Below are 72,089 nucleotides of genomic sequence, written 5' to 3' on the forward strand. Positions count from 1 at the left end.
GTGGGTAGTTCTAAACCCGCAGAGCAGGGCGGCAGGGAGGGGGGATGGTGCACATGGTGTTCGGGATGTGGGTGGGGAGGGCTGGGAGGGGATTGGGGACAGTGTGATACCTTTGGGTTCCGCAACTGCTGAAATGATCAATGTCTGTATTAAAAGCAAATGTTGGGGGGGTAGATGGGAGGGTAGGGGAGTTGGGAAGGTTTTACGGTCAAGTGTAGTTCGCAATGTCAGAATCGACCCGGGCACCAGAATGCAGGAACAAGTCATATCACACAGCAACGGTTATGGCTAGGAGATGGGAAAAGAGCCTCAAAGTTCTGAGCTGGAACGTTAACGGGCTAGGAGACAGACTCAAACGCACCATAGTCCTGCGATTCATTAAAAGGTACCAACCGGACGCAGTCCTGTTGCAAGAAACACACCTCATGGGGAACACATGTCAGGCCCTCAATAGGTGGGGATACACCCTTGCAGTTCACTCCGGCTTCACCTCAGGCTCCAGGGGTGTAGGGATCCTGTTGCGTCGCTCACTGCCCCTTCACATAGACCACACTGAGTCAGACCCTCAGGGGTCTGACTCAGTGTGCAGTAGTGTCCGGCAGATGGGAAGGTCACCACCTGAACCTGCTCTCTGTATACATCCCACATGGCCTCCAAACTCAAGCGTACACAGATCTGGGCAAACTGCTACTCTCCCTCCCTGACGGTCAATTGGTAATGGGAGGAGATTATAATGCAGTAGTATCAGGGACCATGGACAGACATCCTCCCAGAGACATACCACAAGGGCAGAAGTGGCTGACGGACTTCTTGGAAGCCTCCGGGCTCACGGACGTCTGGCGGCTGCTGCACCCAGCAGATACTCAATTCACCTTCTTTTACGGGCCACATCGCTCATTCTACCACCTTGACTACATCCTCACTCTACTACGACACGACACAACAGTACGAGAAGCTACACACCTCACCCGTGGCATATCTGACCACTCACCGGTTATCACCCATATAACGTACGGGACTCGGCGTGAGGGCTGCGTCACACCAATAAGCGCTTGGCACTTGAAGGATGAGGAAACTAGGAGGAAGCTATCTAAGTCGATTACCCAATACTTTGATAATAACGTAGGGTCGGTGGACTCCCCAATTACCCTGTGGGAGGGATTTAAAACCGTGATCAGGGGGGAAGCGTTATCGGCCATCGCAGGTAAACGAAAAGATAAAGAAAAGCAGGTAGCCACATTGGAAGCAGACCTGGCGGTGCTAGAGAGGGAAGCGCGTGAGACTGGGGCGACTGACGTACAACATCGACTGCAGCTAAAAACAACAGAATACAGGGAACTAGTTACGCAGGAAGCTCAAACAGTAGCCTTACATAAGATGGGAAGGCTATATGACCAGGGCGACAAAGCTGGGAAACTTATAGCATGGCTCGACAAAAAACAACAGGCCAATAGAGTGTTGCCAGAAATACAAACGGCCTCAGGGACTGTGGTAACTAAACCCCGGGAGATAGTGGCCGAATTTGCACAACATTATAAACAGGTATACAGCCGGGAGTCTGACCACCCAGAGGAGGACTCGGTAGCCCTCCTTACAGATATCCGAATGCCCTGCCTGTCGGAGGCAGACCGAGAAGCCCTTGAGAGGCCACTCAAAGTCACTGAGCTTCACCGCGCTATTATCGACCTCCGCCCGGGCAAAGCCCTGGGACCTAACGGCCTCCCAATAGAGCTCTACAAGCTAAAACCAGATGCCCTCAGTAACCACCTAAAACTCATGTTCGAAATAAGTAAAGAGGCGGGACTGTTACCACGAGACCAACGCCTAGCAACTATAGTGGCAATACCTAAAGAGGGGAAACCTAGAGAGTCCTCTGCCTCATATAGACCATTCTCGCTGCTCAACGCGGAGCCCAAAATTTTGGCCAAAACACTGGCAAATCGACTTCAATCGGTCCTGCCTACCCTGGTCCATCCAGATCAATCAGGGTTCATGCCCCACCGCTACACCGCACTAAACATTCGACGCCTTAACGGGGTACTCGGGCAACGACATAGGTTGCAAGAAGATGCGGTGGTGGTCTCTCTTGACGCCACCATGGCATTTGACACCCTAGAGTGGCCCTACATGATGGCGGTACTTCGTAAACTGGGCTTTGGGCCGAATTTTATATCCTGGATCCGTCTCCTTTACACTGAACCGCTGGCCCAAGTGGTGGTAAATGGTAAGGCATCCGAGGTCTTCACTCTTGAGAGAGGGACTAGACAGGGCTGTCCCCTCCTATTCGCGCTTTCCCTTGAACCGCTCACGGCCTGGATAAGGCAGGATGTCTACCTTAAAGGGATAGCATGGACGGAAGGATGGGAGGACAAGATCTCCCTATACGCCGACGATATCCTTCTGTACCTCTCCAAACCGCGTAGATCTATCGTGGCGGCGCTTGACATCTTCACGAGCTTCGGAAGAAACTCCGGATTTCGGATAAACTGGAGCAAATCCCACCTTTATGTACTCCACGGGGACCCCCGAGGCTCCCTGCCACTTGTCCCATAACTATGGCGGAGGACGGCTTCAAATATCTAGGAGTCTTTGTCTCCACAGACAAGACTCTACTGTACAAAAGAAATCTATTGCCACCTCTACGACGGCTCCAACGCGACGCTAAATCCTGGCAGCAACTTCCGCTGTCATTGCTGGCCCTCTTTAAGATGATGGCGCTGCCAAGATTTCTCTACGCTTGACAGAACTACCCAGACCTAGTACCCAACTCGTATTTTGCAGCAGTTGAAACGGGGCAGCGTGATCTCCTTTGGGCAGGGGCGCCTAGAATCGCATTGCGCAAACTCACACTGGGGTGGTACGACGGTGGAATCGCCCTCCCTGACATCCGCAAATATTACTGGGCCGCCCACCTCTCAGCAATCAACCAAGGGACATACTGTGACGGGAAAGACCCCGGGTACGGGATGGACAGATGGCTACTTCCTGGGGGGAATTATGAGGTCGCACTCTACTCCAAGCCGGGTAAACACCAACTCACGGGACCAACTAGGCACTCAGTACAGATATGGCACATTGCTCAGCGGAAACTGGGTGGTTAGAAGTCCTTACTATGTCAACTCCACTCTGGGCCTCCGAAAAACTTGGGAACTTGGGGCACACAAAGGCGTTCCGTAACTGGGACCTGATAGAAATCTCCCAAATCAGAGACATCTGGGGCCCTCAAGGAATCCACACGTTTGCCCACTTGCAAGAAACATACGACCTAGCTCATACCGAACACTTCAGGTACATGCAAGTGCGATATTCCCTGCAGGCGAACATTCCACCGGAGACTACACTGCCTCAGACCTCCCCACTCGAAGACAGATTATTGGACGGGCACATTACAGACCACGCCATCTCTCTCACGTACAAAAAGTTAATCAACAACCCCCTGACACGCTCCTTCCCCTAAAAGAGAAATGGGTCGCTGACGGGCTAGAGATAGATGAGGAAGAATGGATGTATGCTCTTGCCTCCCCCAGGGATTTCGGCCCGATTGCGATTAATCCAACAGAGTTTATATCTCATGTACTAGGTTACAAGCGATGGGGAGGGGAGGTGAAGGGCTCTGCAGAAGGGGATGTGGAGGGACGGGCACCTTCTTCCATATACTGTGGGACTGTCCGAAGGTGCAAAGATACTGGAGACGAGTGATGCAATGTATGCGGGAGGTGTGGGAAGTAGAGCTCTGCCTGGAGGCTAAGAGATGTCTCCTGAATATTTGGGAGCCCACGGACCTGTCTTCGAAGGGGAAAATCTGGGTGACACTTGGGCAGATGGTGGCAAGGAGAAACATTGCTAGACTGTGGGGAGCCCCCAATCCACCGAAACTGATAGACTGGCAAAGCGACATGGATTGGTGCATGCTGTAAGAAAAGACTGTATATACAGCAAGAGGGTGCCCCCGCAAATGGGGAGAAGTATGGTCAAGCTGGAATGACTTTAGGGGAAACATATGTGAGCCTCCCCGTGTCCCACAGACTGGCTCAGAAGACATAGACTAAACTGTTTTTCCTGTCGCTATAATTGTGAGTAATGTAAATATCAGATGTGTTCCTGGTGCTGCAACGGACTCAAGATGAATGTAACTTACTGACCGTGTTTGTTTCCTTACTTAATAAAAAGAAATTTAAAAAAAAACACATTTACTACTGTAAAAAGGTTAAATAACTAAGCACATTCCATGTATATAACTTCTACATTTCAGTGAACAACCCTAACTCATTTTGCAAATACATATGCAATTTACAACATTAATTTTGCCAACATTACCTCAAGAAAGGTGACAACATAGAATAAAAAAGACGCACAAGGGGCTTGTAAATCTGCCCCAGAATGTATGAAGGGAGAGAGGGAAGAGTAAGAGGAGAGAACAGGGAGTATGAAGAGAAAGATGAAGTATGAAGAGAGAGGGGGAGAAAATGAAGAGATAGAAGGAATATGAGGAGAGACAGAGGAATACAACAACAAAAGGTCAAAAAGGGCTTATAAATCTGCCAAAAGTGTATGCAGCAGTGTATGTATACTGACTTCAAAATTGTAGATTTTGAACACAAACCTAATTGTAAACAACCAACAGTATTGTACATTTTTTAGTACTGCACTTTATTGCACAAAGGTGACTCACTAAACAAATTAACTTAACAAAAGATTTTATCATATTAGTTATCCAAGTTTAGAGAATACATTACTCTTACTAAAAACAAAATGTACCACATATATTCCCTTACAACTTATCAACTCACCTTTGAAATGGATTTCTAGATTAAGACGAATGCCACTCGCACAATAGATATTCTTATACAGAATCTCTCTAGTTCGTTGTTTGCAGCAGAACCAAGAAATGGTACATTTTCCCTCTCCATTTACAGTTCTGTACCTGTAAATAACAAATCAAAATCCTTCAAACATTAATTAAAAATCAAATACAAATTTCTATTGGTTCAACATTTCAAACATTAAAAACTGTCATAACTTTCCACCCTACCCCCAACAGATCATGCAAAAGTTAACTGTCAACAAAGGTCAAAAGTTCAGCACTCTATAAAACACTGCTCCTCAACAAATGTACACTATGCATAAGCATTTACTTATAAGTACCAATAGAGAAAAGGTCTCATTAGAACCAACCAACATATAAACACATAAACTTGATACATATCTGTAAAATATATATTTTTAAATTGATTTTTTCTTGCTTACGTATGGTTATGGAACGACTTAGAGAATTTGCACTGTACGTCGTCTGTACGTGCATGGTACGCGTACGGTAAATCTACAGTAAAAAAAATAGCCTCTATCACTAATTTATTAGAATCCCGGGGTACCCCATCCCCCGGGGCTCAAATATAACATTGGGCACCGTGGGGGGAGCCCCAAAGCCCCAAAGCCCCCACGATCCCAGACAGCTCCGTGTGTCCTTCGGGAGCCGGCATTGCTTTTCGTCAGAGAGAGCAGCTTACATGCTGCTCTCTCTCATGAAAAGCAATCTGCTTTCATACTTGAAAGACAGAGCAGCCCTAGGGGGTCAGGAAGTCCTATAGCAAATAGCAAATTATTCCTGTCAATCTACACACTCAATCTACACACAAATACAAATAAATAACAAATCACATTTAATCCCACATTAGATCAAAATGAAACACAATTTTATATTGCTTGAACTTTTTAACCTTTTTCAAACAAAACTTTATACCCTACCCGCATTCTGCCTTCTGCCTGTTACTATAGAAACACTTCAGGGAACACCTAACCGAGAACAGAGGTGAAAAGTTTGTCAAACAATGTTGCAAATCAAAACAGCAAGTGAGCTTGAGTTGTCAATATAGCAGCTTATCTAAAGTAACGTTCTTTTCTATATATTTTTCTAAACCAATACATTTCAGGCTTTTAAAAAACAGATAATTGCACCCTAGCTTTCTTTGTACATTTTGTCAAACATCCAATAATTTCTTTGCTTATTTCCAAAACTACATCTTATCCACCATTTTAGAAAAATCTTATTTTTCAAACTGCCATTTCATTTACAGAGACCATCTGAGGGCATCACAACCTCTCTTCAAGATGCTTAAGGTGTGGATTGTGGGACACAGCTATATTTTCTGGAGCCAAAGGTACACATAACAGAAAGGACATCACAAAGACCTAGGTTTACCAAACGTAGACATTAAATGGATTGGACAGAGAGGGTTAAAGTGGCACCAATTGATGGCATTGGTGAAATCCTTTTTGCATCTCCAACACCCTGACCTCATAATTGTGCACTGTGGTGGAAATGACCTAGGCACTTTGACAGGGGGAGGTATGGAAATGCTTATGAAGGACACCTTTCGACAATTGATGACACTTTTCCCCAAAACTGCCTTTGTCTATTCTAATATATGCCAAAGGCAGAAATGGAACTGGTCCAACCACCATTGTCCACAGATTGAGAAAGCTAGGGAACATGTGAATAAATGTGTTTCTGCCTATCTCCGAGACTATAGAATGGGGTCCATCTACCACAAAAATCTGCGTTTCAATATGCATGACATCTATAGGAGAGACGGTGTACATTGTACAGATGAGGGGAACGGAGTCTTCCTCTTGAACTTTAGACTCAGCATTGGTACTTACTTGTAGGTACTAAAATCTCCCAATAAACACAAGGGTTCTTTTTAGATCCACCCAACATCTAAACACATACACTTCATAAATATCTGACATTTTTTTTTCTTTTTCTTGCTTAGATACGCTTATGGGACGACTTCCAGACTTTGCACTGTACATCATCCATACGTGCATGGTACGCGTACGGTAAGTCTACCGTAAAAAGAAAAATAGCCTCTATCACTAATTTTTTATAATCCCCGGGGACCCCATCCCCCGGGGCTCAAATTTAACGTAGGGGACCGTGGGAGGAGCCCCAAGACCCCCACGGTCCCAGTCGGCTCCCCACATCCTTCGAGAACCGGCATTGCTTTTCGTCACAGAGAGCAACTTACATGCTGCACTCTCTGATTAAACGCAATCTGCTTCCCTATTTCAAAGAGGCGCTATGGAGGCTAATTAACAAATAAGCGGGCTTTGTTTTTGTTTCTTCTTCGCTCGAAACGCGTACCCGGGTTTAGTAAAAAAAAAAGAAAACAAATTGCACCCAACGATCCATGTGGAACCCCCTCAGCAGACGTAGGTGATCAATATGTTTCTAATCTGCCCCCTTCGCGTGTTATTTGCGGTTCTTTCACTGCATTCTTGTGACTCGGTTTTAGCGACGCACAAGATGGCTGCCAACACTGATATAATGTAAACATAAGAAGTGAGTGCTTATGATAAAATAAAATTAATGTGATGGAACGCGTGATACCAATGAATGTAAAAGCATTTCTGCATTTCACCCATATGATGAATATAAAGGACTCAATAAAACTAATTTTAAAATATGAGTATTTTTGTTTCAAAGATGGTTTGAAGAGTTATACATTTTATAAAACAATATAGTAATGCACGTTAAAGGAGAAAAGTCAGTACAATTATGATAGAATACTTTTACAGTCAACAAACTCGTAAGCAGAGTACGCACTTTAACTTAAAAGCACCCTACCACAACTAGTTTTTCAAACGCATTGTAAAATAAAGTGCGTCACAAAATAGGCTACATACATGGTGACTGTATCGTAGCGTCGCATAGAAAAAAAGAAAGCCAGAAAGGGATTGGTCACTACGTTTTCTTATAATGCTTCCCAACCAATCAAAAACAGGTGTCAAAAGTTTTTGTTTTTAACATACGAGTAAATCAGATTTTGGCATGCACACGAAGCGAGAGGGAATTACTAAAGATGACTTGCTTTCGCAAGACCCCGAAGGGCTTGTTCTGGAATAAGTACACACTTTACTCCCAGAACCCATTTAATGATTATCCAGGTTCTCAACCTAAACACGTCACAAATCATCTCTCATCACTTTTTTTGTGTATTGTATGAAGTAGAGTGCGTGACCCTATGGCCAGAGCTGTCAAAGGCTCTGGAGACTGCCACGCCTTAGGGTCAGCTCCTACAGTGTCCCGGAGCCACGCGGCCCCTCTCCCAACATTTGAAAGCCCCGGGGGGAGATGGTAAATTAATCGAGACTGAATACGTTAGTACAGGCCACTCTTATGCTACCAGGAAAACACAACAACAGTATAAGACACAGATTTCCATTGTACTAATTTATTAGTTGCAGTTCTAGTTGTCGAATCGGCACACACACTCTCTCATGGCTGATACACACCCACACCACACCCATCCAGCAAATTTGTCACTACACACGTGACCCTATGTATAAAACAGACTGAGCACACGTGTTATACGCCATTTTAGAGTTGTTCCGAAAGTATCGAACAAGGGGCCAACTACTACATGCGTGGCCTCCTTGGTCACTGAGTTAGTGGTGCCCGAAGCACTGAGCCGGTGAAGAACCTGCGATGATGATGATGGGAACACGAGTATGTCATTAGTCATACAGATATCAAGACTCTGCACCATATATGAGACTTCTTTGTTGGAGATCGGGACTACATCATGCATAAGGTGTCTTTTCCACGAAAAGGTGAGCAGTGAGGCTTGAGTACGCATCGGAGGGAGTCAGGGTTGTAGCACACTAGATACAAAAACGCGACTTAGCATTTTAGACGAACGCACTCCTATATAGTGTATTAATTTAAATGTATACATTTTTTTCCCAATAGCAGGAACGTTTTTATAATCGCTGAAATGTCTGGAATATTACCAATACAAATAGTTTGTAGAAATGTGAGAAGGAACGTGTATAAAAGTGCGATGTTATCTAACTCCAAATAAATATGGTAACAATTACCAATCATAACATCTTTCTTTTATTATCTCTTAGATCTAGAGTTTCAGGACGCATTATGTCCAGCACGTGGTGAAAAACACCGGTCACAAAAAGGTGAGTTGCGAGTATTGTTTTCAGTCACCAACGGCGGCTCTGGGCTCATGGCGGCCCTGGGCAGGGAGCGTAGGTAGGGGGCCCCAGAAGAGGAGGTCCGGGAGGGGCAGAGCGCGGAACCAGTGAAGGAGGGGGTGGGGGGTCAGGGTATTTGGAAGTAGAACAGAGCCAGAGTAACTCTCTTATTTCTTCTCTCGTTTCATAAAAAAATTATACACAATGGTAACTAACTTTTTATCTTACAGGTTCTGTTTTACAAATTGACGAAACCCCTGCAGAAAGAAACCTACAAAGCTCTACGTTCGTGTATTCTGTGATGATGCGTGGCCACTGCAACAACGACTGAGAAGTCTGCTTCGACACGTGCTACACCCTCTTTGAATGAAGGCTACGGCACAAGGTGTGCTAAGAAGCTTGTTTCCGAAACAACTACAAGTTATCTGTGAAAAGAGAGAATATGTAGTATGCAACAGCCATGCAATACCCATTAGGCTAACATGGCTTCAGCCATCGTCTGTGTCTCTTCCACGTTTTAATGTCCTTTTATCTCTCTCTTTCTTACTGTCTCTCACATCATTTTTTTTACAGTTATGGACGCTGCTGTCTCCACTGTGCCGTATAGAACCTCACCTGAGTTTAAGAGTTTAAGTGGTCTTCAGTGAAGCACCCTCTTTTAATCATGTCTATGGAACTAGGTGAGCTAAGAAACTTGTTTCCGAACAACAACAAATTATCTGAGAAAGGAGAGAGTCGATAGTGTGCAGCAGCTTGACTGTGTAGAAATGTATAATTACCACAGAGCAGTGACAACAGATAGGTTACAACAGTCTGAGCAATCATGGCATATTGAGCAACAGCAATGGAATTGTCCGCAACGTATTGAATATACTATGACGTAAACAACCAGAGTTCAATTGCAGTTGTGAACTCTGATGGGCGCAGTGTTTATACAAGGTAAGCACAGCGGCCTAGAAATACAAAGCCTCCAATTAAATGCATGAGAAATAAATCGGCGTATTTACAATCCCGTTGTACCACTTTTGTGTCAGTAACGCAGTAGGCACTTCAATATAGACCCCACTTGAACGCGGGACTATAACAGAAGTGAAATGTACCAGGCACACTGCACACTGCACACGTAGAATCGTAGTGTATCCTTGACTTGTAATGCTTCAGCTCATTTACTCACATCTACATAATTTTAAACTCTAATTTTCTTTTTTGTTTTGCAGATTACCAATTGTACGTCTTTTGGATTCCACATCACATTTTGTTTATAATATTGTTTTTTTAAAGTTATTTTTCTAGTTGTTTATAATATTGTTATCATGAAGTTACGTTTACAGTTATTGTTGTTTTAATAAAAGTTCATAAAAAAAACTACATACTTCTTTTTTTTGGGGGGGGAGATTGGCGGTCCACAATGAAAATAATATTTATAATGTTGAAGTAATATAGTAAGATGTTCAAGAGTAGGATTGAAAAGTACTGACTGTACAATAAGTTATACTTTCTCTAGATAGACTACAATATATAAAGGAAATCAAAGTAAAAGGAAACAATGTGTACCACATTTACAAACCTCTTGCGACATTTTCCCGTGCAAACCTTCCCCCCTACAAAATTAAGTGTGTGGGCCTCAAAAACGCCCTTCAAACCACGGAAACAATCACACCCTAAAGATTTCTTTATAATATGAGAGGGGCTGCATGGCCCTCCGCCTAGTGCCCTGGAGTCCACGACGCCCAGACCCGGTTGCTGCACTGTCCATTGGGGGGAAACAGCCATTACAACGTGATCATCACTACGCGTGATCATCACCACGAAGCCATTAGCATGCATATGGCTTTACCACACATGCTTTTACAACTAGTAAACATTTACCACGCATGATGAAGCATAATCATAATAATGGCTTTGTGGTGACGGACACGTGTTTTAATAGCTGTAGCTCACGTGCTTCAAATTAGTTTTTAGGTATGCGTGTAACCAAGTCTGATAACATCGGAGGCCAAGGACAAACACCGTGGTGTCTGTGGCAGGAAATCTCATCAATCACAGAGAAGATAGGCGGAGGTTAAAATGAAAGTAACAGGTTTCATAAAAATAACAGAGGAAAACTACTGAAATGGCGGTGGATGGAATATGTAATCACCGTTTGGCGCCTCTGCAATACGTTTCAAATGAATATAGATAGAATATGATTATTAATATATTACAAAAGTATAGCAGCGGATGACACACACGGCCCGGGAAAAAAAAAGCGGCAAATTTAATACCTGAAACGAGGAGAGCTTTACTTGACAAACTTGAAGAAAAAGAAAGAAACGTGGGCTTGGAAACGAGGCTGCGCATGCGTAGAGATTACAACTGGTGCACAAAAAACCCGGAAAGTTTTACATACTATCATAGAAATATAGGCACCCCGAGACACTGCAGGAGCTGGCCCTGGGAGGTGGGTGTTCCCAAGGGCCATCAAGGGCTCCAGGAGGGGCTACGTGTGACCCCTTCCCAGCATTAGAAAGCCCAGGAGGGTGCAGGTCCCTGGGGCTGGAAGGTCATTTTACATATTACTGCCCTAGGAAGGTGGCGGTACCCGGGACGTGTACGGGGGGAGAGGGAGGGGGAGCTGAAAACATTCTTTTTAAAAAAATATATTTTTAAAAAAGCCCTGAGGGGGTGCCGGTCCCCGGGGGACTTCTAGTTTTTTTTTCCTTTTCCACTGCGTACGCGTACGATACACGTACCCCGCGATTTCTTATTTAAAAAATAATAATTTGGGGGCCTAAACATCCATGTGGGACCCCCTGAGCAGGCCTAGAGGGTCAGGATGTTTCTACCCTGCCCCCTTTCCTTATTTTTCAACTTTGTTTTACTGTTTTCTTTAAGTATGGGTGAATTTTGCGGATCTGCGGTCCGCGACTTTGCACAATATCGCAAAAAAATCCACGAGTTCGTGGATTTTCCCACAAACTCGCGTTTTTTTTTTTGCAATTTGCATAACGTGTTACTGGAGTACTTTCTACTGGCTAATCCAGTAAGTGCTACCTCGTTGGGTAACTGTATAGTGCTTTCCCTACTCTACAGCTGCGTAAAGTGCCAGAAGAGTTGTCTCCAGTGACCATGTGTGGGTTACTATGCCATTGCGCCGAAGGGCGCAGGGGTCCCTTGAATGAGCTGTCCATCATAGTGGGTAAATGGGGGGAAGACGGTGCACACTGCTAGTGTGTGGGGCGGGGCCAAACGGGCGGGCTTCTATGCAAGTTCACATGCCGCTTGTGTGTATAAAAGGTCAGAGACGGATCAGAGCAGCAGACAAGGAGAAATAAGCTCCTGGCCACAGGAACTACACAGGGATTGTGCTCGTGAAACTGAAGGATGCACTTTGCTTCCTTAACTTTCACGAGCGCAATCCCTGTGCAGTTCCTGTGACCCGGAGCTTATTTCTCCTCGTCTGCTGCTCTGATTGGTCTCTGACCTTTTATACACACAAGAGGCATGTGAACTCCCGTAGAAGCCTCCCCCGTTTGGCCCCGCACAGAAACGGTAGCCATGGGGAGAAAGCACACCTGCCCAGCCTCGACAAAGCTCACGATTGTTTTTGGGCTGATGAATGCGTTACTGAATTTGAGCATCAACTCGGGCACCTGCTTTATTTATATCTGTAGGTGCTTCCTGTTGAGGTTTAATTTTTGTGACAGGAGCATCATGCCAGAATGAACCCTGCCCTTCATATTTATCCAAGAAGACGCCATCGTTTTGTGCGATACCTCTACTCAACTGGGGTACTTTCTACTGGCTAATCAGTAAGTGCTACTTCGTTGGGTAAATATATAGTGCCTTTCCTACACTACAGCTGCATAAAGTGCCAGAAGAGTTGTCTCCAGTGACCTTGTGTGTTTTACTATGCCATCGCGCCGAAGGGCGCAGGGGTCCCTTGAGTGAACTGTCCATCATAGTGGGTAAATGGCCGGAAGACGGTGCACACCGCTAGTGTGTGGGCGGGGCCAAACGGGTGGGCTTCAATGCAAGTTCACATGCCTCTTGTGTGTAAAAGGTCAGTGAACGATCAGAGCAGCAGATGAGGAGAAAGAAGCCCCTGGTCACAGGAACTGCACGGGGATTGCGCTCATGAAAGTGAAGGTGGCAAAGGCCTCCATCCAGCATCACAGCTAATTTTCGTTGGTAGATATGGGGAGAAATCACACCTGCCCAGCCTCAACAAAGACCATGATTGTTTTTGGGTTGATGAATGCGTTACTGAATTTGAGATTCAACTCGGGCACCTGCTTTATTTATATCTGTAAGTGCTTCATGTTAAGGTTTAATTTTTGTGACAGGAGCATCGTGCCAGAATGAACCCTGCCCTTCATATTTATCCAAGAATGTGCCATTGTTTTGTGCGATACCTCTACTCAACTGGAGTACTTTCTACTGGCTAATCAGTAAGTGCTACCTCGTTGGGTAAATGTATAGTGCTTTTCCTACACTACAGCTGCATAAAGTGTCAGAAGATGTGTCTCCAGTGACCATGTGTGTGTTACTATGCCATTGCACCGAAGCGTACAGGGTTCCCTTGAGTGAGCTGTCCATCATAGTGGGTAAATGGCGGGAAGACGGTGCACACCGCTAGTCTGTGGGTGGGGCCAAACAGGCAGACTTCTATGCGAGTTCACATGCCTCTTGTTTGTAAAAGTTCAGAGAATGATCAGAGCAGCAGATGAGGAGAAAGAAGCCCCTGGTCACAGGAACTGCATGGGGATTGTGCTCGTGAAAGTGAAGGATGCAAAGGCCTCCATCCAGCATCACAGCTAATTTTCGACAGTAGATATGTGGAGAAAGCACACCTGCCCAGCCTCGGCAAAGTTCACGATTGTTTTTGGGTTGATGAATGCGTTACTGAATTTGAGCTTCAACTCGGGCACCTGCTTTATTTATATCTGTAAGTGCTTCCTGTTGAGGTTTAATTTTTGTGACAGGAACATCGTGCCAGAATGAACCCTACCCTTCATATTTATCCAAGAATACGCCATTGTTTTGTGCGATACCTCTATTCAACTGGAGTGCTTTCACTGGCTAATCAGTAAGTGCTACCTCGTTGGGTAAATGTATAGTGCTTTCCCTACACTACAACTGCGTAAAGTGCCAGAAGAGTTGTCTCCAGTGACCATATGTGTGTTATTATGCCATTACGCCGAAGGGTGCAGTGGTCCCTTGAGTGAGCTGGCCATAAAAAAAAAAAAAGAAACCTACCTGCTCTCAAATTTGTGAATTTTCGGCAATTTTGCGAGATTCGCGGACCACGAAATTGCCGAAAATCCGCAACTTTTGCGAGCTTAACGGATTTTTGGCCCATGCTTAGTTTTCTTGTGACTCAGTTCTACCGAGGCACAAGATGGCTGCCAACACTTCCTGGTTTGGAGTGTTGACAGACAGTTGACATCCAATCAACATGCAGCTCCTGCTCGTAATTGTACGAATTTCCGTACGCGTACAGTCATTCGTCTATAGATATCACTATGATTTTATTTTTGATTTTCTCAGGAACTACTGAACGGATTTACACCATTTAACAAAAAGCACAATCTGCAAACCTCTCTGCCAAATTTGATGTAATTCTGTTCAGCCGTTCGGGCTGTAGCCCTGGCTAAAGGTCCCTATGGAAAATTGCATGGGTAAAGCACGCTTTGGGACCCCTTTTTTCTCTGCCCCATTTTACAAATCACCCCCAAAATTTCAGGGAAGGAGCGGTGCCAAGCAGACCATTTTCTTGGAGAATTTCATGAAGATTCATCCCCCAGCGCCAAAGTTATTACAAATAGAATGTAGGTAATATATATATATATATATAAATATGTATATAAATATATATATATTACCTACTGGCGGTCGCCAGTAGATAGTTATAGTTAGGACCTAGTTTCCATAGGAAATCCACAACATTCTATTTGGAATAACTTTGCACCGGTAGACGAATCTTCGTGAATTTCTCCAAGAAAATGGCCTGCTCGCTTCCGCTCCTTCCCTGAAAGTTGGGGGGTGATTCGTGAAGTGGGGGCCGAGAAAAAAGGGGGTCCCAAAACGTGTTTTCCCCATGCAATTTTCCGTAGGGACCTTTAGCCAGGGCTACAGCCCGAACGGCTGAACGGAATTACACGAAATTTGGCAGAGAGGTAGAGTTATGTTCGCAGATTGTGCTTTTTGTTAAATTGTGTAAATCCGTTCAGTAGTTTCTGAGAAAATTGCAAGTAAAATCATAGCGATATCTAGAGACTGAGTTCAGCACGCGTACTGAAATCTGTTCAATTACGAGCGCGAGCTGCATGCTGATTGGCTGTGAACTGTCTGTCAACACTAGAAACCAGGAAGTGCTGGTGGCCATCTTGTGCCTCGCTAGAACCGAGTCACAAGAAAACAGTAAAACAAAGTTCAAAAATAGGGGAAGGGGGTAGGGTAGAGACATTCTGACCCTCTAGGCTTGCTCAGGGGGTCGTACATGGATGTTTAGGCTCTATTTTTATTTTATTTTTTTAAAGAAAAATCGCGACATATGCATATGTAAATATGTACAATTACGAGCAGGAGTTGCATGCTGATTGGCTGTCAATACTCCAAACCAGGAAGTGTTGGCAGCCATGTTGTTTGTCGGGAGAGCATAGTCACAAGAAAACAGTAAAACAAAGTTGAGAAATAAGGAAACGGGGCAGGGTAGAAACATTCTGACCCTATAGTCTTGGTCAGGGGGTGGTATATGGATCTTTAGGGTCAATTTAATTTTTTTTTTAAATAAAAAATGGCGGGGTACTCGTGCAGTATTTGTACACGGTGGAAAAGTCCATTTTATTCATTAGGTCCCGGTGGGGCAAATTACGGGGTCAATTTTTCTGCATAATGGGGGCTTGTAAGGTGCCCCGAGCATTGGGGAACGGCACTCCTTTGGTTTTATTTTGAAGTATGCGGGGGGGTTACGGCCCTACTCCCCGCAGTCTCGGTGAGCGGCACCCCTCGGGTCTTTTTAAAAAAAATATGTTTTGAGCTCTCTCTCTCTCTCCCCGTACACGTCGCGGGGAACGCCACATTTCTGGGGCAGTGATATGTAAAATGACCTTCCAGCTCCAGGTACCTGCATTGTCTGGAGTTTTTTTATTAATGTTAGGAGGGTGGGCTTGATAATACGTCCTTGTTAATTGCCATAGAAGCCTATGCTCTGGTGTTAACATGGGCTTCTATTGGAAATAACAAGGCCGTATTATCATGGTCATTATCGCCGTTTTATCGGCAGTTTGTTACCAATTAAACAGCGATAATTGTAACACCGGCCCTTGATAATATGCACCTAAGTTTACTGGTCAAAAAAAGAGCAATGACCCATATTATCAACAAAAGGCGAAATATTATTGTCGCTTTTATCGGCAGGAAACTGCCGATAAAGCAGCGATAATGGGCTTGATAATATGCCCTTGTGAATAACCATAGGAGCCCAGATTAACACCAGAACATGGGCTGCTATGGGAAGTTACAAGGGCCTATTATCAAGCACATTATCGCCGCTTCATCAACAGTTTCCTGTCATTAAAAGCGGCGATAATGTATCGCCTTTTGTTGATAATATGCTCCTTGATTTCTATGATAGTATGTAAAACTTTCCTTTTTTTTTGGTGTAGCAGTTGTACTCTCTTCGCATGCTCAGCGTTGTTTCGAAGCCCACGTTTTCTTTTTCTTTAAGTTCAACAAGCAAACCTTTCTTTATATCAGTTAGTAAATCTGCCGCTTTCTTTTCCCAGTTCGTGTGTGTCATCCGCTGCTGTACTTTTGTACAGTATTAATAGTCATCATTTTTATATAGTTATTTGAAAGGTAGTGCCGAGGCGCCAAACGTTGATTACGTACTCCGTCCACCGCCATTTTAGTAGTTTCTCACAGGTATTTTTATTATATCTGTTAGTTAGAACTCAGTAGTTTTCAATCCTAGTCTTCAATATCTTACTATAGTATTTCAACATTATTTTTATTGTGGGCCCCTCCCCCACAAAATATTAACTTTCATTAAACAATAAATATAAACAAAACTCAATTATAACTATATTAGAACTGGAAAAATAACTTAAACAATATTATAAACAAATTGTGAAATGGATTCCAAAAGGTGTCCGATTGGTAATCTGCAAAAGAAAAAAGAAAATTAGAGTTTAGAATTATGTAGATGTGAGTAAATGAGCTGCATCATTACGGGGCATATTATCAAGAACGGTGATAAAATTATCGCCGTTTCAGCGGCAGGAAACCGCAGCTTAAGCGGCGATAATGGGCTTGATAATATGCTGTTGTGATTCCCATAGCAGTCCAGGTTCTGGTGTTAACCTGGGCTACTATGGGGATTCACAAGGGCATAATATCAAGCCCATTATCGCTGCGTTAGTGGCAGGAAAGTGTCGCTAAAGTGGCGATAATGGGTTTGATAATATGCTCTATGGAATTCCAATCGAAGCTCATGTTAGATGTCCTTCATATCTAACATGAGCTTCGATTGGAATTTCAAACCTATTATGGCCACTTTAGCGGCAGTTTGCTGCAGATAAAGTGGCGATAATTTTGTTGCCAAGGTTTGATAATATGGCCCTCTCTCGTTTCACAAATAAAGCTAACACTACAGTTTTACGAGTGCAGTGTACCTGGTATATTTTAGTTGTTATAGTGCCCCGTTCAAGTGGTGTCTATATGGAAGTGCCTACTGCGTTACTGACCCCCGTTATGGCGACTGATTTCTAATGCATTGCTATGAAGGCTTTGTAGATCTAGGCTGCTGTGCTTACCTTGTATAAAGAGTGCGGCCACCGGAGTTCACCACTCGACTTGAACTCTGCTTCTATACGTCAAAGTATATTCAATAAGTTGCAGAGAACTCCATTGCTGTTGCTCGATAGGACGTGGTTGCTTCTGAAGGATGTTTGCTGAAGAAAACAAAATGACGTTTTGATTAGTCATCGTAAACTGAGTTGCCTAACTACTATCAAAAGTGAATTTTAATGTGGATTCTTAATATTTTGTAGTTAGACTGTTGCAGCTCCAGCAAACAGAGGAAGATGAATAAGTTAATAGAGGCCTGGGACGGCCTCGTGACGCAGAAAAAAAAATACTATCATGGAAACACAATTAATAATAATAGAGGCCTAAGCACGTGGCGTAGTACAGAAATACGACACAGAAATGTATGCAATCACAATTTTTAAGATTAGATATGTATAAGACGTCGTGACTTATAAAGAAATATTTCAATTACGTGAGTACAATTTAAAACGATTGAGGGGTAGGAAAGCCATATGAAGGATAAAAAAATAGCATTTTGCATATGCAATTTACAGTGGAGGTTGATGTTGTGACGTCTTGTCTTACCTTTGCTTCTGTCTTCTTTTGTCGTGTCTTGAAAGGCTGCGGTTTGGCTGAGTCTGGGGTGTTTTCGACAGTCTGTCTGTCACCGCAGCACAGGCAGGCAAAAGAGAGCGTGCTCAGGTCAGTGCCCGCATTATATGGGAACCACGGGGGCTGACCACACCAAGGCCAGGGCCGTCTTTGGTATTGTTTTTGCGGTCTGTAAGAATGATGGCCCTGGGGGACATGCCATTGGGTAATGTATTGGTTTCCAGGCTAAATGATAGCAATCATGCTAGGTGGTGGCATGTGGGTAGTGTGGGCGGGTGTGCACCGCGCATGTGCAAGTATGAGTGTGTGCACTAACAATTAACAACAGAAAGAGATGGGGGCGGTGTTATCATGTGCGCAGAGGCAGGCCCAGAATCGGATCTGCAATGAGTCAGCACTAATCATTCTCTTTAGTGCGGCCTGAGCTCTGATTTGTCACTGAGAGGGTGATCGCACCATAGTTTGTACTACTTATCATACTCAGCGTGTACCCGCGCATACGGTACAAATACGCTTTGACGTTACGCGTCGCATTACAGCTTCGGTGTGATGTCATGTACGGCATTCTGTACGCGAAAGGGGGCAATGTTTCTACTTGGTTTAAAACATGTATGTATTTAATGTACATACTAAGGGCAGACATTTGGGATAACTATGATTTTTTTTAATACTTGTAACAATCATATATTACTTTTAAAAAGAAATACACAAATCGTGGTAGAATATCATGCGTACTCATATTGAAAGAGCTGCGCAAGCGCATCATAAACGTATGCAAAGCCATGTGACTTTAAAGTAGAGATTTGATTGGTTCATAACTTTTCCTATTGCTACTGTTAAAAGTTCCGTCCCATTATAATTATTCGACTTTGACTTTCAAAGAAGAAGCATTTGTTCTGAGAATCTTCTCAAATGGAAGGAAGATCACCATAATAAGAGCAATGGAGTCATCTTCCAGCAGTTCTTCAGAGGGCGATTTCATTCCTGAAGAACGTCTAAACAAGAGGAAAGAAGCTCTAATTTGGAAGTTTTTCACTTTTCCAGAAGGTCAAAAAAAGGTTAATGCTCCAAAAGTAAGTTGTAAAATTTGCCAAACAACTCTTTCAAGGGGTGATCCATGTAAAAAATACTCCTTTGGCACAGCAAATATGGTGCGACACGTGAAGAACTTGCACCCCAAGAACTTTGCTCGAGCTGCAAGACGGAGGTTGCACGAGAATCCACCTGCTACTGCACCAAGCACATCAACTGCGGCAGCAGCATTTTCAGCAAGCAGTCCACACCCACAAATTGATTCTGACTTTGCTAAAGTTAAAATTCTATGCATTTATTGTGATAAACTTTTGTGTTGTGGGGAACAGTCTATAGACTTGATGAAACGCAGGATGCAGGATCATTGCTGTCCTCGACATTAGTTGTTCTTTTTTTCATTCTTTTGTTCTGATTGGAATTTGTTGAGAAAACACCAAAAAAATACAAAAGAAAAAAAACTGTTCTTTTTAGAACTACCTCATCAAAGAAAGAACTATATTTCTATGGTAGTGTGTAAAAGTTTGTTAGAATGAATGTGTAGTTCATAAATGAATGAATGAATATGTTACTAGTGTATGGAGAATGTGAAAGTGCAGTACTATAAGGAACTGCTACAGCATAAATCTATAAGGTGTTTATCTTTAGTATACTGTAGTATGTCCGAAGCACTTGAATGTATCATGTGTACATAAATATGTTACAAGTGTATGCTTCAATTTGCGCTGCTGGTGAAAGTGCCTAGGTGAATTTGTATGTGTTAGGGGCAGATTTACAATCTATAACCAACAAAGAAGAGCAGACCAGGTCAAAGGAATAGTGTGTAGCTGTACTAGCCAGGGTGCAATAAAAGGATGCGCGCAAAAGACACATGATGGTGAAGATCACTGACTATATGAATCCCATCAGACCACCTTCGCGGTGGAGTTTGCGTCATGTGGGATATTTGTTGATCATTCCAAGACGCAACAGGCCTATATAGTGCCGATGCAGAAATGGATGTCAAAAAGATAGTCGTGATAATCATCATAAAGTGATATTTGACTAAAGTGCAGTGCCTAGAGGAAAGTAGTGAGATAAAATCAACTACATCGGCATTGTAAAGTATTCAAGTTGAACTCGATGTGTCAATGTTAAAAACACGCCGGGTAAAGTATTTACCGAAAGGCGCTGTGAAGAACGGTCGACATGTTTCAGCTCTAGGGGCTTTCCCCCAGCTTTCTTCAGGACCATAACAAAAAAAGGCTACTACAACCCAAAATGAGATGTTAAATCAAAACCCAATTATGTACTAAAAAAATGGGTACATATCTACCAGGAACCATCAAAGTTGAATGTCCACTGGAAGGAAAGGAGATCATCTTCTTCCTAGAAAATAGAGTTTGATTTACAACAACACCATATGTCGAGTACGCATCCAGATATAAACACACAGGCCGCACAGACAAAACACACTTGCATGAATAATTGACATTCTGCATTTATGGAAAAAAGCTTAATAGCTCAAACAACATGAGGCATTTCCGCATGATGCTACTCACCCAGCCTTGTGTGGGTGAAGACCTCACCTCACCCGGCAACCGCTCGGGAGTGTGAGACCCCGCTCTATAGTGTAGATAAAAGGAAACAATGAGTACCAACCCCATAGCTTCCAAGCCAATTGCTCTACACAGAAACCCAACATACGTGTGAGAGACCCCCTACTGTTCAAACCTCACGGACCTTACTTTAATGTGCACGGCACACGTGCTGGACCCAGCTAATATGATTCCATCAGACACAAAGACATACTCAAGTCCAATCAAGTTGGTGTTGCCAATAGGTTATAAAGCATATATACCTATAGAACGCGGTATGTGTTCGTGTGTGACCTAGCGCTAGTAATTCCAAATTACCATAGTCCTGGATGATGCATTTACCTAATGATATTAAGCATCAAAGCCATTAGTAATTACCTAAAGATGCATAGGCTACACGGGCCGTCATAACTAGACAGCGCAAGGTTCCTCAACCTAACCACAAGACTCCACAAAACGAGATATCCATTCCTACTCTTACAAGTTCAAGTTAACTTCAGCAAGACAAACAGGGAACTAACCTGTCCGTCGGTGACTCGGATGGTGACCCGAGCGGAAAAGGAGGTGTAGGAGAGGCCACTTGCCTCGTTTATATAGCTGCCTTTCATTTAAAGAAGTAGCCACAATCGCCATTGCATACCGGCAGACTGTAGCGTGAACGGCGAGACACCGCTCACACGCGCATGCGCATTAGCGCATTACAGATACAGAGCGTCAGCGCGTGCAGAGAGACACTGCTCTTGCGCACATGCGCCGCGACATGGAGCTCACAGACAGTGATGAAAGATTCGTTACTGTCTGTGAAATGATTAAAGAGCACAAAGTGACAATTAATGGGGACAATGGTCCCAAGGGTGCGGGTCGAATGAACGACTCCCGATCTCGATATTAAGGCTTTTCCCACTCTAAGAGCTCATATTGAATAGTCAATGGGGTCGTGAAAGCACCATAAGTATTCGTTTATGTCAGATTAGGACCATATGTAAGTGTCCTACGCCCAATGAGTGTTAAAAAAGGAAAGGGTGGATGCGGTCTTCTCGAATGGAATCCAGATGTGGTGGAGGGGCTAGAACCCCGAGGTGCAGTCAGAAAAAATTGTAATCTCTGTGGAATCACTATAAGAGAATCATCCACAAAAGACTGCTTATCCTGTGGAGTACTGAATCTCCAGGTGATTAACTCGTAGTAAAGTTATACAGGGTCACAGTTAGATAAGGCAAAGGATGGCCCATAGATAGTAGGTGCCAAAAATAGGGTTTCTCAGAAAAAGGGGTTACATTCACAATTATGTTAGGTGAGCCTTAAAGGATGCAACCAGAGGTGCGTTGCGTCCATTGACAAAAGTGACCCGCAACTAAAAAGTTGCTCATAATACTAACAACAAAACAGGTATGTGGAGGGTCAAGGGGATATTTAATGACCTGTCTGCTCATACCCCTTAATACAACATATAACCAACAAAGAAGAGCAGACCAGGTCAAAGGAATAGTGTGTAGCTGTACTAGCCAGGGTGCAATAAAAGGATGCGCGCAAAAGACACATGATAGTGAAGATCACTGACTATATGAATCCCATCAGACCACCTTCGCGGTGGAGTTTGCGTCATGTGGGATATTTGTTGATCATTCCAAGACGCAACAGGCCTATATAGTGCCGATGCAGAAATGGATGTCAAAAAGATAGTCGTGATAATCATCATAAAGTGATATTTGACTAAAGTGCAGTGCCTAGAGGAAAGTAGTGAGATAAAATCAACTACATCGGCATTGTAAAGTATTCAAGTTGAACTCGATGTGTCAATGTTAAAAACACGCCGGGTAAAGTATTTACCGAAAGGCGCTGTGAAGAACGGTCGACATGTTTCAGCTCTAGGGGCTTTCCCCCAGCTTTCTTCAGGACCATAACAAAAAAAGGCTACTACAACCCAAAATGAGATGTTAAATCAAAACCCAATTATGTACTAAAAAAATGGGTACATATCTACCAGGAACCATCAAAGTTGAATGTCCACTGGAAGGAAAGGAGATCATCTTCTTCCTAGAAAATAGAGTTTGATTTACAACAACACCATATGTCGAGTACGCATCCAGATATAAACACACAGGCCGCACAGACAAAACACACTTGCATGAATAATTGACATTCTGCATTTATGGAAAAAAGCTTAATAGCTCAAACAACATGAGGCATTTCCGCATGATGCTACTCACCCAGCCTTGTGTGGGTGAAGACCTCACCTCACCCGGCAACCGCTCGGGAGTGTGAGACCCCGCTCTATAGTGTAGATAAAAGGAAACAATGAGTACCAACCCTATAGCTTCCAAGCCAATTGATCTACACAGAAACCCAACATACGTGTGAGAGACCCCCTACTGTTCAAACCTCACGGACCTTACTTTAATGTGCACGGCACACGTGCTGGACCCAGCTAATATGATTCCATCAGACACAAAGACATACTCAAGTCCAATCAAGTTGGTGTTGCCAATAGGTTATAAAGCATATATACCTATAGAACGCGGTATGTGTTTGTGTGTGACCTAGCGCTAGTAATTCCAAATTACCATAGTCCTGGATGATGCATTTACCTAATGATATTAAGCATCAAAGCCATTAGTAATTACCTAAAGATGCATAGGCTTCACGGGCCGTCATAACTAGACAGCGCAAGGTTCCTCAACCTAACCACAAGACTCCACAAAACGAGATATCCATTCCTACTCTTACAAGTTCAAGTTAACTTCAGCGAGACAAACAGGGAACTAACCTGTCCGTCGGTGACTCGGATGGTGACCCGAGCGGAAAAGGAGGTGTAGGAGAGGCCACTTGCCTCGTTTATATAGCTGCCTTTCATTTAAAGAAGTAGCCACAATCGCCATTGCATACCGGCAGACTGTAGCGTGAACGGCGAGACACCGCTCACACGCGCATGCGCATTAGCGCATTACAGATACAGAGCGTCAGCGCGTGCAGAGAGACACTGCTCTTGCGCACATGCGCCGCGACATGGAGCTCACAGACAGTGATGAAAGATTCGTTACTGTCTGTGAAATGATTAAAGAGCACAAAGTGACAATTAATGGGGACAATGGTCCCAAGGGTGCGGGTCGAATGAACGACTCCCGATCTCGATATTAAGGCTTTTCCCACTCTAAGAGCTCATATTGAATAGTCAATGGGGTCGTGAAAGCACCATAAGTATTCGTTTATGTCAGATTAGGACCATATGTAAGTGTCCTACGCCCAATGAGTGTTCAAAAAAGGAAAGGGTGGATGCGGTCTTCTCGAATGGAATCCAGATGTGGTGGAGGGGCTAGAACCCCGAGGTGCAGTCAGAAATGTATCTGTAATGCGCTAATGCGCATGCGCGTGTGAGCGGTGTCTCGCCGTTCACGCTACAGTCTGCCGGTATGCAATGGCGATTGTGGCTACTTCTTTAAATGAAAGGCAGCTATATAAACGAGGCAAGTGGCCTCTCCTACACCTCCTTTTCCGCTCGGGTCACCATCCGAGTCACCGACGGACAGGTTAGTTCCCTGTTTGTCTCGCTGAAGTTAACTTGAACTTGTAAGAGTAGGAATGGATATCTCGTTTTGTGGAGTCTTGTGGTTAGGTTGAGGAACCTTGCGCTGTCTAGTTATGACGGCCCGTGAAGCCTATGCATCTTTAGGTAATTACTAATGGCTTTGATGCTTAATATCATTAGGTAAATGCATCATCCAGGACTATGGTAATTTGGAATTACTAGCGCTAGGTCACACACGAACACATACCGCGTTCTATAGGTATATATGCTTTATAACCTATTGGCAACACCAACTTGATTGGACTTGAGTATGTCTTTGTGTCTGATGGAATCATATTAGCTGGGTCCAGCACGTGTGCCGTGCACATTAAAGTAAGGTCCGTGAGGTTTGAACAGTAGGGGGTCTCTCACACGTATGTTGGGTTTCTGTGTAGAGCAATTGGCTTGGAAGCTATAGGGTTGGTACTCATTGTTTCCTTTTATCTACACTATAGAGCGGGGTCTCACACTCCCGAGCGGTTGCCGGGTGAGGTGAGGTCTTCACCCACACAAGGCTGGGTGAGTAGCATCATGCGGAAATGCCTCATGTTGTTTGAGCTATTAAGCTTTTTTCCATAAATGCAGAATGTCAATTATTCATGCAAGTGTGTTTTGTCTGTGCGGCCTGTGTGTTTATATCTGGATGCGTACTCGACATATGGTGTTGTTGTAAATCAAACTCTATTTTCTAGGAAGAAGATGATCTCCTTTCCTTCCAGTGGACATTCAACTTTGATGGTTCCTGGTAGATATGTACCCATTTTTTTAGTACATAATTGGGTTTTGATTTAACATCTCATTTTGGGTTGTAGTAGCCTTTTTTTGTTATGGTCCTGAAGAAAGCTGGGGGAAAGCCCCTAGAGCTGAAACATGTCGACCGTTCTTCACAGCGCCTTTCGGTAAATACTTTACCCGGCGTGTTTTTAACATTGACACATCGAGTTCAACTTGAATACTTTACAATGCCGATGTAGTTGATTTTATCTCACTACTTTCCTCTAGGCACTGCACTTTAGTCAAATATCACTTTATGATGATTATCACGACTATCTTTTTGACATCCATTTCTGCATCGGCACTATATAGGCCTGTTGCGTCTTGGAATGATCAACAAATATCCCACATGACGCAAACTCCACCGCGAAGGTGGTCTGATGGGATTCATATAGTCAGTGATCTTCACCATCATGTGTCTTTTGCGCGCATCCTTTTATTGCACCCTGGCTGGTACAGCTACACACTATTCCTTTGACCTGGTCTGCTCTTCTTTGTTGGTTATATGTTGTATTAAGGGGTATGAGCAGACAGGTCATTAAATATCCCCTTGACCCTCCACATACCTGTTTTGTTGTTAGTATTATGAGCAACTTTTTAGTTGCGGGTCACTTTTATCAATGGACGCAACGCACCTCTGGTTGCATCCTTTAAGGCTCACCTAACATAATTGTGAATGTAACCCCTTTTTCTGAGAAACCCTATTTTTGGCACCTACTATCTATGGGCCATCCTTTGCCTTATCTAACTGTGACCCTGTATAACTTTACTACGAGTTAATCACCTGGAGATTCAGTACTCCACAGGATAAGCAGTCTTTTGTGGATGATTCTCTTATAGTGATTCCACAGAGATTACAATTTTTTCTGACTGCACCTCGGGGTTCTAGCCCCTCCACCACATCTGGATTCCATTCGAGAAGACCGCATCCACCCTTTCCTTTTTTAACACTCATTGGGCGTAGGACACTTACATATGGTCCTAATCTGACATAAACGAATACTTATGGTGCTTTCACGACCCCATTGACTATTCAATATGAGCTCTTAGAGTGGGAAAAGCCTTAATATCGAGATCGGGAGTCGTTCATTCGACCCGCACCCTTGGGACCATTGTCCCCATTAATTGTCACTTTGTGCTCTTTAATCATTTCACAGACAGTAACGAATCTTTCATCACTGTCTGTGAGCTCCATGTCGCGGCGCATGTGCGCAAGAGCAGTGTCTCTCTGCACGCGCTGACGCTCTGTATCTGTAATGCGCTAATGCGCATGCGCGTGTGAGCGGTGTCTCGCCGTTCACGCTACAGTCTGCCGGTATGCAATGGCGATTGTGGCTACTTCTTTAAATGAAAGGCAGCTATATAAACGAGGCAAGTGGCCTCTCCTACACCTCCTTTTCCGCTCGGGTCACCATCCGAGTCACCGACGGACAGGTTAGTTCCCTGTTTGTCTCGCTGAAGTTAACTTGAACTTGTAAGAGTAGGAATGGATATCTCGTTTTGTGGAGTCTTGTGGTTAGGTTGAGGAACCTTGCGCTGTCTAGTTATGACGGCCCGTGAAGCCTATGCATCTTTAGGTAATTACTAATGGCTTTGATGCTTAATATCATTAGGTAAATGCATCATCCAGGACTATGGTAATTTGGAATTACTAGCGCTAGGTCACACACGAACACATACCGCGTTCTATAGGTATATATGCTTTATAACCTATTGGCAACACCAACTTGATTGGACTTGAGTATGTCTTTGTGTCTGATGGAATCATATTAGCTGGGTCCAGCACGTGTGCCGTGCACATTAAAGTAAGGTCCGTGAGGTTTGAACAGTAGGGGGTCTCTCACACGTATGTTGGGTTTCTGTGTAGAGCAATTGGCTTGGAAGCTATAGGGTTGGTACTCATTGTTTCCTTTTATCTACACTATAGAGCGGGGTCTCACACTCCCGAGCGGTTGCCGGGTGAGGTGAGGTCTTCACCCACACAAGGCTGGGTGAGTAGCATCATGCGGAAATGCCTCATGTTGTTTGAGCTATTAAGCTTTTTTCCATAAATGCAGAATGTCAATTATTCATGCAAGTGTGTTTTGTCTGTGCGGCCTGTGTGTTTATATCTGGATGCGTACTCGACATATGGTGTTGTTGTAAATCAAACTCTATTTTCTAGGAAGAAGATGATCTCCTTTCCTTCCAGTGGACATTCAACTTTGATGGTTCCTGGTAGATATGTACCCATTTTTTTAGTACATAATTGGGTTTTGATTTAACATCTCATTTTGGGTTGTAGTAGCCTTTTTTTGTTATGGTCCTGAAGAAAGCTGGGGGAAAGCCCCTAGAGCTGAAACATGTCGACCGTTCTTCACAGCGCCTTTCGGTAAATACTTTACCCGGCGTGTTTTTAACATTGACACATCGAGTTCAACTTGAATACTTTACAATGCCGATGTAGTTGATTTTATCTCACTACTTTCCTCTAGGCACTGCACTTTAGTCAAATATCACTTTATGATGATTATCACGACTATCTTTTTGACATCCATTTCTGCATCGGCACTATATAGGCCTGTTGCGTCTTGGAATGATCAACAAATATCCCACATGACGCAAACTCCACCGCGAAGGTGGTCTGATGGGATTCATATAGTCAGTGATCTTCACCATCATGTGTCTTTTGCGCGCATCCTTTTATTGCACCCTGGCTAGTACAGCTACACACTATTCCTTTGACCTGGTCTGCTCTTCTTTGTTGGTTATATGTTGTATTAAGGGGTATGAGCAGACAGGTCATTAAATATCCCCTTGACCCTCCACATACCTGTTTTGTTGTTAGTATTATGAGCAACTTTTTAGTTGCGGGTCACTTTTATCAATGGACGCAACGCACCTCTGGTTGCATCCTTTAAGGCTCACCTAACATAATTGTGAATGTAACCCCTTTTTCTGAGAAACCCTATTTTTGGCACCTACTATCTATGGGCCATCCTTTGCCTTATCTAACTGTGACCCTGTATAACTTTACTACAAGTTAATCACCTGGAGATTCAGTACTCCACAGGATAAGCAGTCTTTTGTGGATGATTCTCTTATAGTGATTCCACAGAGATTACAATTTTTTCTGACTGCACCTCGGGGTTCTAGCCCCTCCACCACATCTGGATTCCATTCGAGAAGACCGCATCCACCCTTTCCTTTTTTAACACTCATTGGGCGTAGGACACTTACATATGGTCCTAATCTGACATAAACGAATACTTATGGTGCTTTCACGACCCCATTGACTATTCAATATGAGCTCTTAGAGTGGGAAAAGCCTTAATATCGAGATCGGGAGTCGTTCATTCGACCCGCACCCTTGGGACCATTGTCCCCATTAATTGTCACTTTGTGCTCTTTAATCATTTCACAGACAGTAACGAATCTTTCATCACTGTCTGTGAGCTCCATGTCGCGGCGCATGTGCGCAAGAGCAGTGTCTCTCTGCACGCGCTGACGCTCTGTATCTGTAATGCGCTAATGCGCATGCGCGTGTGAGCGGTGTCTCGCCGTTCACGCTACAGTCTGCCGGTATGCAATGGCGATTGTGGCTACTTCTTTAAATGAAAGGCAGCTATATAAACGAGGCAAGTGGCCTCTCCTACACCTCCTTTTCCGCTCGGGTCACCATCCGAGTCACCGACGGACAGGTTAGTTCCCTGTTTGTCTCGCTGAAGTTAACTTGAACTTGTAAGAGTAGGAATGGATATCTCGTTTTGTGGAGTCTTGTGGTTAGGTTGAGGAACCTTGCGCTGTCTAGTTATGACGGCCCGTGAAGCCTATGCATCTTTAGGTAATTACTAATGGCTTTGATGCTTAATATCATTAGGTAAATGCATCATCCAGGACTATGGTAATTTGGAATTACTAGCGCTAGGTCACACACGAACACATACCGCGTTCTATAGGTATATATGCTTTATAACCTATTGGCAACACCAACTTGATTGGACTTGAGTATGTCTTTGTGTCTGATGGAATCATATTAGCTGGGTCCAGCACGTGTGCCGTGCACATTAAAGTAAGGTCCGTGAGGTTTGAACAGTAGGGGGTCTCTCACACGTATGTTGGGTTTCTGTGTAGAGCAATTGGCTTGGAAGCTATAGGGTTGGTACTCATTGTTTCCTTTTATCTACACTATAGAGCGGGGTCTCACACTCCCGAGCGGTTGCCGGGTGAGGTGAGGTCTTCACCCACACAAGGCTGGGTGAGTAGCATCATGCGGAAATGCCTCATGTTGTTTGAGCTATTAAGCTTTTTTCCATAAATGCAGAATGTCAATTATTCATGCAAGTGTGTTTTGTCTGTGCGGCCTGTGTGTTTATATCTGGATGCGTACTCGACATATGGTGTTGTTGTAAATCAAACTCTATTTTCTAGGAAGAAGATGATCTCCTTTCCTTCCAGTGGACATTCAACTTTGATGGTTCCTGGTAGATATGTACCCATTTTTTTAGTACATAATTGGGTTTTGATTTAACATCTCATTTTGGGTTGTAGTAGCCTTTTTTTGTTATGGTCCTGAAGAAAGCTGGGGAAAAGCCCCTAGAGCTGAAACATGTCGACCGTTCTTCACAGCGCCTTTCGGTAAATACTTTACCCGGCGTGTTTTTAACATTGACACATCGAGTTCAACTTGAATACTTTACAATGCCGATGTAGTTGATTTTATCTCACTACTTTCCTCTAGGCACTGCACTTTAGTCAAATATCACTTTATGATGATTATCACGACTATCTTTTTGACATCCATTTCTGCATCGGCACTATATAGGCCTGTTGCGTCTTGGAATGATCAACAAATATCCCACATGACGCAAACTCCACCGCGAAGGTGGTCTGATGGGATTCATATGGTCAGTGATCTTCACCATCATGTGTCTTTTGCGCGCATCCTTTTATTGCACCCTGGCTAGTACAGCTACACACTATTCCTTTGACCTGGTCTGCTCTTCTTTGTTGGTTATATGTTGTATTAAGGGGTATGAGCAGACAGGTCATTAAATATCCCCTTGACCCTCCACATACCTGTTTTGTTGTTAGCAGATTTACAATCCCCTTGTGCCTCTTTTACACAGCCGTTGCGTCACTTTTGTGACACAGAGGTGGTGCAAAAGATGTGCCATGGTGTGTACTATTAACAATGTGATGCATCTGGAGGGTGTATTACATTGTAAAGCGCTGCGCCAGAAGAGGCTTTCTTGTGCAGAAGGGGGTGCAGCAAGGCCTCGTAAAAGTGACTGAGTGAAATGTATAAGATTTTATTCAGTGAGTTTTGAGCTTATGCTGCGTCAAAACCTTGCACGTGCTTGAAGCAGGTGTAAGGATTGCTACAGCATTGTGAGCTTAGGGCCCCAAGAGAATTGCTGGAGCTGTGTTATACTTGCAACTGACGTCAAGCAATAGTTCAACCAAAAATTACTTTGCAATTTAGTTTTGTTATTATTTTATAATAAGAATATGAAATATAATCTAAAAAATATAATAAATATCAATATTTATATTAAAATATAAGAAATTATTATAAAAAAGAAAGACATAATAATTAATACATTTATAAATTACCATTTACAAAACCTTTGAAATTCACTGAAAAAAACATAGGTTTCAAACACGTTATAGTTAGGAATTAACATTTAAAAAACTGTGCAAATTCATTGAAAAAACCATAGGTTTCACACGTTATAGTTAGCTGAACATTTCTCTCATATAAAACCTTTGAAATTCCTCCGTTATAGTTAGCTCAGCTAACTATAATTTGCGCGCCCGCAATGCACTGCTGATGAAGTCACATATTACATCACTCATGACATGGTCTGTGACATCACTCATGACATCACTGATGACATCTCAAATGACATCTCTGATGACATCACTGATGACATCATCCTTGTGGCAGACCTCCTGTCACTGTAATATAACCTATCATACACACGATCAAAAATAGAAACTAACAATTTCAAAAAACAACCTATTGAATAATCCCAAAATCTACATACACATCCACTCATTCACCAACAGTTCTATATAGTCACTCATAGATGTACTCACTCATTATATGAACTCCTACACCTATATATCCTGTCATACACCGACACTCATCTTTAGAGTTACTCACACACATACTCACACATGCAAATAAACTACCAAACATCCATTTACTTGCATATACAGCTATACACCCACCACTACACTCATTTCTACAGAATCGTAGACACACTTACTCTCTTAAACAATTACTTATGGAAACACATACTTATTTATACAGGAAGTTTTAGAATCTCTCGCTCTCAGATATACTCACTTATATACATCAATGCTCACATATACTGGTTTAAAACATATGTAGTTACTCATAAAGATAGTATTGAGACAGTTATTCACTCAGTAACACACCCATACACACACTGATCCACCCATACAGTCCTGCACACATACTGTCTTTAAAACACATACAGTGAGTCAGTCATTCATGCATCTGTGCGCTAAGTAATACTCCTCACCGAACCGTACAAACACTTATTTTGGTACTCAAAAAACCAACTAATAAACCATATACACACTCATGTAGCTACTCACCAATCCATGCAACCACTTATATACAAAGTGAGACACTGATACAGATATTTAAATATTTAAAGATTACTCGCTATTACACCTATTCACTAAGATATACTTAATAAGTCAGTTATACAATCAATTTTACAAAAAAAACTATCCATTTAGACACTTATTTACCCATTTATTCTTTCATGAACCTTTAGATATACATATATTCACTGAAAAAACCATAGGTTATACACCATATATAGTTAGGAATTAGCATTTAAAAAACCTTATTTTACTCACACAAAACCATTGAAATTCCATATATAGTTAGTTGTACTAACTATATATCGCGCACCCGCAATCCACTGCTGATCATGTCACATATTACATCATTCATGACATGGTCAGTGACATCACTGATGACATCACTGATGACATCTCAAATGACATCACTGATGACATCACTGATGACATCTCAAATGACATCACTGATGACATCACTGATGACAACATCCAGTGACTGTATTTTTCTGTAAAGTTAAAATATGTCTTGAGTGGATGTATAAGTGTCTGGATGAAGGATTTAGTAGGTGCATGACTGACTGTATGAGTGAGTGATTAAATGTGTCTCACTGAGTGCATGGGTTAGTGACTAAACTGCCTTAATTTGTGCATCATTATGTCTGTTGTTCTGTAAACTGCTGCATGTGTTGATCAGTAGCTATATGAGTAACTATATGGGTTATTGATTGGTTGCCCAAGTATTTGTATGGGCGACTGAGTGTGTGTGTGGGTGGCTGGGAGGTGTATGACTCTGTGCATAGATGTGTGAGCAGTTGATTCACTAGATGTATGGGTTCAAAAGTGCATGTGGAAACAGCTGTATGGGCGGTTGACTGTATGCATGAGTGTATTGGTGAGTGAATGGATATCTCAGTGTTACATGTCAAAGTAAGTACATATGTAAAACACAGTACATGTGAGAGTTGACATATATAAATAACTGTGCATAAGAGCCAGTGAATGTGTGAGTGGCTGTATGGATCATTGTGAACTTGTATCAGGGATTGTATAAGAGAGTAAATATGTTTTAGTATATGTTTGAATAAGTAAGGTGTGTATAACTGTATAGTTGAGAAAATGGAGGTATGATTGATTTTTGCATGACTGACTAGGTGTGTGAGTAACTCCATGGATGAGTGACAGTCTGTGAGTGTCTGTTTACACTGAGTGTATCTAAGGTTATATTAGAGTCTGAAGAGGTTAATTGTATTATCACATGAATGATGCCATCAGTGATGTGATCAGTAATGTCAAATGAGATGTCATCAGTGATGTCATTTGAGATGTTATCAGTGATGTCATTTGAGATGTCATCAGTGATATCATCAGTGATGTCATTTGAGATGTCATCAGTGATGTCATCAGTGATGTCATTTGAGATGTCATCAGTGATGTCATCAGTGATGTCACTGACCATGTCATGAATGATGTAATATGTGACATGATCAGCAGTGGATTGCGGGTGCGCGATATATAGTTAGTACAACTAACTATATATGGAATTTCAATGGTTTTGTGTGAGTAAAATAAGGTTTTTTAAATGCTAATTCCTAACTATATATGGTGTATAACCTATGGTTTTTTCAGTGAATTTTCAAGGTTTTGTAAATGCTAATTCCTAACTATATATGGTCTATAACCTATGGTTTTTTCAGTGAATTTCATTGGTTTTTTAAAAGCTAATATCTATAGCTGTAAAATGTATTCTTCTTTAAATCCAAAAATATATTTTATATGTTTATTAATAATTTTTTTTAAATATTTTTTTTGTTTCGCTCCCGGTCCGCGAACCGGGAAGCTTCCCGTTAGCTCAATTTAATGCCGCGACCCGGTCCGCGAACCGGTAAGAAATCAACATAGTGACGGTATCGCGTTGCCGCGTAATGCGTCTTATGACGTACTGCGTTAGCGCACCCGGAAGTGCCCCGGGGCGCGGACCGAGGCGCGAAACGCAGCTCCCCGGAAGCGATCCGCGGCGCAAAAGCGCGACGTATCGCGTTGCCGCGTAATGCGTCTTGTGACGTACCGCGTTAGCGCACCCGGAAGTGTCCCGGGGCGCGGACCGAGGCGCGAAGCGCAGCGACCCGGAAGCTATCCGGGGCGCGGACCAGAGCGCGTAACATGAGCGTGAGAGGTCATGTGACTTGTTAATAAAACTTTTCATTGGTTCATTTCACTTTTGGTTTCATAATGATGTAAGGCTAGGTCAGGTGACCTAAAAATAACTCTTTTCATTGGTTGAGAAGTATTGTTTTTCCCAAATGATGAAAACCCCTCCTTCTTTCCTCACTCTGACTTTCATCATTGTGAGAGGAAGACCTTTACTACTATATGAGAAATGGCTTCATTGGTAGCTTCAGCTGGTGGACCCCCACCACCACCACCACCTCCTCATGGGAAGAGAGGACCACCTCCCCAGGTCATGACCAACACTGAGGAGGAAGAGGAAGAAATGGATGAGGAGGGAGAAGAACCACAGTTCTTAGAAGAGGTGCCCCGGGTTTCCAGAAAGAAAGCCAGTTTCATCTGGCAGTTTTATTCGATCCCTCGTGGCCAAAAAAAAGTCAATGCGAGGTATGTCACCTGCCTCATATGCAAAGAACAATTATCCAGAGGGACGGACAAGAAATATAGTTACGGAAATCACACAATGCACAGGCACATGACAAGGAAGCATCCGCTCAATTACAGCCGGGCGGAAATAAGGGATATGCAGGACAATCCAAGACCAACTCCTGTGGCCAGACCAAGATTACCAATTTCATTAACACCAGAAGAGGCACGGGAAACAGTGCCAAATATACAAGAAAATTTTGGCCACATGATACACTCTTGTATGCACTGTCGGGCGTTGTTAGCATGTGGCAACATGAGCATAAACGCTATAAACCTGGCGTATGAACACCATGATTGCCCTAACCGCCCCCAGTAATTTTTTTTTTGCTCCTGTTGAGCCCTTTTCAACGCCTGTTTTTTGTTGTTTCCCCCCCCCCAAAAAAACCAAAAAAAATATAAAATCGTTCAAAAAATACAAAAAAAACAAAAAATGTTCAAAAAAAAAAAAATATATATAAAACAACAAAAATATTAAAAAAAAGTTCTTTTCAGAACTACCTTCCCTTTCAAAAAAAAATTGCTAGAATGTTTAGCACTCTGGCAAGCTCTATTTCTTTTGGTTCGCTCCCCGGTTAGCTTCCCGGTACGCGGACCGGGAGCTAACCAAAACATTTGTTTTTTTTAAAAAAAGAGTAAGTATAAGGAAAGTAAACAGAGAGTGATGTTAAAAGAAAGACAGCTATAGGGAGTAAAGAAGACATACTGTTTAATAGATCTATTTACCGAAGAAAAGACGGAAGAGGGTATAATTGTGAAAAACAAAATAGATAACGAAGTGAAAGAAAAAAAAGAGAGTATAACATTAACAAACAAGAGTTTCTTGGAGAATGTGAGTGAATGTTCAAAATAAGATTAAAACATGAGGAATAACAGAGAGAAAAAATAGAAAACAGAAAACAAAAAATAACAGAAAAAGATTAATTGAAACAGCAAAGAAATGTAAGTAACATAGAGCCATATCATCAACATAGGCAATAAAAGTTTTGCAGCTTTTATTGGCAGAAATGTGTCGCTAAAGCTGCTTTTGCGGCAGAAAACTGCCGCTAAAACCACTTTTGCACCAGTTTTCTGCCAATAAAAAGAGCAATAATTTTATTGGCTGTGTTCATAATATGCCCCTTAGTGTGCTTCAACTACACAGAGAAAGCATTATGAACAAGTAGTGATAGAGTGATCAGTCAAAGACACTAAGAGTAATAGAGACGGAGTGAGTGAACAAGAGTGAGGAACTATGAGAAGAGAGGGACTGAGAAAAAGAGTGGAAGGAGTTGAGTAAGTAGGTAATAGAGAAAGGAATGAGGGAAGTAGCAAAGGCAGGAAACTGAGGGTTAAAGAAATGAAGCAGTGGAACTAATAGTAGGTGAATGTGATAGAAATGTAACGAAAAGAGTACAAAGCATTTACCTTATAATTGTCATTAACTTACTCACTTTTTGTTTTTATACTTTCAATCTGTGAAAGAGAGAACAAACATTTGAAAAATATTAAAACATGTATTTAAAAATTACAAAAGACAAGGGAAAAGATTGAAGGACAAACAGTTTTTCAACAACTTTGACACTTACAGAAGCTTCTGCTTCTCCAGGCCCCCTACACAGTCCTAAAGATATACATTTTAAACTAACAGTATCTTGATGCAGATGAAGTGAGGCCTATCTTAAAACATGGTGCATCTTTTGCATTGCTGTTGTCTCAGAAAAGTGTCGCAAGACACTAAAATTTTAAATAATTGCTTGAGGATGCCAATAAGATGTGTCCTATCCAGAGGTTTGTTTGAGGTGAGGCCTACTCAGGGTTGCAGATGAAATTTCGAGTTGTTGAAGAGAATAGAGGACATAATACATGTGAAGGTCTACCAATGAAGTGAGTCATGTCCACTGCACTCTTGAACAAAGACCAAACCTCCTATGTTTCCCTGGACAGACCTAAACTTGATCTGCACAATGTGATTCGTAATGATAGGAAACACAGGTGATGTAATTGAAATACGTGCAATTTCTTTTGCTCATTTCACAATCACATCACTTGTGTTTCCTTTGCTTAGGTATCTCATTGTGCAGATGTAGTCTAGCATATGAAAGAATACGCAGAAGTGCAGCACTGCATGCAACAACTTTGACACTTACAGAAGCCTCACCTTCTCCATGCCTCCTACACAGTTCTACATATACATCATAAATGCAAACAGTACAGAATTAATTATACATGTTAAATGGTTTATTTTTGCTGTTCTCAGAATGTATCAAAATTCACTAAAAACAGTGACTTGAAGGTATTCATCATATAACAGCGGGGAAAAAAAAACACAATCAAAATGATTGTGTTTAAAAAACCCATACAACATAAGAAATCAGAATTCAGAACTCCTTAAAGTTAACTTACTTTCCATGACGTCAAAGGATGTCCTATGAACAGCTTACACTCTTTTGTGCTGTTATTACTTTCAGCCCGCCACTTTCTGAAAGAAAATCTCCATCGTTTTTAAAAACATGTTACATGCAATAAATGACTTCTTGCTCTCTACCACAAGTTTCCACAAGGCCAAATCTTGTCAGACCCATTTATAACTCTTGGATTTCTTGTAAGCCAATCCCGTCATTTGGCATTTCCGCAACTTTCAGAATTAAAATGTTGAAGATCATTTTCACAATCCTGGAATAGTAATATCTTCCCCTTCTTGCTCAGTCATGTTCTACATTTCCTATGACACTGATACTGCTTACTATGAAGCAGACTTACACTAACTCTATGACTACTACAATGATTTAATTCTCTACATCACTTTCAATCACAAAGCAATGTAAAACAGTAGACAGCGTTGCAGACTTACATTCCCTCTACTCTATGTTTTGATTGGCTGCTTCAATTAGCTTATAAAAAGAAATAGTTTTTCTGAACTCATTCAAAGTGCACTTATTTCTCCATGACGTCCAGTCTTATGGTTAGAAGTTATGTCTCTGAACTACACTTATCCTCAAGGCCAAATTGTGCAGGAGCCATTAGAACTTCTTGAAATTCCACAGAGCACATCCCGAGATTATTTCCCTAAAATTTTGGTTTTAAAAACACCAGGTAAGAGTTTTTAAGGTCATACGGCAATTTTTTTTTGAAAATTAAAACAGAATCGTTGCAGAATGACCAGCCATTTCTAGACTTTAAATAAGCTGTGTAATGTCCTGATGTTATTGAAGGGCCGTCATGATATATAATTGCTGCAGTTACAAAAGTCCTTCCTGATATTGACAACTGCGAAGCTACAAAATTTTTTATTAAAGTTGTCAATTTTGTTCCATCAGGCCTACATCGTTGGAACATTAAAATGACATACTGGCCATATGTTCGTATAAATAATGTGGACATCATTTCAGATTTACATTGGCTACACTCCATGTTGTGATCAGCTGCTTTTACTAGCTTATTAAAGGAGACTGATTTACTGTCTGGCAAAGTTAAATATATAAATCTTTCTGAGTCTACACTAGTAGTACTTGATACCATACAGTTCTCGCAGTCATGCTGCCATTGATAAGAAAGCCCAAACAGCTGATCTACATCTACACCTTCAGCATGCAATACATCAAGCATATACATTAAAAACTCCTGACAATCTTGCTGAATATTTTGAGAGAATTGTGTTTGGCCTGAACATCTGTCTAACAGATTTCGAATTTCAGACACACTTTCTATGTTTCTTCTATCAGTGCTACATTTCTCTAACACAGAATTTAACAAACTGCAAAATCTTTGATCAGAATTGACCACAATCTCTTCTTTGACATTTTCTAGAGAAAACAAAACATTAACCACTACATTAGCATAGCAGTTGACACCAGAACTGTTTTCAAATTGAAAACCAACAACATCTTCAACAGAATCCTTTTTGTTTCTGCTTGTAATTTTAGGTTCATCGACTTTTCGTCTTTTTGCTACAACCTCCCCAGTATTGGTCACATTTCTTCGTTTCCGGCCTACCACACGTTTCTCAAACAAAGGATACTGAGGCAAATGTGGCGCATACTCTCTTCTTAACCTATTGTATTCCTTAACACAATCTAGATCCGCACAAATGTTTGTGACATCACACTCAATCAAGTACAATCCCGATAAAGTTCTAACTCGTGACAATGCCACATATGCCATACCCTCCTTGAACACAGAACTGCCAATATTCACCAATGCACAGTCTACACTTAAACCTTGCGATTTATGGATTGTCACCGCATATGCCAAGCAAACAGGAAACTGCTTACGGCGAACATATAAGTCTTTTACAAGCAAAAATCTAGCAGAGCAAAGACCAATTAGCTGTACTTCCTCAATGCCATCAAATTTAATTTTTAAAAATTCAATTCCATCTCTATTTCTGTATTTCACAAAATCAACAACATTACCCATTGATCCATTTACCAGACCTCTTTCAACATGTAAATTCCTTCTTAAAATTATACGGCAGTTTAAGCACACATTCAGAGTCTTTTCAAAACCTGCAGTTTTAGATATACTCTTCTCTAATGAATCCAATTTTGTTTTCAGATTCTCAGACAAAATAATTGTTTATCCCATATGCTCTACTCTGTCAATAGCTTCCAGTTTCACAATCTCTTGCTTTTCTAAATGCAACATTTTGTTGTTAAATTTGGCACATTCTGCAAGAGTTGGCATCAAACATATTCCAGATTTCTTCTCAGTAATTTTCTGAAAAATATTCTCAGGCACAACATCTTGTTCTGGATATAAATTTGACAGTAATCGTGCATGTAAAGCTTCTTTCCCATGCTCGGTCACTTTTCCAATTCTAACATCTTGTAGAATAGTCTTGTAAACTTCATCCTTCGCCTGACGCATATTTTCATGCAGTTCAGCATAATTGAAGTTTAACCATATATTGACGTTGCCAATGCTGCCTAGGCACTTCCTGGTATCTTCATGCGTGAGCATTTTGAACACAGGTTGCCCTTTCACTGGTGTCAGCTGCAGAAGATCTCCGAAAACAATGATGTGTTTGCCACCAAATAACACATCATACTCTGTTTTGAGAACTTCTTGCATTCTCAAATGCACAAAGGCAAGCATGACATTGGAAACCATGCTTACTTCGTCAATGATAAGAAGTTTCATTTTCCTCAAGATTCTTGAAACTTCAAAACAAGCATCTCCAGATAGCTTGTGATATTGTAATTTGTTGTCATGCTCCACTTGCAGCATCAGTAAAGGATGTAAAGTAATCCCTTTAATATTATGTGCTGCCAGTCCAGTTGGAGCAGTGACAACACAAGACAGCGATGACTCTGTCCTTTCCTGCAAATAGCATGAAATTGCTTTAATGAGGAAACTTTTTCCAGTTCCCGCTTCTCCACTCACGTACAGTCGGACAGGCTTCAACGACGTACATGAGCACTCTTTCTTATCATGACTTAATCCATGATCAATTTGCATGGTAACTTCGTCATATATTTTCCTCTGCTCAACGTTGAGTTGTCTTTCCAACTCTTCTAAGTTAACCGCATCCTCTTGAGCATGTGCCATGGCTCTTTCCACTTCATTCATAGCAGTGGCAGCTTCATTTTCAATAACAGGTCCTCCTAGTGGATCCTGACTCAATGAAGCAGAACTCTGACTGTCCTGAGAACTGTCTCTGGCAATCTCGGCTGCAATCGTTGCTTCCTGCTCAATTTCCGCATTCAACATTTCTACATATTTGGGAAAAGCAGGACATTCTATGGTCTCCTTGGCGGCATTGAAAGAGTCTTCGTAACAGAGAAAATCTCCAAGCAGTTCCTCTTCTGCACGCCAAGGCTTGAAAAGTTGCAAAAGTGCTAAATAGAAAAACTCCTTTTTTTCAGGAGATTCGCCACTCAATTTTCGATGGTTTATCAAGTGGCATTTTCTTTGCTTGACCAGACATCCCTCACTTCCTATTACAGCATACACTCCTTTCTCAGTATCTTCTTTGATGTTCCTCTTGAATATGTAATTTTGAAGAACCTCATACAGACAAACATTCTCGAGGTGAATGCTTCGATTTGGATAATATGTATCCAACATGTTGGTCTTCAAAATGTCGGTACTGTTTGGCTCCTTTTCCGCCAAATACTCAATTTCCCGGACAGGTTTGAGAACTCGATTACGCGTTGCAGCAAGACCAAGACTCGCCCAAACGATACTCCTGGACTTGGCATAGAGACTTGCTGAAGACAACCGGTCAGAACATTCGTACGCTCCGATTTCTCGATGCGACAACATCTTCAGACTGAAACTGTACAACTTTTTACTGAGGCTCTTTTCATGGGAAATGTCCTCCCACATATCCTTCAATTCTGTCTTCTCTTTTTTGGTGATGTAAGACGTCACATACCGAGCCACAGCCATACAGTTATCAGCCACAAACTGTATATCCATGTTAGCATTCCACATGGACAAAATCACCGGGTTGTAGTCATTGATGTTCTTGGACTCTTCGTTCCTCTTCAAATTGTATGTGTTTTTAGGTGATTTCTTCATGACATTGTGTCGCAGCGAAGACATCAAACTGTTTACTCTTCCTTTAGAAATCACCGGTCGTGGAAAGCCGAAACGACATTTGGTGTAGAACTTGTCCTTGTTTCGAAATTTACGACGGCAGTACTTTCCACATCGATGGCTTTGGAAACGCAGAACTTTTTCTCTTAGGCTTTTCTTCTCCTTTGCGTTTGGAACAGCACACGTAGAATACTGTTGGATGAAACTCATCACTGAGTCTTCTGGATCCGTTCCAAATTTAGGTGCATCCTTGATCCACAGCAACATATGTATATGAGGAGCACCTCTTGCTTGGTACTCCTTTCTCCAGAAGAAATCCAACACCTCTCCAAGAGGTGGATTCTTCTTATTCATGATGAAAGACATCATAGCTTCAAATCTATGATTGAAGTACCTACATACATTGACTGGATCCAAAGAGCACAGTTCTCCGGGTGTCTTGAATTCGATGTTATCTACGTTAGCATTTGCCTCTCGTAGAAATTCAAGTAAGTCTTCCCAGCCATACTCGGCACAGCTCAGAGTGAGGAACCATGTGGGAATACCTAAGTTCCTCAGCATACATTTTAAATCACCATGACGACGGTACCAGTACTCATTAGTACCACGCTGACACGCCATGAGATTAATCAGGTGAGAATCCAAAATTCTGTCTTGGACATTGACTTTATCCATAAAGTCACTTGCCGAGATGTTTTGCATGTGTATACCACTTTTCAAGATGTGGTTCACTGCATATGACAGTCCAGACAGATCGCTTTCAAACAGGAGATGAAACAAATAAGGAATGCATTGTCGAAACCTAGCATCTCCTGCATACAATCGCAAAGTCCGGTATTCAGAAGCAGGAATTTGATGAGGTCGCTCATCATATCTTCCTCCCTGACCTGTTGGAAAAAGCTGTGGGAAACACCGAGCTTCCAAACTTTCCTCCCAAACACTAATGGGACTCCCTTTGGCTTGTTTCATTTGAAACAACTCAATAGCATTCCCCATGACTTCCTTGGAATGCAAAGGATGAACACTATAATGTTCATATATTTCTTCACTAGTAGAGGGTTCTACTTTCTCAATTTGACCAGCACACAAATCGCTATCCTCTTCCTCACTTACTTCCTCTTCTGCAACATATACATTTTTATAGTATTTATTATATTATTACAAATACAATGTTGCCCTTTTGACTTTCCTAACATCTACTAAATCTTGCCATATTTTCTTATTCTTTGTCGGAACCCCATTAACTAAGATAACCAGAGGTTCCTCTTCCACTTTTTCTACTCCAATTGTGTTAATGTTTTTCTTCAAATCTAGAGGCAAATAAACAACTCTTCCCTTTAATCCTCTCTGTAAATCTGATGGAGGCAATTTCCCTGTCTTTGGCTCCATTCTTACAATAGCCTGAAAGGGATGGATACTTTGAATCAAAATAGATTCATAAGTATTTAAATCCTTCAATTCAGAAGGAATCTCAACCAATTCCAGATTATTATGAACTGCTCTAGCAGGCATCTGGTTTTGATTTAATTTGCAACAACAATAAGTACACACACGTTGATCGAATCCCAAATCAAAACAATTTTCTACCATCAAGTATGTTGCAAAATCCTTCCATTCACTATTATTTTCCCTTTCACTTTTTGCATATAAATCCACTAACTTAGTCTGATTCTTATAATAAGTGCGTCGACAACACACACAAGTGAAATTAGGCCTCTCACTTGATTTCACCTGAAACGTCGCAATTTCCCTCTGGAAATTATCAGTACTGGAAACCTGTACACTATCTTCCACATTACCCTCTTCTTCTGGGTCAATTTCAACATTCTCCTCTTTACTTCCAAAGTAACAAAACTCAATTTCTTCACATATGTTCTTCACATCTATTTCAGAACCATGCAAAAGAGCAGCGCATAATTGTTTAAGCATAATTGCTGGACTCTTAGCATAATACAACATTCTAACTAATTTTCTCACTTTATTATGATGCACTGCTAGCATCCTGAAATGATGAAAAACACTCTGGCATACTCTCCTGGAAAGACAAGCCAGTGAATGACCATGCAAACCTGTCACTTCTCTCACTCTGCAAGGATCTAATTCTTGCAACAACCTTATTTTCTGCTTCAAACTTTTCTTATTAAATGACCGTACAAAATCACAAAGCAAATTGATGAAATCCTGTCGCACACTGCAAATACTACTACACTTCCAGGTGTACACAGGACCCTTAGCACGTCTTCCTAAAACCTCATTACCTAACACCTCTTCTGTCTCTGTTGTCACAAGTTTTTCTTTTTCAACTGGACAACCATCTTTCACTTCATAAGCACGACCACTGGTGTCAACTGCATGCACCAAATCATTATCCTGGAAATAACTCTCCTCATTAAAAAATGCCTCACAGCTTGAACTATGCATCCATTCTCCAGAAAAAACGTCACAAAAATTACTACGATTAACTATTCTCTTCCATCTACTATTTCTTTTGAAATCATAAATTGCCTTGTTTAGCTTCCTAATTCTATTGATTATCAAAATAAATAACTTACGTTTAATTTCAAATGCCTGATCAATAACTTTCTCAACTTTTTTTTTTCTCTTATAAAAAAGCACTTTCTGTTGACCTTTCTTAATATTTTTTAACAAATTGCCAATTATCCTGTTGCGGAACATTCGTTTACGAATGTCCCTAAACTGTTGTTTCCTTCTACTATCATGCACAGAGTTATCTCTTGCTCTAGCAGTAACATTTTTGATTGGCCTTTCCTTTCCATTTGAATTGGTTCTCTTTTTATGGACTGAAACATTTTCTGTAGTAATATTTTTTTTACTACACATATTTCTTATGAAATATTTTGTGCTCTTACCCGGTGCTTTCTTCGTGACTTGACAAATCTTTTTGTTAGAGGACTGCTGCTTATTTTGTTTCACCTGCTGTCTTTGACGTTTTGCAGCCTTTCTCTGTCTTTCTATTGTTGGCATGGTGAAATCTTGAAATGATCTGCAGTTGAATCTGTGGTAAAATATAATAAAAAATGTTATTAACCATTATTACCAAACAGTAAATCAATAACAGTGATCAAAAACTTAACACACTACTTGACATTTTAAATAGAAGATTTTTTAGTCCTTGGCAAAATTACAATACAGAAATAGCAGAAAAGAAATGACATTTATATTTATGTTACCTGTGCTATTTTATATGTGAATCTGATCTAATTTTATGAGCATATTTTAATATTTTATTGAAGACACTACACATAACCTATTTTTGAAGGTGTCTTTATTTTTAAATTAAACAGTTTACACTTTTACTTTTTATTTATTATAAATTTTAAAAAGAAATGTTTATAGTTCCATAGGCTCAAGCAGGTCAGCTTCCCACCCTATGTCATATAATTCGGACAAATCTGCATCCTCATCACGCTCTTCTTCATCCTCAGGATTTAAATCATCCAAGGGATCAACATCCACTGATGTTTCAATTACAAGTTCAATGATGAGGTCAAAATCAACTGATTGCAGATTGTCGCTCATGTTGATGTTGTCTTTATCTTTAAAGAAAGATAACAACAATGAGATGTTGCAGAGTAAGAGACAAATCTCAGAGATTATAATAGTAAAATTGTTTAACAAGAGTAATATTTTGCAGCTATTATTTAGCCATGTCCAGCGATGCTGAGCAGGTGAAGCCTATGTCTAATTTTTCAGTGAACAGGACTCATCTCTTCTTAACCTTGGATAAGCCTCACCGACTCTGTGTGTCCTGCACATACTTAAATGTAAAGGGGCAGATTTATGTTAAATGGCACATCCCCAGGCATGCACCAGTTAACGTGCACCGCTGCTCTGCCACCCATGGTGTGCCGTATTTACAATCAGATAGGAGAAAGCTGCGTCAAAACCCTGCGCCTGCTTTAAGCAGGCATAGGTCTTGACGCAACATTGTGGAGATGGGGCACCCCTGAGCCTTGCTTGAGCTGCATCGCACTTGCGATACAACTCCAGCAATCACTACCTTTACAGCACAGATACATCACGCATCTGTGCCATTTTTGCCCCATGATGCCCCGCATTGTAAATGCAGCACACCATGGGTGGCGGAACAGCGGCGCAGGATGACTGACACATCCCTGGTGATGCACCAGTCATCATAAATCTATACCTAAGCTTCTTATCTTGTTACAGATGAACCGCCATATGTACCATCAAACTATTTTGCATTTCCTAAATAGCGAATTTTAAGGAATAAATAGCAATTCTTTACCATTCCTAATTTGCAATGAGCAAATTGCTAATTGCAAGTTACCCATTCATTTCCATGGGCTAGGAGCCTCATAGGAATGAAGGTTTAATTTGCGATTAGCAATTTGCTCATCACAAATTAGGAATTTTTCCAAGGGTGCAGGGGTGTCTCAAGAACACCCTGCTGCACCCCTGAAAAAGAAATTTGGGGGCATATGGCACACATACATGCCCTAAGGGCATGTGTTGGCGTCATATGGGACCTTTTGTTTTTTTGAAAAAAAGCTTTTTGAAAAGAATTCACAAATTACCACCAATTTACCACAATAGTTTCCAAATCCTTAATGTCATTTTTTACATATTTTTTGTTTGATACATTGCATTTAAGTAATCGCAAAATTTGCAAATCTTTCAGTGCAATCGCAAAATAAGGAATAGCAAATTTTGCTACTCCTTATTTTGCATCAAACTTGTTTGATACATACCATTTGTCTAATTAACATTCGCAAAGGCCGAAATTCGCAGAATTTTGATCTTTGCGAATGCTAATTAGCTTGATACATATGGCCCCAAGTGAGGCCTGTCTTGCAACATGGTGCATCTTTTGCATCACTGCTGCATTGGTTTCATGTGGTACGTTTTTTTTACACCATGACATATCTGCCTAAATGCATCAATTTGTAATTTTGTCGCCTCATAGCAAATCTTTTGCACCGCCGCTGCATCATAAAAGTGACGCACAGTGGCGCAAAAGAGGCATACACCTATCATAAATCTGTCCCTAGCATTTTAAATGATGAATCCAGGATGACGATAAGGTGAGGTTTGTTTAAGGTGAGGCCTACTCAGGATTGCAGATTAAAGTTACGCTTGATGAAGAATACAGAGGAGATAATACATGTAAAGCCCTACCAATGAAGTAAGTGATTTGCACTTTATTTCGCCAGTCATCATAAATGTATCCCTAAGCTTCTTATCTTGTTACAGATGAACCACCATATGTACCATCAAACTATTTTGCATTTCCTAAATAGCGAATTTTAAGGAATAAATAGCAATTCTTTACCATTCCTAATTTGCAATGAGCAATTTGCTAATTGCAAATTACCCATTCATTTCCATTGGCTAGGAGGCTCATAGGAATGAAGGTGCAATTTGCGATTAGCAATTAGCTCATCACAAAATAGGAATTTTTCCAAGGGTGCAGGGGTGTCTCAAGAACACCCTGCTGCACCCCCTGAAAAAGAAATTTGGGGGCATATGGCGCACATACATGCCCTAAGGGCATGTATGGGCGTCATATGGCACCTTTTGTTTTTTTGAAAAAAAGCTTTTTGAAAAGAATTCACAAATTACCACCAACTAGAAGTTGGTGGTAGTTTCCAAATCCTTAATGTCATTTTTTTACATATTTTTTGTTTGATACATTGCATTTAAGTAATCGCAAAATTTGCAAATCCTTCAGTGCAATCGCAAAATAAGGAATAGCAAATTTTGCTATTCCTTATTTTGCATCAAACTTGTTTGATACATACCATTTGTCTAATTAGCATTCGCAAAGGCCGAAATTCGCAGAATTTTGATCTTTGCGAATGCTAATTAGCTTGATACATATGGCCCCAAGTGAGGCCTGTCTTGCAACATGGTGCATCTTTTGCATCACTGCTGCATCGGTTTCATGTGGTACGTTTTTTTTACACCATGACATATCTGCCTAACTGCATCAATTTGTAATTTTGTCGCCTCATAGCAAATCTTTTGCACCGCCGCTGCATCATAAAAATGACGCACAGTGGCGCAAAAGAGGCATACACCTATCATAAATCTGTCCCTAGCATTTTAAATGATTAATCCAGGATGACGATAAGGTGTGGCCTATCCAGAGGTTTGTTTAAGGTGAGGCCTACTCAGGATTGCAGATTAAAGTTACGCTTGATTAAGAATACAGAAGAGATAATACATGTAAAGGCCTACCAATGAAGTAAGTGATTTGCACTTTATTTTGCCAGTCATCATAAATGTATCCCTAAGCTTCTTATCTTGTTACAGATGAACCACCATATGTACCATCAAACTATTTTGCATTTCCTAAATAGCGAATTTTAAGGAATAAATAGCAATTCTTTACCATTCCTAATTTGCAATGAGCAAATTGCTAATTGCAAATTACCCATTCATTTCCATGGGCTAGGAGGCTCATAGGAATGAAGGTTGCAATTTGCGATTAGCAATTACCTCATCACAAAATAGGAATTTTTTCAAGGGTGCAGGGGTATCTCAAGAACACCCTGCTGCACCCCTGAAAAAGAAAATTGGGGGCATATGGCACACATACATGCCCTAAGGACATGTATTGGCGTCATATGGCACCTTTTGTTTTTTGGAAAAAAATGCTTTTTGAAAAGAATTCGCAAATTACCACAAACTAGAAGTTGGTGGTAGTTTCCAAATCCTTAATGTCATTTTTTACATATTTTTTGTTTGATACATTGCATTTAAGGAATCGCAAAATTTGCAAATCCTTCAGTGCAATCGCAAAATAAGGAATAGCAAATTTTGAATTAAGGACATTTTAAGTCATTTCCACATGTGCAGTGTTTTCAAATTATGATTTGAAAATCGTTTTTGGGGAAAAGTAATGGTTTGCAAATTTATGACAAGGACATAATGGTGTATGCTTCTCTATAAGGCATTTCAGTGTCTCTGATGTCATTTTTCCCATATTACATTATAAGACCTTTCCCCATGGAGCACATTCCTTGTAAATATGCTCCCACCTGTGCATGGTGAATTTAGATTTTGACTGTTTGAGTCACATAGCCATGTTAAAAGTGACCCAAAAAAATTGCAAACGCTTTAAAAAAACACATTCATGTGTCTTAAGGACATTTTAAGTAATTTCCCCATGGACAGTGTTTTGTAAGTGGCGCAAAAGAGGCATACACCTATCATAAATCTGTCCCTAGCATTTTAAATGATTAATTCAGGATGACAATAAGATTTGGCCTATCCAGAGGTTTGTTTAAGGTGAGGCCTACTCAGGATTGCAGATTAAAGTTACGCTTGATGAAGAATACAGAGGACATAATACATGTAAAGCTCTACCAATGAAGTAAGTGATGTCCACTTCATTGCGCCAGTCATCATAAATGTATCCCTAAGCTTCTTATCTTGTTAGACATCAACCGCCATATGTATCATATAACTATTTTGCATTTCCAAAATAGCGAATTTTAAGGAATAAATAGCGATTCTTTACCATTCCAAATTTGCAATGAGCAAATTGCTAATTGCAAATTACCCATTCATTTCCATGCGCCAGGATGCCCATATGAAAGAAGGTGCAATTTGCGATTAGCAATTAGCTCATCGCAAATTAGGAATTTTTCCAAAGGTGCAGGGGTGTCTCAATAACACCCTGCTGCACCCTTGAAAAAGAAATTTGGGGGCATATGGCGCACATAAATTTTAACAACATTCCTTTACCTCAAAAACGATTTTCAATTCATAATTTGAAAACACTGCCCACAGGGAAATTACTTAAAATGTCCTTAAGACACATGAAAGTGTTTTTTTATTGCCTTTCCAGCATGGTTGGGTCACTTTTAACATGGCTATGTAACACAAACATTTAAAATCTAAATTTCCCATGCACAGGTGGGAGCATATTTACAAGCAATTTGCGCCACAGAGAAAGGTCTTACATTAAAATGGGAAAAATAACATCAGGGACAGTCAATTGCCTTATAAAGAAGCATACACCATTATGTCCTTGTCATAAATTTAAAAACAATTCCTTTTCCCCAAAAACGATTTTCAAATCATAATTTCAAAACACTGCACATGGGAAAATTACTTAAAATGTCCTTAAGACACATAAAAGCGTTTTTTAATTGCCTTTGCAGCATGTTTGTATCACTTTTAACATGGCTATGTAACACAAACATTCAAAATCTAAATTTTCCATGCACAGGTGGGAGCATATTTACAAGCAATTTGCGCCACATAATTCATAATTTTCTCCTTAAAGCACACTATTCTCTATCTAAATTAAAGAAATATTTTCTCACCTTAGCAAATACTTTGAGTTTGAAAACAGTCTCAGAAACACACCAATTTGTCTTCAGCAGAGCAAAAGGTATGCACTCCAGAGTCTGCATCTATCAAAAGCACAGAAATGCTGTAATTCTTCACACATATCTCTCATGTCACCCAATCAAAACTCTTCCCTCACTTTTTTTCAAATGAAAACCCTTCCCCCCTCTGCCCTTTCTGCCTTTTCTGCATGGCAACCACCTCTTGGAAGACTTCTGGTGTTTGCAAGTTCACACAACAATGTTGCAATTGAACTCTGAACTCTCAGTGCACCTGCATATCCAGTGCATTCTTTCATTTAATGATTTTTTATTGACCATTCAAAATACATCTTTCAAATAACTCATCCGTGCACCCTAACTTTCTGTTTTCAGCAATCAAAATCCACCAATCACTGTTACTGCTTCATGAACACAGAAACTCCACAGTTTTTTTCATTTTAAACTCTCATTTTTTCAACTGCCATTTCATTGCCACACTTCATCTGACTGCAGGAGAACCTTCTCTCACCATGTTTTCTGTCTGGATTGTTGGACATAGTTATATTCACTGGGCTCAAAGGTACGCTGAAAACAGGAATTTACCTAACCTCAATTTACAAGATGTGGAAATTAAGTGGTTTGGCCACAGAGGATTAAAATGTCACCAATTGATACCATTGGTGAAAACCTTTATGCATTTGCCCAAACCTGACCTGTTAATTGTGCACTGTGGAGGTAATGACTTGGGCACTTTGACTGGTGTAGGTCTGGAAATGCTTTTAAAGGACACCTTTGAGCAATTAATGGCACTTTTTCCTCAGACTGCCTTGGTATATTCAAATATATGCCAAAGACAGAAATGGAGGTGGTCAAACCAATTTTGTCCACAAATTGAGAAGTCGAGGAAGCATGTAAACAAATCTGTTTCAGCTTACATGAGAGACCATGGAATGGGCTCCCTGTACAACAATAACTTGCGTTACTACATGCAAGATATCTACAGAGGAGATGGAGTTCACTTCTCAGATGAGGGCAACAGAATTTTCACTCTGAATTTAAGAATGTGCATTGGTACCTACTTATAAGTACCTAAATGTACCATAAACCCAAAAGCTCTTCTCAGAGCTACCCTACATCTGATCACTCACAATTATTATTTTACTCTAACATTTTTCACTAATTTTCAACAAAGTACGCTCCCTGGGGCGCTACCTGGTACGCGAACCGGGAGCTAACCTCGCGAAATTTTTAAAAAAAATGTTTTTTTTTCGCACATATAAGCCTCCTCAGCCACCCTCACAAAACCTAGGGGGTCAAGATAAGTCTACCGTGCCCCCTTCTACCCATTCTGAACATTATTTGCCCTCCATCTTGTATCTTAATTCGACCGAAACACAAAATGGTGGACTCCCGTTACGCTTAAGGTTCGCGAACCGGGGCGCTCAACGGTTCGCGTACCGGGTCGCTCCCTGGGAAGCGCACCATCAAAAAAGGTGGGAAAGTAGTTCACAGAAAAGCCACTGGAGACAATTTCACCAAATATAGACTAGCTCATACTACATACCAATCCCTACCATTTTCACAAATTTGATTGGAATTCCATTTAGCCATTTAGCCTGTAGACCTCTCTAAATACCGTGAGGTAAATTACTTCACAAAACACATCTATTTTTTTTACCTGACATTTGATTGGTTATATACCTGAATATATATAAAGGAAGAGAAGAAAACACAGCCATTTTGACTACTACTTCTTGGTGTACATTTCAATAGGATTTTCACTAATTCCTTCAACTTCTTTCTAAAGGTAAGTTTTTATTTTTAAAACTGAAGTATATTGTGCACTATAAGTTAATATGGTAAACTTTTTCTGATAGTTATATACTATCCCTCTGTAGTAGTTATAGATTTAGATAGACTTCTCTGTTATAGTTATGGATGGAGTTAGGCTTCTCTTGTATAATTATGAATTTACTTACGTTAAATCACATACACTTTTTTATATTCCTACTTCCACTCTGATACTATACACTGCCCAAAATTAATCCCAACAGTGCCCTATCTCTACTAATATATATTTTCAATAGGATTTTCACTAATTCCTTCAACTTCTTTCTAAAGGTAAGTTTTTATTTTTAAAACTGAAGTATATTGTGCACTATAAGTTAATATGGTAAACTTTTTCTGATAGTTATATACTATCCCTCTGTAGTAGTTATAGATTTAGATAGACTTCTCTGTTATAGTTATGGATGGAGTTAGGCTTCTCTTGTATAATTATGAATTTACTTACGTTAAATCACATACACTTTTTTATATTCCTACTTCCACTCTGATACTATACACTGCCCAAAATTAATCCCAACAGTGCCCTATCTCTACTAATATATATTTTTTTAATCTAAATTTCAGGCAAAATGGAAGGCGAACAGAAAGTTGAATTTCAAATTGTCCTGCAAGAGAGCAGCCAAGAAATCAATGATGAAAATGATATTGAATTTTTCGATGAAACTTTAGACAAAGAACTACTGCAATGTGTACAAGCAGTAGATAACCTCCTTGAAAATGAGGACATTTTACACCCTCAGAGACTACAATGTATATTCAATGATAATTATGAAATTTCTGACAATGAAATGTTAGAAAGTTTAATAAAAATTATGAAACACAATCACAATAAAAAAAAATGCTTAAAAAATAAAGAAAATAAAAAATAATCAACAAAACCAACAATCAATTAACATACAGCATTTGAAAAGTCTATCATTCATTTTTCATTGCAGTACGCTGCCCAGAACGCTTCCCGGTTCGCGGACCGGGCGCTCCCCACGCAAAAAAAACAAAAAATTTTTTGGGGTTTTTTTGCCCCGCGGGGCCCTTTTAAAACCTCCACATTAAACCTAGGGGGTCAGGGAGGATCTAGTATGCCCCCTTATGGTTATTTCCCCCTTTGTTTTGGCCTCCTCTTGTCTCTCAATCCTACCGAGAGACAAGATGGCGGCCGCTCCGGACTGTTTAGAATGTTGACAGACACCGGAGAGCCAATCAGCTTAGCTACGCGAAGTTCCGGTACGCTTAAGGTCCGCGGACCGGAGCGCTGCCCAGAGCGCGCTTACAGATATATATCTTTTTTTAAACGTTAATTTCTCAAAATCCACTGGAGCACATATATTGAGACCTACAAAAGGCACATCGGGCTACCAGTCCCTACAATTTTGCCAAGTTTCATGCAAATCCATTCAGCCGTTCGGGCTAAAAGTGAGGCCACCCGCCCTATGGAAAACTCAATGTTAAAAACACGTTTTGGGACCCCCCTTTTTTCTCGACCCCCCCTGGACGAACCCCCCCCAAATTTCCAGGGGCTGCTCAGAAACAAAATGTTCCATTTTCCAGAAAATTTCAGCCAATTCCGTCCACAAACGCCAAAGTTATTAGACATAGAATTTTCAAAAATCCCATAGAGAAAAAATCCTAACTATATATACCTACTGGCGACCGCCAGTAGGTAATAAAAACACATTTTTTTCAGAAAGACACACATTCACTGGATGATGTCATCAGTGATGTCATCAGGGATATCATTTGATAATAAGTGAGGTGGTGTGTGAATAATTGTGTATGTAAGTAAATGTGAGTGTGATTGATTTTTTGCATGACTAACTATGTGTGTGAGTAACTCTATGGGTAAGTTGTGGTGTGTGAGTGTCTGTATAGGTGTATGAGTGCATATGATAGTGCTGTATTGATGAGCGACTGCATGTATGAGTGATTGTATGGGTGAATGAGTAGAGGTGTGTGTGTAGACCTAGGAATCAGTGAGTGGGTATGTATTAACTGGTATTGGTGTGTCTTTGGATTTGAAAATATTAGTCTGTATTTTAGAGTGGGTGTATCAAAGTTTATATTATGGTGTGAGGAGGTGCATCAGAATATCACTTGGATCATGTCATCAGTGATGTCATTAGTGATGTAATTTGAGATGTCATCAGTGATGTCATCAGTGATGTCACTGACCATGTTATGAGTGATGTAATATGTGACGTCATCAGCAGTGCATTGTGGGCGCGTAAGTTATAGTTAGCTGAGCTAGCTATAATGGAGGAATTTCAAAGGTTTTGTATGAGAGAAATGTTCAGCTAACTATAACGTGTGAAACCTATGGTTTTTTCAATGAATTTGCATAGTTTTTTAAATGATAATTCCTAACTATAACATGTGTGAAACCTATGTTTTTTTCAATGAATATATATATATATGTATATATTTATATATATATATATATTCACTGAAAAAAACATAGGTTATACACCATATATAGTTAGGAATTAGCATTTACAAAACCTTATTTTACTCACACAAAACCATTGAAATTCGCATATATAGTTAGTTGCACTAACTATATATCGCGCACCCGCAATCCACTGCTGATGATGTCACATATTGCATCATTCATGACATGGTCAGTGACATCACTGATGACATCACTGATGACATCTCAAATGACATCACTGATGACATCACTGATGACAACATCCAGTGACTGTATGTTTCTGTAAAGTTAAAATATGTCTTACATATTGAAGAAAGAGTGGATTTATAAGTGTCTGGATGAAGGATTTAGTAGGTGCATGACTGACTGTATGAGTGAGTGATTAAATGTGTCTCACTGAGTGCATGGGTTAGTGACTAAACTGTCTTAATTTGTGCATCATTATGTCTGTTGTTCTGTAAACTGCTGCATGTGTTGATCAGTAGCTATATGAGTAACTATATGGGTTATTGATTGGTTGCCCAAGTATTTGTATGGGAGACTGAGTGTGTGTGTGGGTGGCTGGGAGGTGTATGACTCTGTGCATAGATGTGTGAGCAGTTGATTCTCTAGATGTATGGGTTCAAAAGTGCATGTGGAAACAGCTGTATGGGCGGTTGATTGTGTGCATGAGTGTATTGGTGAGTGAATGGATATCTCAGTGCTACATGTCAAAGTAAGTACATATGTAAAACACAGTACATGTGAGAGTTGACATATATAAATAACTGTGCATAGGAGCCAGTGAATGTGTGAGTGACTGTATGGATCATTGTGAACTTGTATCCGTGATTGTATAAGAGAGTAAATAAGTGTTAGTATATGTTTGAATAAGTAAGGTGTGTATAACTGTATAGTTGAGAAAATGGAGGTGTGATTGATTCTTTGCATGACTGACTAGGTGTGTGTGTACCTTCATGGATGAGTGACAGTCTGTGAGTGTCTGTTTACACTGAGTGTATCTAAGGTTATATTAGAGTCTGAAGAGGTTCATCGTATTATCACATGAATGATGTCATCAGTGATGTGATCAGTAATGTCAACTGAGATGTCATCAGTGATGTCATCAGTGATGTCATTTGAGATGTCATCAGTGATGTCATTAGTGATGTCATTTGAGATGTCATCAGTGATGGCATCAGTGATGTCACTGACCATGTCATGAATGATGTAATATGTGACATCATCAGCAGTGGATTGCGGGTGCGCGATATATAGTTAGTGCAACTAACTATATATGCGAATTTCAATGGTTTTGTGTGAGTAAAATAAGGTTTTGTAAATGCTAATTCCTAACTATATATGGTGTATAACCTATGGTTTTTTTCAGTGAATTTTCAAGGTTTTGTAAATGCTAATTCCTAACTATATATGGTCTATAACCTATGGTTTTTTCAGTGAATTTCAATGGTTTTTTAATAGCAAATATCAAAAGCTTTAAAATGTATTCTTCTTTAAATCGAAAAATATATTTTATATATATATATATATATACGCGTAAGCGCGACGTATCGCGTTGCCGCGTAATGCGTCTTATGACGCGCCGCGTTAGCGCACCCGGAAGTGCTCCGGAGCGCGAACCGAGGCGCGGAGCGCAGCTCCCCGGAAGCGATCCGGGGCGTGGCGCGGAGCGCATAACGTAAATCATGTGACTTGTTAATAAAACTTTCTATTGGTTCATTTCACTTTTGGTTTCCTAATGATGTAAGACTAGGTCATGTGACCTAAAAATAACACTTTTCATTGGTTTAGAACATTTTTTTTCCCAAATGATGAAAACCCCTCCTTTTTTCCTCACTCTGACTTTCATCTTTGTGAGAGGAAGACCTACTTTCCATATTTTCTGAAATGGCAAGTGTTGTAGCTGCAGCTGCTGGAGCCAATCCACCACCACCACCACCACCAAAAAAGGATGGACCACCTCCTCAGGTCATCCTTAATCAAGAGGAGGAAGAAGAGGAAGAAGAGGAAGAGGAGCAAGACAGGAGGCAGTTTTTGCCTGAAGAGCCAAGGAGGTCCCATGTGAAGGATAGTTATATCTGGCAATTCTATACATTTCCCCGGGGCCAAAAAAAAGTAAATGCCCGCTACGTCACATGTCTGATCTGTGACAAAATTCTGTCCAGAGGGACTGATAAAAAAGTACAGCTTCGGGAATTACACCATGCATCGGCACATGGACAGGTGGCCCCCTATAAATTATAGTGCTGCGCAGGTACGTGACCTGCAGGAAAACCCCCCTCCTGTGGCCAGTACATCAACCAAACAGGCAGTGACGGGACCAGAGGCGAGGGAGAGGGTCCCAAACATCCAGATGAACTTCGGGGTCGTGAAGCAAGTATGCATTTTTTGCAGCAAATTAATTTGCTATTGGGAGAGTAGCATAAATCTAATCAACAGAGCTATTGAAAATCATAAATGTACAAAACGCCCCAGAAAGTAAATTATCTTTTTTTTTTGTTGCTCCTGTTGAGCCCTTTATAATGAATGATTTTCGTTTCCCCCCCCCCAAAAAAACAAAAAAAATATAAAACCGTTCAAAAAATACAAAAAAAGTAAAAAAATGTTCAGAAAAATAATAAAAAAAATATAAAACAACAAAAACAATAAAAAAAGTTCTTTTCAGAACTACCTCCCATTTATAAAACAATTGCTAGAATGTTTAGCACTCTGGCAACCTCTATTTCTTTTGATTCGCTTCCCGGTTCGCGCACCGGTACGCGAACCGGAAGCGAAACAGAATTTTTTTTTTTTTAAAAAAAGGAAGAGTGAGTATAAGGGAAGGAAACAGAGAGTAATGTTAAAGGAAAGACAGCTAGAGGGAGTAACACAGAGATACCGTTTAATAGATCTATTTACCAAAGAAAAGATGTAAGAGGGTATAATTGAGAAAAACAAAATAGATAAGGAAGTGAAAGAAAAAAAGGAGAGTAGAAGGATAATAAACAAGAGTTTCTTAGAGAATGTGAGTGAATGTTCAAATTAAGAAGAAAAACAGTTAAGGATGTGGAATGAGAGGTAGAGATAAAACCGGACTAAAAGAACAACCCTGAGGGAAAGTGTTAAGAAAACAGTGAACGAAAGTAAATAGGAATAAAACAAGATGTATGACAGTGACTAAGGTTAAAACATGTGGAATAACAGAGAGAAAAAACAGAAAGCAGGAAAGAAGAAGTGACAGAAAAGGAATAATTGAAACAGCAAAGAAATGTAAATAACATAGTGTGCTTGAACTACAGGGAGAAAGCATAATGAACAAGTAGTGAAAGAGTGATGAGTCAGAGACAGTGAGAGTAATAGAGACGGAGTGAGTGAACAGGAGTGAGGAACTATGAGAACAGAGGGACTGAGAAAAGGAGTGGAAGGAGTAGAGTAAGTAAGTAATAGAAAAAGGAATGAGGGAAGTAGCAAAGGCAGGAAACTGAGGGTTAAAGAAATGAAGCAGTGGAACTAATAGAAGTTAAATGTGATAGAAATGTAACGAAAAGAGTACAAAACACTTACCTTATAATTGTCGTTAACTTAGTCACTTGGTATTTTTATACTTTCAATCTGTGAAAGAAAGAACAAAAATTTGAAAAATATTAAAACACGTATTTAAAAATGAGAAAAGACAAGGGAAAAGATTGAAAATCATCCAATTTTACAAAGAAATAAAGTTAGAGATAAACATGCAGAAAAAAAAGAGAAAGAAACGGTGATAGACAGTCAGAGACAAAAAGAAATTGTAATAGAGTAAATTACTAAGAGAAAAAAAGGAAGATACTTTCAGTGACAGAAAAGAAGGATAGAAGAGAAAACTAAATTGAAGTTGTGTAAGCTACTAAAAGAAAGTGAGTAAGGTAAACTATATAAGGAAAGGGTGAATAAGGAAAAGAGAGTGAGGGAGAGAGGAGACAGAGGAAGTGAAGGAAAGAGTGTCAGATACAGACTGAGTGAGGCAACAAAGAAAGATAAATGAGTGAGGGTGAGTTATACTAACTGATTGCACCAAAAAAGGAGAACCCAAAAATATTTAATTTAGAAAACAAAGGGAGGAAAGATGGAAAAGACAAGCGAAGCAGAGAGTCTAAAAGCTGGAAAATGGTGCAAGGGAGAAAAGAAAAAAGCAGAGTTGGAATAGGGAAACAAAGGTTGAAAGATAAGTGGAGTCAGAGAACACGGGTGAAAGAGAATAAAACAAAAGGTAATGTGAGTATGTAAAGAGGATTGATAGAAGGTAGTAAAAGACGAGTGAGCATGAGATAAGACGAATACAAATTAAAATTCACTATACAAAGTACAGAATTAATTATACATGTTAAATGGTTTATTTTTGCTGTTCTCAGAATATATCAAATTTCACTAAAAACAGTGAGTTGAAGGTATTCATCATATAACAGCGGGGAAAAAAAACCACAATCAAAATGATTGTGTTTAAAAAACCCATATAACATAACCAATCAGAAATCAGAACTCCTCAAAAGTAACTTACTTTCCATGACGTCGAAGGATGTCCTATGAACATCTTATACTCTGTTGTGCTGTTATTATTTTCTGCCTGCCACTTTCTGAAAGAAAAGCTCCATCGTTTTGACAAATATGTTACATACAATAAATGACTTCTCGCTCTCTACCGCACTTCTCCTCAAGGCCAAATAGTGTAAGAGCCATTTATAACTCTTGGAATTCTTCTAAGCAAATCCCGTCATTTTCTTTTTCCACAACTTTCAGAAAGAAAACGTCCAAGATCACTTTCACAATCCTGTACTAGTAATATCTCACCCTTCTTGCTCACTCATGTTCCACATTAACTTTTCACTCTGTACTACACTTAGCCTCAAGGCCAAATAGTGTAGGAGCCATTAGAACCTCTTGAAATTCCTCAGAGCAAATCCCGAGATTCCTTCCTTAAAATTTTGGTTGTAAAAACACCAGGTAAGAATTTTCAAGGTCAAAAGGCAATCTTTTTTTCAAATTTAAAACAGAATCATTGCAGAATGACCAGCCATTTCCAGACTTCAAATAAGCTGTGTAATGTCCTGATGTTGTTGAAGGACCGTCATTATATATAATTGCTGCAGTTACAAAAGTCCTTCCTGATATTGACAACTGCGAAGCCACAAAATTTTTAATTAAAGTTGTCAATTTTGTTCCATCAGGCCTACATCGTTGGAACATTAAAATGACATACTGGCCATAACTTCTTATAAATAATGTGGACAGCATTGCAGACTTACATTGGCTATACTCCATGTTTTGATCGGCTGCTTTTACTAGCTTATTAAAGGACACTGATTTACTGTCTGGCAAAGTTAAATATATAAATCTTTCTGAGTCTACACTAGTAGTACTTGATACCCTACAGTTCTTGCAGTCATGCTGCCATTGATAAGAAAGGCCAAACAGATGATCTACATCTACACCTTCATCTTGCAATACATCAAGCATATACATTAAAAACTCCTGACAATCTTGCTGAATATTTTGAGAGAATTGCGTTTGACCTGAACATTTGTCTAACAGATTTCGAATTTCAGACATACTTTCTATTTTTGTTCTATCAGTACTACATTTCTCTAACACAGAATTCAACAAACAGCAAAAACTTTGATCGGAATTGATCACAATCTGTTCTTTTAAAGTTTCTAGAGAAAATAGAACATTAACCACTACATTAGCATAGCAGTTGACACCAGAACTATTTTCAAATTGAAAACCAACAACATCTTCAACAGAATCCATTTTCTTTCTGCTTATAATTTCGGGTTCATCGACTTTTCGTCTTTTTGCTACAACCTCCCTACTATTGGTCACATTTCTTCGTTTCCGGCCTACCACACGTTTCTCAAACAAAGGATATTGAGGCAAATGTGGCGCATACTCTCTTCTTAACCTATTGTATTCCTTAACACAATCTAGATCCGCACAAATGTTTGTGACATCACACTCAATCAAGTACAATCCCGATAAAGTTCTGACTCGTGACAATGCCACATATGCCATATCCTCCTTGAACACAGAACTGCCAATATTCACCAATGCACTGTCTACACTTAAACCTTGCGATTTATGGATTGTCACCGCATATGCCAAGCAAACAGGAAACTGCTTACGGCGAACATATAAGTCTTTTACAAGCAAAAACCTAGCAGAGCAACGACCAATTAGCTGTACTTCCTCAATGCCATCAAATTTAATTTTTAAAAATTCAATTCCATCTCTATTTCTGTATTTCTCAAAATCAACAACATTACCCATTGATCCATTTACCAGACCTCTTTCAACATGTAAATTCCTTCTCAAAATGATACGGCAATTTAAGCACACATCCAGAGTCTTTTCAAAACCAGCAGTTTTAGATATAGTCTTCTCTAATGATTCCAATTTAGATTTCAAATTCTCAGACAAAATAATTGTTGCTCCCATATGCTCTATTCTGTCAATAGCTTCCAGTTTCACAATCTCTTGGTTTTCTAAATTCAACATTTTGTTGTTGAAGATGGCACATTCTGCAAGAGTTGGCATCAAACATATTCCAGATTTCTTCTCAGTAATTTTCCGAAAAATATTCTCTGGCAGAACGTCTTCTTCTGGATACAAATTTGACAGTAATCGTGCATGTAAAGCTTCTTTCCCATGCTCGGTCACTTTTCCGATTCTAACATCTTGTAGAATATTCTTATAATCTTCATCCTTCGCTTGAGGCATATTTTCACGCAGTTCAGCATAATTGAAGTTTAACCATATGTTAACGTTGCCAATGCTCCCTAGGCACTTCCTGGTATCTTCATGCGTAAGCAGTTTAAACACTGGTTGTCCTTTCACTGGTGTCAGCTGCAGAAGATCACCGAAAACAATGATGTGTTTGCCACCAAATAACACATCATACTCCGTTTTAAGAACTTCCTGCATTCTCAAATGCACAAAGGCAAGCATGACATTAGAAACCATGCTTACTTCGTCAATGATAAGAAGTTTCATCTTCTTCAGGATTCTTGAAACTTCACAACAAGCATCTCCAGATAACTTGTGGTATTGTAATTTGTTATCATGCTCCACTGGCAGCATCAGTAGACGATGTAAAGTAATCCCTTTAATGTTATGTGCTGCCAGCCCAGTTGGAGCAGTGACAACACAAGACAGCGATGACTCGGTCCTTTTCTGCAGATAACATGAAATTGCTTTAATGAGGAAACTTTTTCCAGTTCCTGCTTCTCCACTCACGTACAGTCGGACAGGCTTCAACGACGTACATGAGCACTCTTTCTTCTTATGACTTAATCCATGATCAATTTGGTTGGTAACTTCGTCATATATTTTCCTCTGCTCAACGTTGAGTTGTCTTTCCAAATCTTCTAAGTTAACCGCATCCTCCTGAGCATGTGCCATGGCTCTTTCCACTTCAATCTTGGCAGTGGCAGCTTCATTTTCGATAACTGGTCCTCCTAGTGGATCCTGACTCAATTAAACAGAACTCTGACTGTCCTGAGAACTGTCTCTAGCAATCTCGGCTGCAATTGTTGCTTCCTGCTCAATTTCCGCATTCAACATTTCTAGATATTTTGGAAAAACAGGACATTCTATGGTCTCCTTGGCTGCATTGAAAGAATCTTCGTAACAGAGGAAATCTCCAAGCAGTTCCTCTTCTGCACGCCAAGGCTTGACAAGTTGCAAAAGAGCTAAATAGAAAAACTCTTTTCTTTCAGGAGATTCGCCACTCAATTTTCGATGATTTACCAATTGGCATTTTCTTTGCTTGACCAGACATCCCTTACTTCCAATTACAGCATACACTCCTTTATCAATATCTTCTTTGATGTTCCTCTTGAATATGTAATTTTGTAGAACCTCATACAGACAAACATTCTCGAGGTGACTGCTTCTATTTGGATAATATGTATCCAACATGTTGGTCTTCAAAATATCTGTACTGTTTGGCTCCTTCTCCGCCAAATACTCAATTTCCCGTACAGGTTTCAGAACTCGATTACGCGTTGCAGCAAGACCAAGACTCGCCCAAATGATACTCCTAGATTTGGCATAGAGACTTGCTGAAGATAACTGGTCAGAACATTCGTAAGCTCCGATTTCTCGATGCGACAACATCTTCAGACTGCAACTGTACAACTTCTTACTGAGGCTCTTTTCATGGGAAATGTCCTCCCACATATTCTTTAATTCTGTCTTTTCTTTTTTTGTGATGTAAGATGTCACATACCGAGCCACAGCCATACAGTTATCAGCCACAAACTGTATATCCATGTTAGCATTCCACATGGACAAAATCACTGGGTTGTAGTCGTTGATGTACTTGGACTCTTCGTTTCTTTACAAATTGTATGTATTTTTGGGTGATTTCCTCGTCACATTATGTCGCAGTGAAGACATCAAACTGTTCACTCTTCCTTTAGAAATCACCGGTCGTGGAAAGCCGAAACGACATTTTGTGTAGAACTTGTCCTTGTTTCTGAATTTACGACGACAGTACTTTCCACAACGATGGCTTTGAAAGCGTAAAACTTGTTCTCTTAGGCTTTTGTCTTCCTTTGTCTTTGGAACAGCACATGTAGAATACTGTTCTATGAAACTCATCACTAAGTCATCCGGATCTGTTCCAAATTTGGGTGCATCTTTGATCCATAGCAGCATATGTATATGAGGAGCACCTCTTGCTTGATACTCCTTTCTCCAGAAGAAATCCAACACCTCTCCAAGAGGTGGATTTTTCTTGTTCATGATGAAAGACATCATAGCTTCAAATCTATGATTGAAGTACCTGCATACATTCACTGGATCCAAAGAGCACAGTTCTCCGGGTGTCTTGAATTCGATATTTTCAATGTTTCCATTTGCCTCTCGTAGAAATTCAAGTAAGTCTTCCCAGCCATACTCGGCACAGCTGAGAGTGAGGAACCATGTGGGAGTTCCTAAGTTCCTCAGCATACATTTTAAATCACCATGACGACGGTACCAGTACTCATTAGTACCACGCTGACATGCCATGAGATTAATCAGGTGAGAATCCAAAATACTGTCTTGCACATTGACTTTATCCATAAAGTCCCTTGCCGAGATATTTTGCATCTGTACACCACTTTTCAAGATGTGGTTCACTGCATATGACAGTCCAGACAGATCACTTTCAAACAGTAGATGAAACAAATAGGGAATGCATTGACGAAACCTAGGATCTTCTGCATACAATCATAAAGTCCGGTATTCAGAAGCAGGAATTAGATCAGGTCGCTCATCATATCTTCCTCCTTGACCTGTTGGAAATAGCTGTGGGAAACACCGAGCTTCCAAACTTTCCTCCCAAATACTAATGGGACTCCCTTTGGCTTGTTTCATTTGAAACAACTCAATAGCATTCCCCATGACTTCCTTGGAATGCAACGGATGAACACTATAATGTTCATATATTTCTTCATTTTTAGAGGCTTCTACTTTCTCAATTTGTCCAGCACACAAATCGCTGTCCTCTTCTTCACTTACTTCCTCTTCTGCAACACATACATTCTTGTAATACTTATTGTTTTTCATCAAATACAATGTTGCCTTTTTGACTTTCCTAACATCCACTAAATCTTGCCAGATTTTCTTACTCTTTGTCGGAACCCCATTAACTAAGATAACCAGAGGTTCCTCTTCCACTTTCTCTACTCCAATTGTATTAATGTTTTTCTTCAAATCTAGAGGCAAATAAACAACTCTTCCCTTTAATCCTCTCTGTAATTCTGATGGAGGCAATTTCCCTGTCTTTGGCTCCATTCGTACAATAGCCTGAAAGGGATGGACACTTTGAATCAAAATAGATTCATTCAAGTATTTAAATCCTTCAATTCAGAAGGAATGTCAACCAATTCCAGATTATTATGAACCGCTCTAGCAGGCATCCGGTTTTGATTTAATTTGTTACAACAATAAGTACACACACGTTGATCCGATCCCAAATCAAAAAAATTTTCTACCATCAAGTATGTTGCGAAATCCTTCCATTCACTATTATTTTCCCTTTCACTTTTTGCATATAAATCCACTAACTTAGTCTGATTCTTATAATAAGTGCGTCGACAACACACACAAGTGAAATTAGGCCTCTCACTTGATTTCACCTGAAACGTGGCAATTTCCTTCTGAAAATTATCTGTACTGGAAATCTGTACACTCTCTTCCACATTACCTTCTTCTTCTGGGTCAATTTCAACATTCTCCTCTTTACTTGCAAAGTAACAAAACTCAATTTCTTCACAAATATTCTTCACATCTACTTCAGAACCATGCAAAAGAGCACTGCTTAATTGTTTAAGCTTAATTGCTGGACTCTTAGCAAAATACAACATTCTCACTAATTTCCTCACTTTATTATGATGGACTGCTAGCATCCTGAAATGATGAAAAACACTCTGGCATACTCTCCTGGAAAGACAAGCCAATGAATGACCATTTAAACCTGTCACTTCTCTCACTTTGCATGGATCTAATTCCTGCAACAACTTCATTTTCTGTTTTAAACTTTTCTTATTAAATGTCCGTACAAAATCACAAAGCAAATTGATGGAATCCTGTCGCACACTGCAAATACTACTACACTTACAGGTGTACACTGGACCCTTAGGACGTCTCCCTAAAACTTCATCACCTAACACCTCTTCTGCCTCTGTTGACACAAGTTTTTCTTTTTCAACTGGACAACTGTCTTTCACCTCATATGCTCGACCACTGGTGTCAACTGCATGCACCAAATCATTGTCCTGGAAGTAACTCTCCTCATTGAAAAATGCCTCACAACTTGAACTATGCATCCATTCTCCTGAAAATACTTCACAAAAATTTGTACGATTAACTATTCTCTTCCATCTACTATTTGTTTTGAATTCATAAATTGCCTTGTTTAGTTTCCTAATTCTATTGATTACCAAAATAAATAACTTTCGCTTCATTTCCAAAGCCTGATCAATAATTTTCTCAACATTTTTCTTTTTCTTATAAAAAGCCAGTTTCTGTTGACCTTTCTTCACATTTTTCATCAAATTTACAATTATCCTGTTGCGGAACATTCGTGTACGAATGTCCCTAAATTGATTGTGCCTTCTACCGGCACTCACAGAGTTTTCTCCTGCTCTACCACTAACTTTATTAAGGGGCCTTTCCTTCCTGTTTAAATTGACTCTCTTCTTCTGGACTAAAACATGTTCTGTAGTGATACTTTTTTTTCTGAAAATGTTTCTTAGGAAAGATTTCGTTGTCTTACCCGGAGCTTTTTTGGTGACTTGACGAGTTTTTATTGTAGAGGACTGCTGCAAGCATGTAGTAAGCTGCTGTGTTTGATGTTTTGTAGCCTTTCTCCTTCTTTGCCGTGAAGGCATTTTTTAATTTTGAAATGATCTGCAGTTGAATCTGTGGTAAAATATAATAAAAAATGTTATTAACCACTATTACCAAACAGTAAATCAATAACAGTCGTCAAAAAATTAACACACTAGTTGTCAATTCTACATACAATAATTTTTAGTGCATTGACAAATTTCAAACTCACAAATAGTAGCAAAGAAATGGAATGCTTCTACATTTGACCTGTGCTCTTTTATATGTGAATCTGAACTAATTTTATTAGCATATTTCAATATTTTATTAAAGACACTTCACACAAGCTGTTTTTGAAGTTGTATTTAATTTTAAATAAAACGGTTAACATGGTTACTTTTCATTTCCAGTAACTTAAATTTATTTTTAAAAGTCTTTATAGTTCAATAGGCTCGAGCAGATCAGCTGCCCACCCTATGTCATACAATTCTGACAAATCTGCATCCTCATCATATTCTTCATCATCCACAGGATATAAATCATCCAAGGGATCTACTTCCACTGACGGTTCAATGACAAGTTCAATGATAAGATCGAGATCAACAGATTGCTCATTATCACTCATGGTTGATGTTGTCGTTATCTTTAAAGAAAGAGAACAACAATGAGATGTTGCAGAGTAAGACACAAATCTCAGAGACTATAATAGTACAATTGTTTAACAAGAGTAACATTTTGCAGATATTATTTAGCCATGTCCAGCGATGCTGAGGAGGTGAGGCCTATGTCCAAGTTTTCAGTGAACAGGACTCATCTCTTCTTAACCTTGGATAAGCCTCACCGACTCTGTGTCCCCTGCTCATACTTAAATGTAAAGGGGCAGATTTATGTTAACTGGCGCATCCCCAGGGATGCACCAGTTAACGTGCGCCGCTGCTCTCCCACCCATGGTGTGCCGCATTTCCAATGCGGAGCACCATGGGGCAAAAACAGCACAGATGCGTCACGCATCTGTGCCGCAAAAGCGGCGCATTGCAGAAATCACGTCGCAAGCGCGACATGACTCCTGCAATGCACAGGGGCAAGCCACACATTGCATGGTGCGTCACTCCTTATGCCTGTTTCAAACAGGCGTAAGGATTTGATTCAGCAATGCCATAAAGCTGACTCAGTGAAATCTTGTAAATTTCACTGTGTTAGTTTTACAGGGCTTTCATGCAAGTGAACGCCCACCCTGCAACAAAACGCCCACATGAAACCTGACGCAGGTTTCATGTGGCGCAGGACTTTACAGCGTGACACATCTGCCTAGATGCATCAAGTTGTAAATATGTCGCAACATGGCGCATCTTTTGCGCCGCCGCTGCGTCACAAAAGTGATGCAACGGCGGTGCAAAGGAGGCGCACGGCCATCATAAATCTGCCCCTAACATTTTAAATGATTGGTTCAGGATGCCGAAAAGGTGTGGCCTATCCAGAGGTTTGTTTGAGGTGAGGCCTACTCAGGGTTGCAGATGAAATTTAGGCTTGTTGAAGAGTACAGAGGACATAATACATGTGCAGGCCTACCAATGAAGTGAGTCATGTCCACTGCACTCTTGAACAAAGGCCAGACCTCCTCTGTCTCCCTGGACAGGCCTAAACCTCATCTGCACAATGTGATTCGTAATGTTAGGAAACACAGGTGATGTAATTGAAAAACGTGCAAATATTTTTGCTCATTTCACAATCACATCACCTGTGTTTCCTTTGCTTACGTATCTCATTGTGCAGATGTAGTCTAGCATATCAAAGAGTACGCAGAAGGTGAGCACTGTATGCAACAACTTTGACACTTACAGAAGCCTCAGCTTCTCCATGCCCCCTACACAGTCCTAAATGTATACAGTTTAAACTGACGGTATCTTGTTGCAGATGAAGTGAGGCCTATCTTGCAACATGGTGCATCTTTTGCACCGCTGCTGCGTCACAAAAGTGACGCAACGGCGGCGCAAAAGAGGCGCACGGCCATCATAAATCTGCCCCCAACATTTTAAATGATTGGTTCAGGATGCCGATAAGGTGTGGCCTATCCAGAGGTTTGTTTGAGGTGAGGCCTACTCAGGGTTGCAGATGAAATTTAGGCTTGTTGAAGAGTACAGAGGAGATAATACATGTGCAGGCCTACCAACGAAGTGAGTCATATCCACTGCACTCTTGAACAAAGGCCAGACCTCCTCTGTCTCCCTGGACAGGCCTAAACCTCATCTGCACAATGTGATTCGTAATGTTAGGAAACACAGGTGATATAATTGAAAAACGTGCAAATATTTTTGCTCATTTCACAATCACATCACCTGTATTTCCTCAGCTTAGGTATCTCATTGTGCAGATGTAGTCTAGCATATCCAAGAGTACGCAGAAGATGAGGACTGTATGCAACAGAGCAATGTACATTACTCACCTCCCTTGACACTTACAGAAGCCTCAGTTTCTCCATGCCTCCTACACAGTTCTAAATGTATATCATTATCATCATAGTGACTATGAAACTCTAGCAGTACATATTGTGAAACCTAAATGTCTTAAAGTAACGATTCTTTAACCGACAAACAAGCAAATTATTCTCCCAGATTGATGGTGAGAAGTGATATATTTATTTAAAGAAGCAGACACCTTTTTGTCATTGTCATAAATGTAAAAAGCATTCCTTTTCTTTATGAACTATTTTCATGTCATAATTTGAAAACACAGCACAACTCCTATGTACAAGTACACCCTGTCAGTACAAATTTGCCAAGCACACATGCGGGCGTATTTACAAGAGCCTTGCACCACGGAGAAATGACTTAAATTTACCAAGCACTCATGAGGGCTTATTTACAAGGACCTTGCACCACCTTTAAAGTCACTTTTAACATGGGGAAAATGACGTGAATGTAGCTCATAAGCTTTGTAAATTTGCCCCCATGTTGACTATGAAACTCTTGCAGAACATATTGTGAAACCTTAATGATTTCAAGAAACGTTCTTAAACACATCAAGTAAGCAAATTATTCACCCAGATTCATGGTGAAGTGACTTAAAATGCCCTAACACACATGGGGGCGTATTTACAAGGCCCTTGCACCACTTTTGCGTCACTATTAACATGGGGAAAATGACGTGAAAGTGACTCAAAGGCCTTGTAAATATGCCCCAAACAGGCTATGAAACTCTAGCAGTATATATCAAGAAACCTAAATGATTTCAAGAAACGTTCTTAAACACATCAAGTAAGCAAATTATTCACCCAGATTCATGGTGAAGTGACTTAAAATGCCCTAACACACATGAGGGCATATTTTACAAGGCCCTTGCACCACTTTTGCGTCACTTTTAACATAGGGAAAATGACGTGAAAGTGACTCAAAGGCCTTGTAAATATGCCCCAAGCAGGCTATGAAACTCTAGCAGTATATATCAAGAAACCTAAATGATTTCAAGAAACGTTCTTAAACACATCAAGTAAGCAAATTATTCACCCAGATTCATGGTGAAGTGACTTAAAATGCCCTAACACACATGAGGGCATATTTTACAAGGCCCTTGCACCACTTTTGCGTCACTTTTAACATAGGGAAAATAACATGAAAGTGGCTCAAACATGAGAGTGTATTTACAAGGCCCTTGCACCACTTGTACGTCACTTTTAATATGGGGAAAATAACGTGAAAGTGGCTCAAAGTCCCTTTAAATATGCCCCATGCTGTCTATGAAACTCTAGCAGTACATATCAAGAAACCTAAATGACTTCAAGAAACGTTTTTAAACACATCAAGTAAGCAAATTATTCTCCCTAAATCATGGGGCAAGTGAAATATTTGTTTAAAGAAGCAGACACCATTATTTCCTTGTCATAAATTTTAAAAGCATTCCTTTTCCTCAAAAACGATTTTCAAGTCATAATTTGAAAACACAGCACAGCTCCTATGTACAAGCACACCCTGTCAGTACTAATACTTCACATTATCTCCAATTACAATTTCTCCAAGAAACAAAATCTATTTTTAAAACACTTGACACAAAGCAACATTTTAAATACACAACTTTCTTCCTAATTTTTTCCCTTAAGCATACTAATCTCTATCTAAATTAAATGAATCTTTTCTCACCTTAGCAAATACTTTTTGAGTTTCAAAACAGTCTCAGACACACACCAATTTTTCCTTAGCAGAGCAAAGGGTATGCACTCCAGAGGCTGCAACCAACAAAGGCACAGAAATGCTGTAATTCATCACACATATCTCTCATGTCACCCAATCAAAACTCTTCCCTCACTTTTTTCAAATCAACACCCTTCCCCCCTCTGCCCTTTCTGCATTTTTTCCATAGCAACCACCTCCTGAAAGACCTCTCATGTTTACAAGTTCACACAACAATGTTTCAATTGAACTCTGAACTCTCAGTACACCTGCGTATCCAGTGCAATCTTTCATAAAATGATTTTTTCTTGACCACTCAAATTACATCTTTCAAAGAACTCATCCATGCACCCTAACTTTCTGTTTTCAGCAATCAAAATCCACCAATCACTGCTACTGAATCATTAGCACAGAAACTCCACAGTTTTTTTCATTACAAACTCCTACTGTTTCAACTGCCATTTCATTCCCACACTTCATCTGACTGCAGCAGAACCTCCTCTCACCATGTTTTCTGTCTGGATTGTTGGACATAGTTACATCCACTGGGCTCAAAGGTATGCTGATAACAGAAATTTACACAACCTCAATTTACAAAATGTGGAAATCAACTGGATTGGCCACAGAGGATTAAGATGTCACCAATTGATACCATTGGTGAAAACCTTTTTGCATTTGCCAAAACCTGACCTGTTAATTGTGCACTGTGGAGGAAATGACTTGGGCACTTTGACTGGGGTAGGGCTGGAAATGCTTTTAAAGGACACCTTTGAGCAATTGATGGCACTTTTTCCTCAAACTGCCTTGGTATATTCAAATATATGCCAAAGACAGAAATGGAGGTGGTCCAACCAATTTTGTCCACAAATTGAGAAATCGAGGAAGCATGTAAATAAGTCTGTTTCAGCTTACATGAGAGACCATGGAATGGGCTCCATCTACAACAATAACTTGCGTTACTACATGAAAGATATCTACAGAGGAGATGGAGTTCACTTCTCAGATGAGGGGAACAGAGTTTTCATCCTGAATTTAAGACTATGTATTGGTACCTACTTATAAGTACCTAAATCTACCACAGACCCAAAAGCTCTTCTCAGAGCTACCCTAACTATGATCACTCTAAACAAATTTTAAATGTAACTTTTTTTTAAATAATTTTCATGATTTACGCTTTCCGGAGCGCTACCCGGTTCGCGCACCGGACGCTAACCGCACATATGGGCCTCCTCACCCACCCTCAGAAAACCTAGGGGGTCAGGATATGTCTCCCGTGCCCCCTTATACCCATTTCCCACATTGTTTTTCCTCCATCTTGTGATTAAATTCGACCGAAACACAAGATGGCGGACTCCCGTTACGCTACCGGTTAGCTAACCGGTTCGCGTACCGGGTAGCGCCTCTATCGCGAAAAAACTGAATTTTTTTTTTTTTTATTTTTAGCCCCGCGGGACCCTTTAATAGCCCCCTCATCAATCCTAGGGGGTCAGGAGGGGTCTACCTTGCCCCCTTTCATTAATTTCCCCCTTCGTTTTTCTTCACCTCTTGTCTCTCGATCCTACCAAGAGACAAGATGGCGGCCGCTTCGGACTGTTTAGAATGTTGACTGACACCGGAGAGCCAATCAGCTTCGCTTCGCGAAGTTCCGTTACGCGTCAGGTACGCGAACCGGGGCGCTAACCGGAGCGCTGTTACAGATATATATATTTTTTTGAACGTTAATTTATCAAAATCCACTGGAGCACATATATTGAGACCTGGCAAAGGCACATCGGGCAAACAATATCTACAATTTTGCCAAGTTTCGTGGAAATCCATTCAGCCGTTCGAGCTAAAAGTGAGTCCAACCGCCCTATGGAAAATTGCATGGGAAAAACGCATTTTGGGACGCCCCTTTTTTCTCGGCCCCCCCTTGACGAAACCCCCCCAAATTTTTAGGGGCTGCTCAGAAACAAAATGTTCCATTACCGGTCGAAACGCGTAATGACTTTGTAAGTGAGCAAATAAAAATATCCATGCCAAAGACAGGCGGAGTTCATGCCTTCTTCATCGCTGCTGGGAGGTTGAGGAATCCTCAACCTCCCGAGGAGCACCAACCCCGATATCTTAGGAGACCATGTGGCAGGTATTTACTGAGCCACATTTGTGGGACTGCGGCACAGAGATTAGGAAGGGGCCCGCTTCATGAGACCTAACTGAGGGTATTAATTGTACTCAGCAGGAACGTTGGCGAATCTATATAAGAGGGATTTATTTTTCCGGGACTACCTGACCCATAATCCCTAGCACAGAGTCATTAGGGCAGCCCATCAAGGGGTGTTTGATTTGGGAAGAGTGAGGATACGGCGGTACCTGGAAATGCGCATTTTCTCTTTCATCAGCCTCTGAGGAAGAAGCCATTGTCTTCGAAATTGGCCACAGAGGATTAAGATGTCACCAATTGATACCATTGGTGAAAACCTTTTTGCATTTGCCAAAACCTGACCTGTTAATTGTGCACTGTGGAGGAAATGACTTGGGCACTTTGACTGGGGTAGGGCTGGAAATGCTTTTAAAGGACACCTTTGAGCAATTGATGGCACTTTTTCCTCAAACTGCCTTGGTATATTCAAATATATGCCAAAGACAGAAATGGAGGTGGTCCAACCAATTTTGTCCACAAATTGAGAAATCGAGGAAGCATGTAAATAAGTCTGTTTCAGCTTACATGAGAGACCATGGAATGGGCTCCATCTACAACAATAACTTGCGTTACTACATGAAAGATATCTACAGAGGAGATGGAGTTCACTTCTCAGATGAGGGGAACAGAGTTTTCATCCTGAATTTAAGACTATGTATTGGTACCTACTTATAAGTACCTAAATCTACCACAGACCCAAAAGCTCT

The sequence above is a fragment of the Lissotriton helveticus genome, chromosome 11, assembly GCF_964261635.1.
Source record: "Lissotriton helveticus chromosome 11, aLisHel1.1, whole genome shotgun sequence".
Classification (NCBI taxonomy): domain Eukaryota; kingdom Metazoa; phylum Chordata; class Amphibia; order Caudata; family Salamandridae; genus Lissotriton; species Lissotriton helveticus.